The sequence below is a fragment of the Brachyhypopomus gauderio genome, unplaced genomic scaffold, assembly GCF_052324685.1.
Source record: "Brachyhypopomus gauderio isolate BG-103 unplaced genomic scaffold, BGAUD_0.2 sc86, whole genome shotgun sequence".
Lineage (NCBI taxonomy): Eukaryota > Metazoa > Chordata > Actinopteri > Gymnotiformes > Hypopomidae > Brachyhypopomus > Brachyhypopomus gauderio.
Window position 1 is genome coordinate 704,489 of NW_027506907.1, and position 70,605 is coordinate 775,093.

Consider the following 70,605-nt stretch of genomic DNA (forward strand, 5'->3'; position numbering starts at 1 on the left):
AGTGCAGGTAGACTGGCTTGGCCCAGACCAACAGCCAGGGCAAGGACATGATGTCCTGCCCAATGATGACAACACATATCAGACCAGAAGGACTCTGAGGGTTGCGAAGGATAATGTAGGCAAACACAACTACAGCTGTGTAGTGCTTCATAGCAGCATACCAGGAAATATCACCATGGTCTGGGGTAGGTTGACATCAGACTAATCTGTTATTTCGAATAGAATCAATAATGCTTCATTTTACTTTAGCTCAGGAGAATGACTAGGCACATGTGTTTTGCCTAGTTTTAAAATGATATATCTTAGTGATCATCCATTTTATGTATGTTTCATTAACTTTGTGCAGTTTGGAAGGATGATTCAGATGTGTTTTATTGTGTGGTTGGGCCCACACGCAGCAGATTTGCTCTTTGGGCTGCTCTTGCCTTAGTTGTATTGATGACTTGTGGGATTGCACTGGTGGCACGGATACAGAGGTAGGTAAACCAACTGGATTATGAATTTGCATGTAGCTTTTGCAGTTTTAGGTTGTAATTATCACTTATATTTCTTTGGTTAATACAAGGGATCATCCATAGGTTTGACATTTGGTTATTGGTGATTTTAGCATTTTACTGCATATCAACATGCTGTCAATTTTCTTTGTCTATTTTTTCACTGTTCCTTATAGATGCTGGAAGATGAACTGAATATCTTCTGGGAATTCAGCTGGAGACATTATTACTTTGTCAGCACTATTATCCTCAGGGCTTTTCTATTCTTTAGTTCAATTCAACTTTGTCATCATACACACAGGTGTACAGTACGGTGTGGTGGAGGAAAGGGTCAGCCCTCCTCCTTCCATTTACTCGGCCCCTACCGAGTATTACGGTGAGGAGAAGGAAGACGTCAGTCCCCCTCTGTCCGTTTGCACACCGCCCTCTGAGCACAACAGCGAGAGCGAGGAAGAGGACAGCACCTCTGGGTACTCGGAGTGGACGTTCCTCGTGCCCCCTCGGAGGGGAGCAGTATGGACTGTTCACGCTGCCCGACCACCGAGGAACCGATGTTTCCTGAATGGTGACCGAAGCGCGCCGAAGGAAGCAACGGGGTGCACGTTCTTCGGGGGCATCGAACAGCGCAGTGTGCTGGGAGATCAGTGCTGAAGACCGGAGGGACTCCGCTGCCTGTCTCGCCAGCAACCCCAGGAGGGGTCGCGCCACTGCTAGCGCTCTGGCAGGCAGCCAGAACGATTTCTCCTAGAACCCCCATACTCAAATAGCGGCCCGCGGGCTATCTATTTCTGGCCCGCGAGCTGTTTTGAAAAGTGTTTTTTTTTAGGAATCTTTTTTTTCAATCGCGCTATCCGCTCTTATTATGAAATCGTGCACCGCGATCTCAAGACGATGCCGGGGATTGACTTTATGGCAACAACAAACAGGTAGCAGACGCTCAAATGCATTCTGAAGATCTGATGTGTCATTTCAAAATAAAGGTCCCTCAAATTACTAAAATATGGAGTATTAATTAAAAAAAATTAGTTCACTACAGACCTTTCGATATGTCTGTGAAGTTGCTGCACATAAAACACTTCGATTCCTGTTTTCAGAAGCTAGACAGAAATTATGGTCAGCTTTATCTAATCCACTTGCATTCAATGTCCAAAATGTCAAACTGCTTAGTTCTTCCATCAAAGTATCGCTAGAATTGTTCAAGAATGTCCTGTAGATTTTCTGGAACTTGTCATCAAATTGCGATTATCTTGTTGCAATACTTTTTTCATCTGTTCACTTAGAGAGCTGTCCTATACACCTGCAGCTAGTCAAGAAATCTGCTGCCAGGGTTGTGACTACAAATATTTATAAGAACTATACATAAATTTTCAAAACTATATTTGGGACAAGGTTGACTGTCTATGCGCAACACAAACAGCAATTCCATATTCCTGTCCTGGCATTTCTCAGCTCTTCATTGTTCATTCACTGGTATTGTTCATGGAACTTGACAAATGTTAAAGATTATTTTCGGGAGGACATTAACTAAATCGCTTATCTTAGTATTTTTAAACTTTGTTATAATCAGACCCTCCAGAAATTCGCGACGTTGCGATTTGCAACTTCAACGCAAATTCAAGCAAACCCCGCGAATTCAGGGCGGTGTTGCAATTTCAGCCAATCACCGCAACTTTCCCACAAATTTGACCAATCACTGATGTTGTCTTGACGTGACGTCGACAAACTCCCGCCTTACTTTCGTATATATACGTTCAAGAGGAGCAGAATGAAAGCAGCATGAGCGACGAAAATAACGGCAAAAAGATCGGGAAAAGCAGTATCCTGGTACACTACATGAAAGCGGGGATAAACTTTTTTTTGTTTGTTTTCAGTGTTTTATTGTTTCACAACGATGGGTTCATACATGTATTTCCAACAGTTTAATATTTCTAGCACCAGCCTATCCACTCCAAGTGATTTTTCATAGTCTTAAGAGACGGAAAGTCCATTTCTGCCACCAAGCTGTTGCACTTCGAGGGATCATTTCAAGAAAGTGAGAGGGATCATTGTGCATTCTCTGTCCCAAGACCTGTGTTTCAGGGGACGGGGCATACAAAATCTTGAGAGGGATTATTCCTGCCCAAACTATTTTATACCACACAGAGTAAGAAAAATAAAATCAGAAGTGTTAAAACCAGGGGTTTTATAAGAAGCATAATACCCATAAATAAATAAATCAGGGTTGCCAACTCTCACGCATTGAGCATGAGACACACGCATTTGACAGTCTTCACATGCTCACACGCCACACATCCGATTTCTCATGCCGAGAAAAATTTATTTATTTATCTCTGATCCATATCTATGAGTTACTAGTTCGCTCTGGCGCCAACCACTGGTTATCGATCTCGATAATAATACTTAATTTGTGTCCATTTTACAGGCCTCCCGGTAACAACTTACGTTCGCTAAAATAGTGCAAACAGCGCCCATTGAACACAAACATTAAGTGAGGCGAGACTCAAACAAAGACAAGCACGGGACACTGCGCGAACGCACATTAAATAGACAAACCACGTAAGCCCCGAGTGATGACGAGACGAGCCACAGGTGAGACTGATGAACACGCTCAGACACAACCACACCCACGACATAAACGCACGCCCGAAGGGGAGGGGTCAGGGGCTGTACCGTGACAGCACAGTTATTGTCTAAGTCAAAGACTAAACAAAAAAAAAAAAACTTTTACAACAGCATGTATTAATTATAATATACAACGTTGGGCAAAACTACTAGAGTGTACATTAGCTGAACATCATGTTAAATTAGCATTGAACTGAAACTTTTAGTGTAAGAGTTTTAAGAGTTTAGTTAAAATTAGTTAACAACCAGTCCATTAAGCAGTGTATTTTGTGATGTGACAATAACATTATGGGTGAGTTGTGTTAAATGTTGTGCTGGTATTATTTAAACGCCCTGCAGATTACATGCATGTAACGACGGTGGGTAGGAACAAACACACCGCGTTAGAGAGAGCAAGGTAGAGGTGGAACCAAGTGCCACTAAAAACCAACAGAACTAAAAGGAGCGCCTATATAAACGCGGACTGCTCAACGCGTAAAAAGAAATAAAGCAAACAAAGGACGCCAGGGGAAGTAGCTGGCTACTAGCAATAAAAGCTGCTAAAACAAAAACCCTTCCCACACAAACAGCAATGGGATAGGAAGGTAAACAGGTTGAGGAAAACTTGAGGGAGGTCAGTAAGCGACGCAGGAGAGAACTCGAAAAAAGACAGGAGAGGTAGGTGACGGGACACCTACAGAGGCAAACGTAGCAACAGAGAAAGCAGTGAGAGGCTGAGAACATAACAGCATAACCACAACGAATCAGCAATGATCCGTCTCCACTGGCTTCCTTAAGAAGCCATGGCAACAGGTGAGACAGATCATTGCTGATTGCATTGCTGAAGTCTAGGACTGGTTCGGGTGCCCCTTGTGGATGTAGATGGCACGGCATCCGAGCCAGCCCTGACAGAGCCCCCCCCTCTAGGCCCGAGACCCCGCGGGCCCAGAGCGACAGCCCTGTCTCGACGGAAGTTGCGAATAAGAGAGCGGTCAACAACCCGAGAGGCGGGGACACAGGACCATTCCTCGGGCCCATAACCTGCCCAGTCAACGAGGTACTGGTCCCGACCACGAACACGGCGGTGATCCAACAACCGAGAAACGGTGTACACCGGACCGCCGTCAACCATGCGGGGAGGCGGCGGGGCCGGAGCACGGGGCATGTGACACAAAACCGGGCGGAGACGCGAGACATGGAACACCGGATGGACTCTCATGGAAGGAGGGAGCAGCAGCCAGTAAGAGACGGGATTGATCCGCCTGTCCACCATGAAGGGACCCAAGAACCGAGGGGCCAGCTTCTTGGTTCCACCACGGACCGGCAGATCCTTGGCGGAAAGCCAGACCCGCTGCCCGGGGCGGAAAGACAAAGCCGGAAGACGGTGCTTGTCAGCGTTGCGACAGTAACCGGCTGAGGCAGACAGAAGGGCCCTACGGGCCTTACTCCACGCCAACTGGCACCGCCGCACCAAGGCACGAGCACCCGGAACCGCCACCTCGTCCTCCTGGTCAGCAAACATAGGAGGGGCATAGCCATAGAGACACTCAAAAAGTGACATCCCGAGGGCAGAGTGCCATAGGGTGTTGTGGGCGTATTCAGCCCAGAGAAGCTGGTCAGACCAGGAGGAGGGGTTGGAGGACGCCAGGCACCTGAGAGTCTGCTCCAGGTCCTGATTGGTCCTCTCGGTCTGACCGTTGGTTTGAGGATGGAAACCAGAGGACAGACTGGCCTTGGCGTTAAGCAGAGCCAGAAAAGCCCCCCAAAACCGGCTGGTGAATTGCGGCCCTCGATCGGAAACCACGTCGACGGGGAACCCAAAATGCCTGACAATGTGGTGCAGGAAGAGCGAGGCGGTCTCTTTGGCTGACGGGAGCTTGGGGAGGGCTATGAACCTAGCTACCTTGGAAAACCTGTCCACGATAACTAATATGGTTGTGTTGCCACTTGAGGGTGGTAACCCCGTAACGAAGTCCAAAGAGGCGTGAGTCCAGGGCCTGGATGGAATAGGCAGGGGGCGAAGAAGACCCGAGGGCTTAGAGTGGGGCGTTTTGTTTTGAACGCACGTGACACAGGTCAAAACGAATTTGCTAACGTCCTTATCAATCCCCGGCCACCAAAACCGTCTACGGATAAGTTCCGCCGTACGACGGGACCCTGGATGCGCAGCAAAGGGTGAGTTGTGACCCCATTCCATGACCTTCTTTCGCAGGGTAGGGTGGACAAAGAGACCACCCAGGGTCGGCCGCTAACGCCCGTTTAACGGTGGTCTCGACCTCCCATTGAATGGGCGCAACAATTTTGGAGACGGGAATGACCGTACCGGGCTCGGTGGAGTCGGGGGGTGTCTCCCATTGACGAGAGAGGGCATTGGGCTTAACGTTTTTAGTCCCTGGGCGATAGGAGAGGGTGAACTCGAAGCGCCCAAAGAAAAGAGACCACCTGGCCTGACGGGGATTGAGCCTCTTGGCTTGCTGGAGCTAGGCCAAGTTCTTGTGGTCGGTCCATACAAGAAACGGGTGTTTGGCCCCCTCCAGCCGATGCCGCCATTCTTCCAGGGCTAGCTTTACGGCCAAGAGTTCCTTGTCACCCACATTGTAATTACGCTCGGCAGGAGACATACAATGTGAGTAGTAAGCACAAGGGTGGAGCTTAAGCGGCGTACCTGTTCTCTGGGACAGGACGGCCCCAACCCCGTAGTCAGACGCATCGACTTCCACCCCAAACGGTAGGTCAGGGTTTGGCATGCACAGAACAGGCGCTGAGGTAAACCGCTCCTTGAGCTTATCAAAAGACTCCTGGGCCGCAGGAGACCAAAGGGACCCGGGGTTTTCTTGGTAAGCGTAATGAGAGGACCAGCCAGCGTGCTGTAGTTCTTTATGAAGCGACGATAGAAATTAGCGAACCCCAAGAACCGTTGGACCAAGTGAAGCGATGTGGGAGTGGGCCATTCGGCGACTGCTCGGATCTTAGCAGGGTCCATGGCAAGAGCGTTTTGGGCTATTCTGTAGCCCAAAAAGGCTACTTCCTGGACGTGGAAAAGGGATTTTTCTAATTTAACGAACAGGTGATTCTCCAACAGAAGTTGGAGAACCCTCCTGACGTGTTTGACGTGCTCAGCCCGAGAACTGCTATAAATGAGGATGTCGTCAAGATATACGAAGGCGTACCGGTCGAGAGCCTCACGCAACACCTCGTTAATAAGCCTCTGGAAGACAGCCGGAGCGTTCATCAAACCAAACGGCATCACAAGGTACTCGTAGTGACCCGATGGTGTGATGAAGGCTGTCTTCCACTCATCCCACTATCTGACCCTCACTAGGTTGTAGGCACTCCAAAGGTCTAGTTTAGTGAAGATGGTGGCTTGTTGGAGTGCCTCAAAGGCCGTTGACATAAGCAGCAGGGGGTGACGCTCCTTGACCGTGATCTTATTGAGACTCCTGTAATCGATGCACGGTCTCAACCCACCATCTTTCTTACCGACAGGGCCGGCCCTTCCATTAGGCGATATAGGCAAATGCTAGGGGCGCCGGCTGTCCAGGGGGGCGCTCGCGTGCATGCGGTTTTTTTTTTTTTTTTTTTTTTTAAACAAATGAAAACAAGCAAAGTCCACATAATCATAATTTCATTGTTTAATAATATTAGTCAAATTAATAATTCTTATAATAACAACACACGACACCTCTCACCCGCGCGCCAACCCGCCCTCCCCCGCGCGCTCTGCTCACCTCGTTACTGTTTCTCTGTACACCACAGAGTGAGTGACATCTCCCTGTAAAGACGTCAAAAACGCAGAAGTCCTCTGGTGCCCAGGGTAGTAAAATGAGAAACGTGGAGGAGGAAAGGCAGCAAAAAACAGGTAATATAATGGTAATATGTGGTAAATTAACACTATACCATTGGCGAACCGTCTGGGACTTCAACGCCTTCTCTGAAGGTTAATTGATCTTAAAAAGGATGCTTTATCTATTATATGTAATATATGTTAATAACGCTTCACCAATAATTTGTATTTTTCCTATAAATCAGCTTTCAAATCCACTTTTCGTACTTGTGCTTAAAAAAAACCTCAGCGGTGAAATAAAAAATCAACCAATCAGAATATTTCACACCGTTCTTTCTAGGTAAAATAGAGAAAGGCCCTTTTACTTGGAGAGCTTTTATTATAGATTGGCAGTTTTATCAACCAATCATATTATTGAATTAGAATTGTGGGGGCGTGCTCCAATGGTCTCTCATTTTTATTTGAAACAAATCCAAAATGTTGCCAATCTGTAGCTGTTGTGTTTTTCTTTGAAACCAGCTCGCTTGACTCACAACTAACACTCAATCGTTATTGTGGCTTTTTCCCCTCTGTATGATCTTAGTGAAAATCGCCACTGTCATCATACTGCCCAATCCTAGTAGGTGCTATGATTAGCTTAGCTTAAAATAAATATATACTACTCCTCTGTTCATTGCAGATGCACTTTTGAAATAATAATGTTGCAGTAGGCCCTGATTTGCACTGGTGGTAGTTGTTGTTTTTAATTAATTTTTAAAATTTATTATTAATGTTCTCTGCACTACGTTATGTAAAATAGTTTTAAAATATTTTTTGTGCAACACCTTTATATTTATTGCTAGTTATATGGTAATATTTAAGTCATTTGCTTTTTATTTGTTTCTTTAATAGTGACACAATGTTACGGAACAGCTCCGGACCCTTCCCTGTGGGCGTGCCGCTATGTTGTCTGCGTGTCGTTATGTCCATGTTTGTACTTCCGTGGGTGTGGGTTGTTTGTGAGCGTGTTCGTGGTTACACCTGTGCCTTGTCTCGAGGTCACGTGGGTCTGTGTAATTCACCTATTTAATGTGCGTTAACGCGGTGTCTTGTGCTCGTCTTTGTCTAAAGTTTCGTGTCTGCGTGAGTGTGTCTGTCGTGCTGCTCGCGCTCCGCCCGGAGCTTCACATTGTGCCAATAAACGTTGTGTGTTCACCGTCAACGGCGTCGTGCCTGCCTCCTTCACCTCGCCGTCACAGAAAGACGAGCCAAAGAAATGCCGGATTACACATCTACGCGTAAGAAGGGGAAGAAGAATGTGAAACACCACCACTCTTCTTCCCCCGCACGCCACCGCGACACCCCCGTCCCAGTAGGGGTGGAGTTGCAGGAGCCTGTCAGCAAGTACATGCTGCATCAGGCTCTGACAGCCGGAGACGAGGAAGGGGCGGAAGTTTTCCGGCTGGCCGCAAGACGGGTGTGGATGGAGAGGCACCGCTCTTCACCCCCGGCGTACCCTGAGGAGGACTTGAGAGAGGACCCCTTCTTTGAAGCTGCGTGGCGAGAGGGACTCCGCACATTGAGAAGGGAGTCCTCCCCTCCGGCAAGCGGTGAAGAGGGCGAAGAGGGCCCTCTGGTGGTGTACGCGGGTATGGTAGCGGCGACCCCTCCTGAGCACGACGCAGAGAGTGAGGAATCGGGAGAGGAGGGGTCAGGCAACGAAGCCCGCTACACACCATCCGTGTGCTACGCCCCCACCGTCTGCTACGACGGGAGAGAGGAGGAAGTTAGCCCTCCGCCGTCTGAGTTCTCCGCTCCCACTGTCTGTTACGAGGGGAGAGAGAGAGACGGCAGCCCCCCGTCATCTGAGTACTCCATTCCCACCGTCTGCTATGACGAGAGAGAGAAAGACGACAGCCCCCCGTCATCTGAGTACTCCGTTCCCACCATCTGCTATGGTGGGAAAGAAGACGTCAGCCCTCCGTCGTCCGAGTGGTCGGTGCCCACCGCTCCCCACGGTGAGAAGGAAGACAGCCTCTCGGTCAGCTCCGAGGAGACCGTTAGGTCGGAGAAGGGGTGCCCAGACGGAGAGAAGGTCCCGTGTGCTCCCTCAGGTGTGAGCAAGATGAGCTGGTCGCGCTACCCCGACTCCGAGGAGCCAATGGCGGTGGACCAGGAGCTCTCCGAGGAGGAGGAAATGGAGACATCAGGGGAGGTGGAGCCGCCACCCCGAGAGGCACGAGGGGAGACTGGCTTTGCCAGCGGTCAGGAGGAGAGAGTGAGGTCGCCGACTGGGGCTCCTCGAATCGCCACCGGATCGCGGCAGAGGACAGGAGCTCCAGTGGTGCCCAGAGGAGCGGCCAAAACGCCGCCTCGTGCAGCAGCCAGCACAAGGCGACGGGGAGGACCTCCGGTGGTGCCCAGACCAGCTGCAAGACCGCCGCCTCGTAGAGCCGTCAGCGTGCGGCGACAGAGGGTTCCTCCGGTGGCGCCTGGAGGCAGGGCAAAAACGTCGCGACCACCGCAGGAGGGCGCGAGCGCGCCCGGAGCAACACCCAGCGCTGCGTGCGCTGGAGGGACTGTTCCGACCGGAGGGATCACGCCTCCCGTCTATCCCGTTGCCCCTGGGGGATATGCGCCGCTAGCTGCGAGCCTGCTAGCGGTCCCATGGCTGCCTGTACCCGTCTGTTTGTCTGTCCCGTTGTTGTTCCCTAATTTCCTTTTCCCTTTTGTGCCTTTCGTGTTCCATGTACCTGTGTGTGTGTTTGTCAGCGTGCCATTGTTTAACGTATTTTCCCCTGTCTTCCCAGGGAGGGTGTGCTAGAGCTGTCGGGGGTGACTGCTCTCGGAGGCTTGTGATCCCGGGGGCTCCGGACCTGCCCGTCGGTGTTTGTTTGGGGCACTCCCTCTACGCGGGACGCTCCGGGAGTAGCGAGCCCCTGGCGGGGGGTTCTGTTACGGAACAGCTCCGGACCCTTACCTGTGGGCGTGCCGCTATGTTGTCTGCGTGTCGTTATGTCCATGTTTGTACTTCCGTGGGTGTGGGTTCTTTGTGAGCGTGTTCGTGGTTACACCTGTGCCTTGTCTCGAGGTCACGTGGGTCTGTGTAATTCACCTATTTAATGTGCGTTAACGCGGTGTCTTGTGCTCGTCTTTGTCTAAAGTTTCGTGTCTGCGTGAGTGTGTCTGTCGTGCTGCTCGCGCTCCGCCCGGAGCTTCACATTGTGCCAATAAACGTTGTGTGTTCACCGTCAACGGCGTCGTGCCTGCCTCCTTCACCTCACCGTCACACACAATCAACCCGATGATTGATGATACAGGGGGCACCAACCAAAATCTCGCCTAGGGCACCACATTGGTCAGGGCCGGCTCTGATCACGGGCCTCCGAGAGCCGTCACCCCCGACGGCGGGAACCGACGCGACCAGCTCTAGCACACCTTCCCTGGGAAGACATTAAACACGGGCACGAGTACAAACACGCACACCGGCACAGTAAACACAAAGGGCACAAACGGGAACAGTGGGTTCGGGAGACACATTGGGACAGACAAAAACACAGGAACACAGACATTCATCCCCGGAGCCAGGCCTCCTGCCTTGGGCGAAGCCTGTAGCGGCGAGAAAGCCCCGGGGGCTGGAGACGCTGCAGACGGCGGTACTCCTCCCGCCTGTTCCGCCCTCTCACCGCTAGGTGCCGCCCCACCGGCGGACGCGCGAGGTGCAGCGCGACTTGTCGACCGCTTGGGGGCAGCACCACCGGCGGACGCGTGAGGTGCAGCGCGACTTGTCGACCGCTTGGGGGCAGCACCACCGGCAGACGCGCGAGGTGCAGCGCGACTTATGTCCCGCTTGAAGGACTGTCCGATCCGCTACCACCCCCTTTATACACGGTCGGGACCGAACATACTGATGGAGGGCTTTCCCCCTCACTCTCCTCGCCCTGCTCGTTGTCTCCCGACGGGGCTGAGCATACCGACGGAGCGGGGCTGACGTCTCCCTCGTCTTCTCCATAACATTCAGAGGGGGCTGAGTATAACGACGGAGGGGGGCTGACTACCTCCTTCTCCTCTTCATCGGGGTGCTCGGTAGTCTCCGACCACTCCGACGGCGGGGGGCTGATGTCTTCCCTCTCCTCTCCGTAATACACCGTCGGCGCTGTGTATATGGAAGGTGAGTAGCCAGCTCCATCCTCCTTCTCCTCCGAGTCCTCACTCCCGAACTCGTCTTCTGGAGGGCGGGCACTCACCATCCCCGCGTAAACAATCAGCGGGTCCTCTGCGGTATCAGCCAGGGGGGTGGTCTCGCGCATTGTCGCGCGGAGTCCCTCTCTCCACGCCGCCTGGAAAAACACCTCGTCTCTCCTCTCCTCTGCGCTCTCCGGCACACGCACGGGAGAAGCCGCGCGCTGGGGCTTGATTTCCCCCTCCCTCCACACACAGCTGCCCACCGCAGTAGGTGGCGGCTCTAGGGACGCAGGGGGGTGTTTCTCCTCCCATATGCGCACCGCGGATTGGCGGAAGTGTTCAGGGGCATAGGAAAGCCATTTGCCCCAAATTCCACACACATGCCTAACATCGTATTGCATCTTCCAGAAGGTCAGGCAGTCAAGGTGTCATATTCTGCCCTGCTTCATTCTTGTCTTTCTGTCTGTTTTCATTGTCCTGTCAGTGCCATGTCCTCCCTGCCATTTCCACTTACACTTCCCCTGTACATTCTTACTTTCACCCAAATTTGCACTCCATCAATCCCTCAACCCTTGCTGCCACTATTGTGTCCTCCCTTGCTCATCAGAATTGTCTGTCAGTATATGGTGTTTATGGTCAAAAGCCGATCCGTACAGTGAACACTTAGAACCTCAAGCTTGGCTCGACTAGAAACGCCATGTTTAAAGTCTCATGAAAGACAAAGTTCCAGACTATTCTTCGTCCTGGCTCCATGATAGTGGAACGAACTTCCATTAGCTGCTAGGACTGCAGAGTCTATTGCTATCTTCAAACATAGACTGAAGACCCACCTGTTTGTTGAGTTCTTACCAGAGCACTAACTCGGCTGATGCCACTTGCCGTTGTTCCTAAATTGTATGTCTGTCTATGGTTATTTGTGCTTCTTGGCAAACATCTAACTTGCAAAACACTAGGTATTGACATTGACTCCTGTAGTTTAGTAGTAGTCTGACTCAATGGTATCTTGAATTCTGGCCTATCTGTACTATTACCTAGGATGAATTCTGTGATCAGATGCAAAGCACTTTTGTAAGTCCCTCTGGATAAGAGCGTCTGCTAAATGCCGTAATTGTAAATTGAATGTAAATGTGTTTACATTTCTGCCATGTGTTCCTAGTATCACCACTCCTCACATGCTCATGGATGTCTCCCTCTTGTTAGCCCCAGCTGTTTGTCATTTGTGCTTGTATATATCCCTGGTTGTCTGCCTTATCTTTGCTTGGTTTTGTTTTTTTTTTTATTATTATTTTATTGTTTTGCCAATAAGTAATTTTGTCTTTGTTCTCTTGGTTTGTTTGTTTCTTGCAATTGCATCCTGCCTCCTCAGATCACCTGATGTGATAGAAGGTAACTCAGGATAACATATTTTCTGAACAGGTAGGCAATGTTGTCATTAAATGAGATACATTTATTGTGATAATTATAGACAGGCTACTTAGGTACACAGACGAGTACTGAATGTTTAACCGTGAATATAAAAGGAAGAGTAATTATAGTGTAACCCCACCCTTGCGTCTGTCACTATAAGACAGTGTTGAGTATCACCTAAGAACCAAGGGTTGGCTTCACATGTAGGTTCAATGAGGAGACTGCTGTGAGTTACCTGCCTAATTACTGAATTAGGCCTGTAAGGTCCACCACAAATACCATACATACGCAATAGACTGATAACCTGAGAGAAATGTATTGACTTAATAAAGGCATTCGCAACACAATGAAAATTAAAAAAATCAAATTAAGAATGAGTACTGGACAAAAAAGTAAATAAATAAACAAAACTGAATTACCACATCACTTGTATTATCTACCCAATGTTAAATTTGCAATACACAGATATTTGTATAATGACAATGTTTGAATCCTATTTGGCCAATTAAATGTATTTTTTCTTGAAACAAATAAAATGTCTGAGATCTCAGGTATATAAAAAATGAAATAAAATTGTCCCTTTAGTTCAAAAATCAACTGGGGTACCCAAATTCCTACCGCCCTTTTCCACTGTGAATGTCCGAGATGGGTATTGCAATGGAGAAGAATATGAAGATGTGGATTGACTCTTCCCTCCCAAAGGCGAGTGGCAACGGCGAAGATGCAGATTGAAGGAAGCAGAAAATGGCGGAAGAACCGGGAACCCAATCAAAGGACTCTAAAAAAAAACCAGCCGAGAAATCTGTAGCTCAAAAAAAATATCCAAAATCCTATGCTGTCCTATTTGGTCACAGATCGATCACCTTCTCTGGGTCAGCGTCTGATAAATCGCCGAATTGCTAGGTGTGACGAATTCTCAGAACTATTATAAAATTATATTGAACTTTTCTTGCGTTCAGCAACTGCATCCACAATGCGCTGACAGAAGGAAAAGAAAGAAAAAACTCACAGACGTCTATCATCCCTATCAATTCGCGCGCTGAATGCCCACGTGACAACCTACAAATCTAAATTAAAGTAGACATTAATATGTACTGCTGGCATCTCTACTCAAATGATTCCCTTTTTTTCTAAAAATAATGAATTTATATTTAAAGGGCCATGGTCTTTTAAACTACGTAAAGCAATAAAAAAAATAAAGCAGAAATAACCTGGGGCTCAGAAAATCCAGGTTACACCCTCCCCCTCTTACTGCATGAGGCCCTGCATGCACACTAAACCCTACAAGAGACTTCATGGGGGGTACTAGACACTGGACCAATGAGATCTTGCAGACTCTCAAAAAATGAACTAAGGGCAAGGATCAAGGGTTTCCCCAGTTCATCATAGGTGAACTTATGTGGAACACGTCTTTCTCTGCTAGAACGCCTGGGCTCGGGCATGTGCTGTTCTTGAATGACACTCGTGTCCTCTTCAGGCCCTCGAGGGACAAGGTCATGGTCATGCTGCTGATCAGAGGGGACTGCCTCACTTCCCTTATGACCCGGTGTACTGCTTCCACTCCTGTCCCCTTCTGGTGTGTCACACTCGGGAATGTCTACAATGACATACTCCCTGGATTGGGCAAAAGGTGACTCAATCAGTTCGGTGGATTGTTCAGGACTTAACTGTTCAGATGTAAACGAGTGTGGGGCGTTAATGTTAGGGACATTTGGTTTCAATGGGGTTGGAAATTGTTTCTTGGGTACATATGTTATTTCCTGAATAAAAGGGTCATGAAAAGTAATTTGCGTGGGTGCCTCGAAAATACAATCAACCTCCTCTTCATCTGTAAAATCCCCTTCTGAAACATCACATTCTGCCAAGTGTTTTTTTAGCTTATTCCTTCTCGAACCTACCCTCTTTGCTTTATTTGGCCCTGGCCCCTGCTCTGGAGTTTCCTCAACAGGCAGAAATCCACAGGGCAAAAGCAGGTCTCTGTGGAGAGTTCGATGCGGCCCACTGCCCTTCTCGGGCTTGACAACATACACAGGGCCACCATCGATTTGTTTCAGAACAACGTGAACTGATCGCTCCCACCTGTCGGCCAACTTATGTTTCCCGCGCACACTAACATTCCTCACCAGGACCCGGTCACCTTCGACTAACTCAGCAGCTCTGACTTTGACATCAAACCGCAGTTTATTCCTTTCCCCTGCTTTCTTTGAGTTTTCAGCCGCCAGAGAGTAGCTCTCATGGAGGTTTTGACGCATATTCTGCACATATTCTGAATGTGTCTTATGGGTCTCGGTAGGAGGGCCAATGCCCAAGATGAGATCAACTGGAAGGGTCGGCTGCCTGCCGAACATCAACTCGTAAGGGGAGTACCCAGTTGTGTCATTCCTTGTGCCATTGTACGCATGCACAAGGGGTTTGACAAAATCCCTCCAATGTTGTTTGTTCTTTTCCTCCAAGGTTCCGAGCATGCTTAACAGGGTCCTATTAAAGCGCTCCACAGGGTTTCCTTGGGGATGATAGGGTGTAGTACGCACCTTCTCTGCCCCAATCAGCAAACACAGCTCTTTGATTGTGTGGCATTCAAAATCCCTTCCCTGGTCACTGTGAAGGCGACTAGGAAACCCATAGTGGACAAGGAAGTTTTCCCACAGGGCCTTAGCAACCGTCCTGGCCTTCTGGTCCTTAGTTGGCACTGCCACAGCAAACTTTGTGAAATGGTCAGTTATGACCAGAATGTTCCTCATATCATGGCTGTCAGGCTCAAGGGACAGGTAGTCCATGCAAACCAACTGTAATGGGTAAGTTGTTTTAATGTTGACCATCGGTGCTGCTCTCTGCGGTTGAGCTTTCCTCCTGAAACATCTTTCACAGGTTTGGCACTTCTTGTCAATGGATTCCTTCATCCTTGGCCAATAAAATCTGGCTCTAGCCAGACTTAGCACACGCTCAGGTCCTAGATGACCAACTTCATCGTGTAGCCCATGAAGAGCTCTGTCTCTATATTGCGCCAGCAACACGAGCTGATAGACCACGTCTCCTCGATCAAGACACTTCCTATGGAGGATGCCATCCCTAAGTTCAAGCCTTTTCCACTCTCTAAGGAGCAACTTGACCTCTTGCGGCTCGGCGCTTACAGCTTTGAAGCTGGGCTTTTGTGCACCGCCCATTAAGGTGATGACCTTCTGAATTGATGGGTCCTCCCTCTGTGCCTTATACCAGCATTCCTTTGTCATGCCAGGCAGGGTTGTTTAGCCTTGGCCAGTAAACATTTCAGGCACAGACGAAGCATCTGTGGCAAGCGACTCTGCAAGAACAGAGAGCTGCAGTGAGATGACTATATGACGTTGACAGAGGGCAGGAATTACATCTGTGGGGATCTCCCTTTTCTCCCCCTCTAAAATGCGCTTCGCCATTGCCTCAATCCTCTCCTTCTCCTGTAGGAAGTCCTCGTCATCTTGAGGTGGGGCCTGTGGACGTCGAGACAGACCATCTGCATCACTGTTACTATGTCCTGCTCGATACTTGATATTGAACCTGTATGTCGACAGGGCAGCCAACCAACGGTGTCCTGCCGCATCGAGCTTAGCAGAGGTAAGGACATAAGTGAGCGGATTATTATCTGTCAGGACAGTGAAATCAGTACCGTAGAGGTAATCATTAAACTTTTCACAGATTGCCCACTTTAGAGCCAGGTACTCTAGCTTGTGAGCTGGATAATTTCGCTCACTCTTTGACAAGCCTCTACTGGCATAGGCTATCACGCGGAGCTTTCCACCTTGCTCTTGATAAAGAGCAGCTCCCAGACCCTCATGGCAAGCATCCGTGTGCAGCACGTATGGAAGCTTGGGGTTGGCAAAGGCTAGGACCGGAGCAGATGTTAACTTGTCAATAAGTGTTCTGAAAGCAGACTCACACTCAGGTGTCCACTCTGCACTGAAGGGAGAGCGAGGATGGACACAGCTCTTTGGCCGGTCCCTCTTGTAGACTTTACCTCTCTTCTTGGCTGGATAATATCCAACAGTGAGAGAGTTGAGGGGCTTGGCGATTTTAGAATAGCCCTCCACAAAACGCCTATAATAACCTGCAAAGCCCAAAAAACGCTTTAGTTCTTCTCTATTCACAGGACGAGGCCAGTCCTTGAGAGCAGAAATTTTTCCTGGATCAGTGTGGACCCCTTGGGCATCCACCACGTGACCAAGGTACTTTACTGATGACTTAAAGAACTGGCACTTCTCAGGTGACAATCTTAGGCCATAGTCCTTGAGGCGGTGTAGTATCTTCATGAGTCTCTCCTCATGCTCCTCAAGGGTTTCTGAAAAGACTATAAGGTCATCTAAGAACACAACAACCTCACTCAGATGCAAGTCTCCAACGCACTTTTCCATGAGGCGTTGGAAGGTGCTCGGAGCATTGGTCACACCCTGCGGCATGCGGTTGAATTCATAGAAGCCCAAAGGACATGTAAATGCTGTTTTTGGTTTGTCCTCCTCTGCCATCTCCACCTGATAATACCCTGACCTGAGATCCATCACTGAGAACCACTTTGCCCCACTCAATGCCGAGAACGTCTCCTCAATATTGGGGAGGGCATATGCATCTTTTATAGTGCGGGTATTCAGCTTCCTATAATCGATACACAGCCTAATCTTCCAATTTCTCTTCCTTACTAACACCACTGGTGAGGCGAAGGGACTCTCTGACTCACGTATGATTCCAGCATCAAGGAGCTCTCTGAGGTGCTGTTTCACAGCCTCCCTATCACTGGGATGTATGGGCCTCGGGCGCTCCTTAAAAGGCGTTGGGTCCTGCAAGCGTATACGGTGTTTCACAGCAGTTGTATGACCCAAGGAGAGCTCATCAGCAGCAAAGACCTCTGGGATTGAATTTAGCAGGTCTGAAATTCGTCGTTTCCATTCCTCAGGCATAGGGGAGTCATCAAGATTGAACGCAAACTGCTCACCTGGAGTCTGAGAATTAGTGGCAACACACTTCATGGAGTTTAGGGGCATTGCACTCTGAGCAGCAGATATCTCACCAATGACACACCTCGGAGGCAGAGTGACATTGTGGTCTGTTATGTTTCTAAAAGTAATAGGAATCTTGCTGGAGGCCTTACAGGTGATGTTTATAAGTGCACACTCAAGGAATAGCCCACCTGGTAGGGAAAAAGATCCAGGGGGTTCAAGGACAAAACACGTGCTTGGATGCTCGTTCCCAACCCTGACATCCCCAACCACACATAGCTTATGCCCTGCTGGGATGGTGACGGGATTTCTCCCATGCAACTTCACAGGATGAGGTTGATTTAGACTTTTGCACATTTTGGCAACATAATGAAGGAGCAAAGCGAACTGGTCTGACCTCCTCTGGAGGCTCGGCCTGTCATGATTCATCCCACGCTGATAAAGTTGCAGCAGAACATTTGTGCCAACCAGCATTGGGACTTGGCTGTTAAACTGGCACTCGGGGACAACAAGCGCTAGGGTAGTTAGCCGCTCCTCCGTACCAGTAACACCATGTGGGAAAGTTAGTGGGATCTCAATATAGCCCAAATACGGTACAGACTGACCCCCAGCCCCCTCAATCTCGAGCAGATGACAGATGGGCTGGATAGGAAAGGACAACAGATATCTGGAACAGAAAGTCTCTGAGACGGTTGTGACCTGGGACCCGGTATCAAGAATGGCTCGGCACTCTATGTCCCCTATGGAGACTGTAGAGACACAGCGAGGGCCGATCAATCCGGAAGGTAAGGCATTGGGAGATTCATTACTGCTCCCAGAGGCTTCAGTTTCAATTTCCACACTGTGGATCATCGCTGCGGGACTTGTCTGATTGACGTCCTCAGCTCCCGCTCGTCCCACTGCAGGAGCCTCTACAAGTTTAAAGATGATCCGGCGCCTCGTTGTCGTGCCCAAAACCTGTTACGTTTATCTTGGAGCTCTGCATTCTTTTTACGAACAAGGCCAGGGTTAGGTTCATTGGTGCATTTTACGGCAATGTGGCCATCTTCTCCGCACTTAAAGCAGAACCATGGTTTTGGCTGAGTGGGAGTTTGGGGTGTCGAAGGACTTGTGACATGGCCAGCTAAACTTTCACCTCGTAAGGGTGCTTCCTTCTTTGGTGAATCACTCAGGGGCTCTTCACGCTTAAAATCTTTAGTCTCCTTGTGTATTAGCTGTGCAACTTGTTTCCGAAGTTCTGCAACTTCCCTTTCAATCTTGGAACTTACATCAGGCTTTGTGGGAATTATGGCAATAGGTTCCTCATCAAACACTGGTAGACTCAAGACTGAGTGAACATGTGCTGCAGCCTTTGTACTTCCCAGATGCTTTTTCATTCGGTCCATCTTGGCAGCCCGCCGATCCTCCTCTGTTCTCAATAGCAACAGTAATTCTGGAAAAGACGGGGGACTAGTTTTCCTGTGCTCTAGTTGGAGGCCAATGATCAAACTCTGGTCCCAACATCCTCTGCAAAACTGCCTGAGTAAATACTTGTCTGATTCACCAGGTGAAACCCCCCCTCTAGAGATGGCTTTGGTAAGAAGCGTTTGGAGACGGTTCAGGTAGATAGAGGGCTTCTCCCCGGAATTCTGGTTTGAACCCAAAAATGTTGCAAAGAGCTCTTCACCATCCTCTACCACCCCAAAAGCAGATTCAAGCTGAACGAGGTAAGCTTCAGGTGGTGCATTTGTTCCAAGTGGCTTGACCACATCAGCTGCAGGGCTGAGCAGACTCTCCAAAATCCTTCTCACCTTTTGGGAATCCGATAGTGAAACATCCTTGAGGAGAAGGTCTACCTGGGTGCGCCAGGCATCATAGTCAACCTCGCCATTTGGCTTGGGAAACCGCCCAGAAAAGGTTCTGACTCTGCTCTGACTAAAGTTAGATGGTGAAGCTTAATTACGAATGAAATGCTCAACAATAACTTTCTGGACTTGAGGTGGGTTGATGGCACTTGCATTCAGAAATGGAGAGCTTGTAGGGGAGCTGAGACAGGGAGCATTAGGAGCTGGATCAGAACGGCTTGGCTCAGCATTGTCAGGGTGATCCCCATCAGTTGTTCTATTGTCGCTACTGGGTGTAGGAGTATCTGACAACTGGAGGTGAGTGTCAGGGCTCGGGAGGGGGGCAGCGTCAGGTTGGACTGGTCCTAACTCCCGCTGAAGCATATGCCAAAAACCAGCTTTACTTCTCCCAGCGAGAGTGCTCAGTTCGGCTAAACATCTCTGGGCTAACTCTCTACCAAGCTCCTCTTGACACATCTCGCGAATGGTTTTAACATGCCAGGTAATGTTGGGATCACCAGGGCTAGGTACCTGGCCAAGGTTTGCAGGATCGAGCCTCAAAATTGACCGTTCTGATGAATACTCTAGAAGGGCTCTGGCCCTCGGCTGATCTGGCACGTCAGGAACCCTGACTATTTTTTTTTACATCTCCATTAACCTTAAAGAAGTCGATTATCTCACCATCGGTGTACTGTTCATCTATGCCTGTAATGTAAAGGCTACTAGGTCCATGTACATCAAACTGGTTGCACGGATCCATTTTATCAGGTGTTAAGGTTTAACAATGGTTTGGGTCTATCTCAATAATATTTTGACAATGGGTTGAGTCTAAGCTCCTGCTGTGTTCCTGCACATCAATTTTTTTTATTATTATTAATTAATTAATTATTATTATTATTTATTTTTTTATTTTTTTGAAAAAATCTATTTGGGGTGGGACCTAGCTTAACTGCAGCAGTCTCCTGGCTGGCTCGCCACTTTGTAACCCCACCCTTGCGTCTGTCACTATAAGACAGTGTTGAGTATCACCTAAGAACCAAGGGTTGGCTTCACATGTAGGTTCAATGAGGAGACTGCTGTGAGTTACCTGCCTAATTACTGAATTAGGCCTGTAAGGTCCACCACAAATACCATACATACGCAATAGACTGATAACCTGAGAGAAATGTATTGACTTAATAAAGGCATTCGCAACACAATGAAAATTAAAAAAATCAAATTAAGAATGAGTACTGGACAAAAAAGTAAATAAATAAACAAAACAGAATTACCACATCACTTGTATTATCTACCCAATGTTAAATTTGCAATACACAGATATTTGTATAATGACAATGTGTCACGTTGAGGACCCCGGCCCCTCCCTTTTGGGCGTGTGTCAACGTTGTCTACGTGCTTTGTCTGCGTCAGTGGATATTCGTGGTTCGGGTTAAGTCGTGTGATTAATAAGTCTCACCTGTGAATCGTCTCGTGATCACGTGGGGCTAATGTGGTTTGTCTATTTAATGTGCGCTCGCGCAGTGTCCTGTGCTCGTCGTTGTCTAAGTCTGCACGTGGCTGTGTATGCTTGATGTTTAATGTGCGCTAATGCGCAACAGTCCACAATAAATTGTGACGTTGAAGAAGAAAAGAACGGATTCTGTGTCTCGTCCGTCTGTCGTCGCCCAGCGTCACACAATGTTTGAATCCTATTTGGCCAATTAAATGTATTTTTTCTTGAAACAAATAAAATGTCTGAGATCTCAGGTATATAAAAAATGAAATAAAATAGTCCCTTTAGTTCAAAAATCACCTGGGGTACCCAAATTCCTACCGCCCTTTTCCACTGTGAATGTCCGAGATGGGTATTGCAATGGAGAAGAATATGAAGATGTGGATTGACTCTTCCCTCCCAAAGGCGAGTGGCAACGGCGAAGATGCAGATTGAAGGAAGCAGAAAATGGCGGAAGAACCGGGAACCCAATCAAAGGACTCTAAAAAAAAAACCAGCCGAGAAATCTGTAGCTCAAAAAAAATATCCAAAATCCTACGCTGTCCTATTTGGTCACAGATCGATCACCTTCTCTGGGTCAGCGTCTGATAAATCGCCGAATTCCTAGGTGTGACGAATTCTCAGAACTATTATAAAATTATATTGAACTTTTCTTGCGTTCAGCAACTGCATCCACAATGCGCTGACAGAAGGAAAAGAAAGAAAAAACTCACAGACGTCTATCATCCCTATCAATTCGCGCGCTGAATGCCCACGTGACAACCTACAAATCTAAATTAAAGTAGACATTAATATGTACTGCTGGCATCTCTACTCAAATGATTCCCTTTTTTTTCTAAAAATAATGAATTTATATTTAAAGGGCCATGGTCTTTTAAACTACGTAAAGCAATAAAAAAAATAAAGCAGAAATAACCTGGGGCTCAGAAAATCCAGGTTACAATAGTAAGAACATTACATAACAGTACAGAAAATAAACCCCAAACCAAATAATAATAATAATAATAATAATAATAATAATAATAATAATAATAATTAGGTAGACAAATAAAGAGTCCATATGAAGGAAAGTCTGGAATACACTAAGGGATGTTATTGGTTCAGTAAATTGTTTAAAACATGTTTAAATATTAAAAATATTTCACATAATTTTACCTATGAATTGTATTGCATAATTATTTCTTTTAGATATCATAAATAATTCACATTCGTGAACTCTTCAAGAGCAGCAAACAGAACACATGGAGAATATAAAATTGGAGGATCTATAGGGGGAGATAAATGTGGTGTAGAACAGATTCTTGTGGTGTACAATTATTCAGTGTAAATCTACAGTAAATGTAATCAAAATATGATAAAGAACTTTTATTTTGAAATGACACATCAGATCTTTTTGATCTTACCTGAGTGACACTTTTAGGTGGTAAATTGTCATTCTGAAGTGAAATGATTCTGTGCAATCAGAAGGATTCCTTTTAATGACACTGTAAATGCAGAGTAAAATTGATCAAAATGATAATTTGGAGGGCCTTTATTTTGAAATGGCACATCAGATCTTCTTGAGCTTGACTGAGTGACACCTTTAGGTGGTATTCTACCATTTTGTAGTGAAATTATTCTGTGCAATCAGAAGGATTCCTTTTAATGACACTGTAACTATAGAGTAAAATTGATAAAAATCTGGTCATTTGAGGGACCTTTATTTTGAAATGACACATCAGATCTTCTTGATCTTGACTGAGTGACACCTTTAGGTGGTATTCCACCATTCTGAAGTGAAATTATTCTGTGCAGTCAGGGGGATTCATTTTAATAACACTGTAAATATAGAGTAAAAGTAACATAAATGTAATAGTTTAAATTTACTTTCAAGGTTTTTATTTTCAAAGCCATATTTGTCATCATAAATGAAATACAGTTTTATTCATGATTTATTAATTAACTGATTCACTTGTTTATTTATTGGGTTTCTTTTACTCATTCTGTACATCATTTACATTTAAATAAATAAATTTCATAAATGTAAAATCACAGGCCGCATCACCCATTACCGTAATCTACAACTTCGCAAATATTCCGGGGGCTGGCTTGACCAAGATTTTTTAAGTGTAGGCTGGCTTGACCGCAATCCGATTTCAATTAACAGCTGTTCTGTCGAATTTTCCTACTCGTCGAGCGCTCCTACCTAGGCTTACTGTGCATGCGCAAGTCACTATTTCGTCATGATTTTGGTGGCTGGTTACTCCACCCATCGATTTTTCCTGCCTCATCATTCTCACACAGGCTAAAAACATGTTCATAAAAAGATGGAAACAATCCAATTTGCTTGTATTAATATTAATAATACACGAATACACAAAATAAAACTTTTAATTTATTTTTTAAAATTTAGATTATCCTACATTTTAAATGCTGATTCGCACTACATTATGACGTAAACAAACTCTACAGAGATACATCTACAAATATGCAATGCCCTTGGACACGTTAGGAAATATTCGACAGACACCTCTATCAATATGCGCTACGGTAGGACATTTCGACAAGGTAGGACAAATCGACTGAAAACTGCCACTGCTATAAAGTAACGTTTATGGTCACTCATTGGTATTTAGCTGCTCAGCTCTTAGTTTATGTTCAATGATATGTGTATTTGTTTGCTCTTTGTGCTACACACAGTTTGACAGTATGTAAATGTGAATGTGTATCTATACTACTGGGAATATATCTTAACTCCAGTTGGGCTGAGTATCATGGGAATCAATCAGTACAGGAAAAAACTGAATGATCTAGCGATCCTCATGCACTGTGGCAGGGTTGCCAACTCTCATGTATTGAGCGTGAGACACACGCATTTGACTGTCTTCACATGCTCTCACGCCATACAAAAAAAATCTAGTTTATTTACCTCTGATCCATATCTATGATTCAATGAGTTACTAGTTTGCTCTGGCGCCAACCACCGGCGATCGATAGATCGCGATATAATACTTGAAAACTATTGCTCACATGAAATACCACACAAACACACACAAAGCTGATCTCAGCATGTGCTTTAGCTTTTTGATCTGACTCAATTTCCCAATACACATTATTTTGATCCTTTTGGGCCTTTAGTGCCTCAGTTGAATTTAATGTTTTTTGACATTGATTTATTTATGCATTTTTTCCACTCAAACAGCTTCTATTCACTTTTGGGTCTAAAGGACCTATTGGGCTTCTTTTTGCCTATTGAGGCCTATTCATGTGTGAACCCGCCAATTGCCGCCAATTTGTGTCCATTTAACGCTCGCCACCCCACCCCCCCCCAAATTTAGAGAAGCCTCTCGCTGCAGGAAGGCGGAGTTGGACATCCAATCCCGTCCACATCCAACTCGACCCTCTTCTCAAGTCTGAAGCCACGCCCATGTTACGTTCGAAACTCGGACTGTTTTTGCTCCCAGTAAACAGAACTTCCAGATTTTAATTAGTTTAACAGATGCCAAGAAAAACACTCACATGTTATTGACCAAAATGTATGTTTTTCTTTATTATCCCACATGAATAATTTAAGTCTTAGTACAATCTTTTTAGATTTTTCTTGAATAGTTTAATTGTCAGTTCTGAATATGTAGCTACAAGACATACAAATGATTTAAATTACATTACTCTCTTACCCAAAGGTACAGCAATAAAATAAATATTAATGCAGCAGCAGTGGTTGTAAAGTTCCTTTACAACTTTACTAAAACAAGGCACAGGGAAAGGCACATGATAAGACAGTGAGCCGTCGTCAGTGTCCCTGGGGTGCGTGGTGGCAACATCATAATGTGCTTAGCCATTAGTCAGAATAGTGTTCATCGTGCCACTCTTGGTCTCTACAACACTGCCATATCACTAGAGTTGCTCAGGTGTGTCGCCATTTGCAAAAGTGGGCTGGGCTGCTTGAGTACACTAAACACCAACATTACTATTACACCCAGTGCTTAATTTGTAAATCAAACGATGCCGGTATAACTAGCTTTATATATATAACTAGCTTTATAGGGGAGACACGGAAAGGCATCGCTAAAAAGGAGAGCTCTTATGTGATTTAGGAATGTGAATCTTGTGTTTAAAATGTCTTTTATAGAATTATTTGTTCAATTAATTGGTTCAACGCAAACAGATTTCTTCATAACTTATAATTAGTAGGCTTGAAAGTTACCGGATCGAGGCAGACAGTTCCCGGAACGCACCCTTCAAAATGAAAGAGTTCCCGGATCCTGTTCCTGCAGGATCCGGCTCAAATTAAGCCCTCATTACACCCCTTCTCCATTACCAAAATTACCAACATACCCCTTCTCTATCACCAACATTATCAGTAAACAGTAAACATTACCATTTTAATTGTGTACTTATAGTAGCGGAGTTGCCAACTCTCACGCATTGAGTGTGAGACACACGCTTTTGACAGTCTTCACACGCTCTCACGCCACATATCCGATTTCTCACGCCGAAAAAAATCTAGTTTATTTACCTCAGATCCACATATATGATTCAATGAGTTACTAGTTTGCTCTGACGCCAACCACCGGCGATCGATCGATCGCGATATAATACTTAATTTGTGTCCATTTTACATCCCCCCGTCAACATTTTACGTTCGCCACCCAATAAAAAAAAATAATGAATAACATACGTGGAACGAAACACAAAGTAAACGAGGTATGTGTAAATTAAGCGCAACGAACACTCTCTTGAACACTTGTGAGTTATTATGCATATTTTCAAGTGCCACAGTTCTTCTCGAATGGAGAAGTAGTGGGTTGGCGCACGACAGCGCATTAGAGGGTGGAGTTGGATGTGGGCGGGGTTGGATGTCCAACTCCGCCTTCCTGCAGGCTGCAGCGAGACATACTTGCAAATTTACGTACGCCACCCCCCACCCCCCACCCCCCACCCCTACCCAAACCACCCCCCCCCCACACCCAATGCAAACTTCTGGATGTTATGTCGTGATTTTTATAATACATTTTGGAAACGACCACATCGCAGTTGTTTGCATCGAAAGACAAAGTTTCTCTTTAGTGTCTCTTTATGTGCGCGTGCATCGTTTTCGTGCCCTTGTACGTGGCAAATACGCAAAGCAAATTCATCAGTTCATCAAAGGCATGACACAGGGCCACCGTACTTGCGCCTTCTTTTTCACTTTCATTTTTATGCAATGGCGTCTTGTAATAATTTCCGGGCAGGTTTTATTATTCTTATCCTTCTTAGGAGAGTCCTCGGGGGTAAGTAATCTGCATGTTAACTCAAGTAAAGTTAAAGACGTATTGCGGTTTCGTTATGCTCTCAAAGGGCAAACAGTTTTAACGGTGTATATTTGCATAACTGTATGATGTGAGATTTAAGCAAAATAGTTTGTTGTTTTTTGTTTGTTTTGTGGTTAGAAAGGGGGCAACAAATAATAAAGTTTTTCATTTGTATTTATGTACTAGAATATGCATAGATTTATGGTTATTTTAGGCTTTTTAGCATTTTAGGAGACAACTCTAGCGTTGGGAGGCGCAGACAGAATGCCAATACGAGAGCGTTATAAACTAATATAATTTAGACATTATTTTTATTTAGACAATAGCGAAAAACGCCATGACGCTCAAAACGACGAAGTGCAACACAGACGCACGCTTACATACACAGACGATAACAAGACACAAGAGCAACACATAACGCAACAAGACAAGTGAAACACGGACTAGCACACAGGCCAACAAACACACAGAGACTAGCGTACACGCTTACTCACTCACGTGACACGACAAACTGACATACTATGACTAGATTAGCTTGTCCAAGTCAGTAGTACATGGAGTCCTTGGATCAGTTATAATTCCACTGTCATTTTCAGTGTTAATGCTATGCACAACATGAATACTGGGCTTTGCAAATAAACAGGCTATGATTCATTACAACCTGTCATTTTTCAGATCTTGAGGATGGGGAACAACAATACTGTGCCATTTGGATGGGATCTGAAGGCTACGGCCTGCCGAAATTCACTGAGATGATTGTGCAGAACGATGTCACCATCTATTACCATGACAGCAGCTTGCCGACCAAAATGCCCAAACCTGACTGGCTTAACAGCAGTGAAGGTGAAGAACTATGGAGCTTCATCCAGCTGAGGTCAGACCACAACAGACACATGCTCACCTCAGCTTTAGAGTCAGCTGTTCAGCAGTTTAACCACACAGGTACAGAACAGTTTTGGTGTCTAAACAACATGTATTACTTGATATGAACTTAGATACACATACTGTATTTGTATATATTGTAGCCTACACTCACCTGCCACTTTATTAGGTACATCTTGCTAGTACCGGGTTGGACCCCCTTTTGTCTTCAGAACTGCCTTAATCCTTTGTGGTAGATTCAACAAGGTACTGGAAACATTACTCAGAGAGTCTGGTCCATATTGACATGATAGCATCACACAGTTGCTGCAGATTTGTCCGCTGCACATCCATGATGTGAATCTCCCGTTCCACCACATCCCAAAGGTGCTCTATTGGATTGAGATCTGATGACTGTGGAGGCCATTTGAGTACAGTGAACTCATTGTCGTGTTCAAGAAACCAGTCTGAGATGATTCACGCTTTATGACATGACGCGTTATGCTGCTGGAAGTAGCCATCAGAGGATGAGTACACTGTAGTCATAAAGGGATGGACATGGTCAGCAACAATACTCTGGTAGGCTGTGGCATTGACACAATGCTTAATTGGTACTAATGGGCCCAAAGTGTGCCAGGAATATATCGCCCACACCATTACACCACCACCACCAGCCTGATCTGTTGATACAAAGCAAGATGGATCCATGCTTTCATGTTGTTGATGCCAAATTCTGAATCTACCATCCGAATGTCACAGCAGAAATCGATATTCCAATCTTCTATTGTCCAATTTTGATGAGCCTGTGTAATTTGTAGACTCCGTTTCCTGTTCTTAGCTGACAGTCATGGCACCCGGTGTGGTTTTCTGCTGCTGTAGCCCATCTGCATCAAGGTTCGACATGTGCATTCAGAGATGTTTTTCTGCATGTCTCGGTTGTAACGACTTGAGTTACTGTTGCCGTTCTATCAGCCCGAACCAGTTTGGCCATTCTCCTCTGACCACTGGATCAACAAGGTATTTGTGCCCACAGAACTGCCGCTCACTGGATATTTTCTCTTTTTCGGACCATTCTCTGCAAACCCTGGAGATGGTTGTGTGTGAAAATCCCAGTAGATCAGCAGTTTCTGAAATACTCAAATCACCTTTCTTCCCCATTCTGATGCTCAGTTTGAACTGCAGCAGATGGTCTTAGCCATGTCTACATGTCTATATGCATTGAGTTGCTGCCATGTGATTGGCTGATTCGACATTTGCATTAATGAGCAGTTGGACAGGTGTACCTAATAAAGTTGCCAGAGAGTGTATATTGGAATGTTGGATAGCTTAATATGAAAAAATAGTCTATAATGTTTATATACTCTGGCATCAACAAATTTTGCATCAACAAATCCTTAGCTGCATTAATGTCATTAGACTGTTCATAACATTTTAAATAAGGATTAGAAATTATGTATTTTAATTATTTAATATGGTTTGTAAACTTCATTCCAGGTTCTTCATCAAATATGAATGTATACCAGAGCTACGGCTGCTGCTGGCTTTATCCAGATGGGACTTACAAGGCATCGTTGACACATGCTTTTAATGGGATGGATTTTCTAAGTTTTGACCTCGACCGTAAGGCGTTCACAGCCACTGTTAGTCAAGCACTTGTCTTTGTGAATATGAGGAACAAAGATACCACCAACCTAGATGTCGTAACAACTTACTACAAGAAGACATGTTTAAAGCGCATCAAAATGTTCAAGCATTCCCCGCAAGTCATGCTCAAAAAAGGTCAGATATATGTCAACTAAGATGCTTTTTGGCCCTCTGAGCAATCATCTTGGTTAAATATCATTTGTGATGCATTAAATCCAGTGTTACTTGTTCATACATGTACCGTGTTACTCCACATGGTTCCATTTGAGCACTAAAGAGCCTTATTGTTGTGGGAGGAAGGAAGTAGCAGGAGGTGTTGGAGGTAGCAGCACATCTTTAACATCCATGACCCAGAAACAAACGAGAAAACAAAAGTAAAGAGATACTATATCACTCTCACAGCACAAAGAGCATAATAGTCCAACAAACTCAAAGCGAGCATTAGTCGGTACAAACAGGGAGTTTCTGGTGGCACAGTGATGATCTTCAAGGCTTCGAGGTAGACACAGCACTGGATCTCTGGACCTGTGGGTCTATGTAGTGAGTGAAAGAGGGCATGGAATAGAGAATAGGTGAATGTGCAGATGAGAGGGTGTGATAGGAGGCAGGGAACTGGGAACGAGAGAGTGCCCTGGTGTGGGTGGGCAGCCTGTGAACTGATTTATATGTCAATAATCTGTAATGAAAGTTGAGCTGAAGCAGAACACATGCACTGAGATGAACGACATTATAAGCAGATCCAAGCAGTCAAAACAACAATCCAGGGGCTTAATACCAGGAAGATCTGAAAAAGGCAAGTAACCAGAATACATAATTGACAAAGACAGGGCTTAAGTAGGAAGACTAAACAAGAATTTACAAAGAACAGGAGAAAAAATAACAGGGCCGAGAACAGAAACAGGAACCTATCCCAAAACAAAATGAAAACAAAGGAACACATGACAGGTAGCCAAGGGAAACACGACGCTAATGGAGGAGAATTGTGACATAACAAACCCAGATCAATAGATGCCAACAATGAAATGAAAACAAAAATTCTCATATGGAATCAATTATCCGGCAGGTTTGCTAAGAATGCATCGCTGGTATCCATGGAGGCAGATCTCAAATTCTATTGTTCTGTTTCCAGTTCCAGCAGTCAGGATCATTGAGAAGCAGAGAGGTGACTTCACTGTAGTCACATGCCATGTGACGGGATTCTACCCCCGAGCAGTGCAGGTAGACTGGCATGGCCCAGACCTACAGCCAGGGCATGGACAGCTCATTGACGTCCTGCCCAATGATGACAACACATATCAGACCAGAAGGACTCTGGTGGTTGCGCAGGATAATGTAGGCAAACACAACTACAGCTGTGTAGTGCTTCATAGCAGCATACAAGGAAATATCACCATGGTCTGGGGTAGGTTGACATCAGACTAATCTGTTATTTCGAATAGAATCAATAATGCTTAATGACTAGGCACATATGTTTTAGCCTTTAAAATTATATATCTTAGTGATCATCCATTTTATGTATGTTTCATTAATGTTGTGCAGTTTGGAAGGATGATTCAGATGTGTTTTATTGTGTAGTTGGGCCCACACACAGCAGAATTGCTCTTTGGACTGCCTTAGGTTTTTTACTGATGGCCTGTGGAATTGTGTTTGCTCTGGTGGCATGTATATATAGGTAGGTAACCCGACTAGATTGTGAAGTGACTTATATGTGTGTTAAAATGTCTTAGAGGATGATACTGCTAAATATAATGATAATAATAATAATAATCACAGAATGAATGCAATCTTTCAAAGAAGTCTCTTTGGTTAATAGAAGAGATCATCCATAGATTTTGCATTTTGTTATTTGTGCTTTTAGCATCTTACTGCATTTCAGTGTGCTGTCAATTAATTTCATTCAATTTTATTTGTCTATTTTTTCACTGTTCCTTATAGATGCTGGAAGATGAACTGAATATCTTCTGGGAATTCAGCTGGAGACATTATTACTTTGTCAGCACTATTATCCTCAGGGCTTTTCTGTTCTGCAATTCAATTCCGTTTAATTTTATTGTCATCATACACACAGGTGTACAGTATAATGAAATGTACTTGATCTAGTCTCAGGTGTAAACCTGTAGTGAAGTGCACAAAAAAAATCTTGATCTGGTTATATAAACGATCAGTTGTCAGGAAAGGCGAGCCACTGTTTTTTGTACCTTCTTTTACTTTCAATTATGAAATTGATGGTCTGTGTGTTCACTTTGGTGTAAATACATAAAACATGTTTAGGCAAACTTAGTAATGGAACATAATTTCAGACAAGTATGTAAATATTTACAGATATGTACCAGCTTGTAGCTAGCTAACAATGTAAATTATGTATGTGTTTGTATGCATGAATGTAACACTATGTATGTATGTTTGTATATATGTACATACATGTATCTATCTATCTATAGGCCTACATATACAGTATTTATGTAACATAAACTGTTATGCCTTGTATTATTATTATTTAAAATAAAAAGGCCATTGTGTGCTTTTTTCCATGTTCCTGGTATGAGGTGAGTTGGTTGAACCTTATGTAATTACAATTAAATTAACATATTTTTACAGTGAGTGTACAATATTTATCATTTGCATTATGTGTTAATGCAAAAATGACTTCAGGGACTCTTACTGTGTCTAATTCATCTACACGTCACCTAAATGTAGGCTATACTGTAATACAATGTAGTGACAAGATTGTACACCTAGCCTTGTACACCGGATTTAAATAGCAAATTAGGACGGGTAATACAAACATAACTTGTAAGAGATTTGCTGATACACAAAGGATCAATTTTGGGTTTCAAGAGTAGGCTTAATCTGATCAGTGTGTATACTGTTCAGGGGAGAAATCTTGATGTATAGCTATTTGTAAAAAAAATTAATTTTGAATTGATTCGACTGTGAATGAGATTCTTAAAGTTAAATGTATGTGGTCGTAATCTGATCGCATATCGCCCCGCCGTCGTTTTTGAGCGTGTCGGTGAACGGCTTGTGCGCACGTCACGGCATCTTCACCCGTCGCTTCCCGGGACCGTTCACCGTCCCTTTAATCGCTGGAACACAACGACAGAAGCAGAGCGCCGTTATTTATTTATTTTTTTTATCATGGCCGACGTTCCGCCCTTAATTAACATCTCTGTGTCTTTAAAGATGCAACCGAACGATGGTCCGGTGTTTTATAAAGCCGATGGAACAAGGTTTGGACAGACAAGGACAATAAAATTGCTTACGGGATCGAAATACAAAATAGAGGTGATCATGAAACCGGGGAGCGCGGAGGCCACGTATGTATGCTAAACTCAGCGGTTCTTTCTTAGGTGAATAGCCTGTTCGTATTTAGATGCTGCAGAAATTTTAGCCTAATTTGCCTAATCAAATAATTCCTGCACCGAATGAAGACGAAAAAGACCATTAGAGGCGCACCTGACGCGTGGGCCTCCCCAGAAGATATGCGACAGCACGGTAGCCTGCTAGCCCATGTCCACGGTGGCCAGTGGAACAGCCTACATTTAAACGTGGATGCGTTAAGGACGTTCCCTTTCATGCAGCTCGTTTACGTGCAGTTATATCTCCGTTTCAGCATTTATGTTAAAAACGTAAACAGAGAAATGGCGATATACAGTATGCCTTATTAATCTGTTTGGTATGTTTCTGTACCGACTGCTGTAATGCGATTTTCAGTTCTATGGGAATCGGCGGAACCAGCTTTCCTATGGAGCAACAGTCCAAAGACGACGAAAGTATTGTATACCACGGCTTTTACGACACCGAGGGAGTCCCACACACCAAAAGCGGGGACAGGCAACCCGTGCAAGTCTCTATACAGGTGAGCAACCAGTTACCGAACAGAACGCGATATCTAGGGTTATAAAATGCACCCCAAGGCGTTGACAGTCGTTCATGCTTGAGAGAAGTTGTAGAAAAACAGGTTTTGTTGTTTTTTTTATTCCAAATACACTTTAAGGGATATAAAGTGAGAAGCGATACATGTCATCAAAGGTCCCAATGCAAACTATGTGAAGTCAGGAATGATTTCTCAATTTATTAACATAAAATTACTAAAAGGGGCAATGTCATATATTTTTATGTTTTCAAGCTTGACAAAATGTAGTATATACCAGAAATAAAAGAAAAACAGTTAAAGTATTGAGTTGTGCTTGGCTCCCAAATGTAACCAACATTAATAAGTTGATATGCTGTCTCCTCCTCAGTTCAAGGACGCCGGCGTGTTTGAGACGGTGTGGCAGGTGAAGTACTATAACTACTACAAGCGCGAGCATTGTCAGTTTGGCAACAAATTCAACTGCATTGAGTATGAGGTGAAGCCCAACGAAACACGCAGCCTGATGTGGATCAACAAGGAGCTCTTCCAGTAGAAGACTGCCGCCATAGCAACAGCTGCCTTGACTACAGCACAGCAGTACAACAGCCTTGTGGGCTGTAACCATCACGGGGCAGTTTACGTTCCAGACTGAGGTTTAAGTGTGTGAAGGAATATATTAGCCATAAATGCTAAAATAACTGAATAAAAGGTACTGGGGGCCTATGTTACCTGTTTTGTGTATATAATTCTGACCTGGTCCTGCTAACGTCTATTAGCAAGTTACATTCTGATAGCACTGTTAGCATTTCTGGATGACATATTCCTTTTTGAGAAAGAGGAGAAGACCTCCAACCAATGGGATCAGTACTACAGAGTTTCAGAACAATTACTGAAATTAAGTGCTCAGCATTCATGTTATCTGTTTGTATCATTGATTAAGCATGTCTTAATTGTTTTGATGATCCAGGCTTTGTTTCGTATGAGTTCCTTGTGTAGCGATTGTTTGGACACACTCCCTAATGTTGATTTTTTAATTATTTTTTTGCACCCCAACTCTTTTGTGACCTAAGGCTAAGATTATGCATAATCTTATTTTCCCCTGGTTCTCCATATCAGATACCAAACAAATGCATCAAAATAGATCTCAGTCATGGTGTATGGTGAGATAGGAGAGAGAAACCCCAACTACCACCTAATATTGATTTATGACTTGGCAAAGGTCACAGCACATCCATCCATCCATCCATCCATCCATCCATCCATCCATCTATCTATCTATCTATCTATCTATCTATCTATCTATCTATCTATCTATCTATCTATCTATCTATCTATCTATCTATCTACAAAACCTATTTTTGAAACTGTGCCTATTAGCTGATCGTGCATGGGCATACAGTTACTCAAGGGTTTCAGCTGTAGTCATTGGGCAGTGCTCAGTAACGCTTGCGGTGCTCTCTCACTATACTGATATATGTATATTTGAACCTATTTATTAATGTAATGTGAAAAACAATAGACCAATCAATTGATATTGTGATCTCCCACTGGGTCTGATTTACTTGTGAGTGGTATGTGTATTTATATATTGTGTGAAAGAATATTGTAACTGCTTCTCATTTATGTTGGTTTTGGGTTGTTGTTGTTTTGTTTTTTAAGTTGACTGTCTCTCCATGCACAAACAATGATGATGTACTGAAGGAGCCACTCCAGCACCTGCTTGTGTTTACCACTGATTACGGACGAATGCTGATGAATACAAGGATCCGCAATGACTGCAGCTGTCAGAGTCTGTAGTTAATGTTTGAGTTTGGGTACTAGGTGCTAGCAGAGTGCTGCTGTGTGCTTGTGTTTTCTTTCAAACTAGCTTCTTATCAAATACATGGCAAATGCACTCACTAACCTCCCTTGAGTGACGCCATGGGAAAGTGTTGTGGGTACTGCAAATTTGATGCATCACTTATAAAGTTCCTTGAAAATTCAAGATGGTTGGAGTGGACCTTTATTTTAGACTCATTAAAAGCTATTTGTAATTTACTGATTGATTTCATGCTGATGTTACATTGGAGTGTGTGGTGTGTATATTGTACAATAAGCATATTATTGTTTCTTTAAAAAAGAATTACTGTATAAGTCTGAACCAGAATGTTGACTTCTTTTGTAAGATAAAAGGTCATAGTGCTTAAGAAAGTTTCAGTTTGCTTTAGTTTTTGCATATGCATCATTTACGACACAAAAATGTGCCGTAAATAACCCATAAACAATACAGAAACACAGACATGAAATAAACCCAGTAATACAAACGTTTGTTTGCTGCTGTCTGGATATTTCAGTCTGAGCCCTGAGATTGTGGACATGACACTATTTTTTGCTAACATGCCAAGAGATTGTTAAAGAACGAAAGAACCAATCAGGAGACACAAAAGTGTTGAGACTGACGATCCAAAGCACGTCAAGCTAAAGAATTTTTGCATGGTCGTTTTAAGCGCATGAAAACGCTTGATTAATAATTACACAATTCAGCCATCACCTTCCATTTTACTGTGTGTCTGCACATCAACGTCGATGCTACTGAACATTTCAGCGATAAAAGACTAGCGGGCACGTATTCAGTGTGAGAGAGACACATAGAGGCAGAGAGAGAGAGAGAGATACCCGGATGTACTGTACTAATGCCCCTCCCCCTACTCGGGTTTCAGCCTCTCCGTACCGACTCAACCCACTCTGCCCGTTTCCCCCCCTCGCTGCGGATCTACCGAAGCTACCGCAGTGAATCCGTCATCCGTCGATAGAGATACCGAGCGTAGACCTGGTGAGACGGTGTTGGCATCGGCGATATCCGTCCGAAAAATACACCTCATCCTCAGCACTGCGCCGCCGGTCAAATTCACAAAAGATTTTGCGCAGAGCGACGACAGCGCGGCCGACAGAATGGTAAGGGTTTGGCGAGGAGCTGCCGTCAGATCTTACAGTCTAGCTAGCTAATTGTATTAAAGCCCAACGTTAACCCGGGCTACACACAGCCGCAGGTTTAACACAAGCATCGAAACGACCCAAAATGTGTTTTTAAAATCCTTCGCGTCCAATATAAGCTGCATTTCGATGCAGAACAGAGTTGCTCCCGTGTCGTGATCGGAGCGTACGGAGATAAAATAGCAGCTTCGCGTAGCGCTGTGGCCCGCGTTACGACGGCCAGCCCGTGTGTGCTCTGCGCCAACTGTTGGGTTCGGGTTCTGTGTACGCGGCTCTTCCGAAACGTGAACGTCTTTATTTTAACGTTACACCACTCGGTGTATCCGGTGAGCGTGTTGAAGGGCGTCGTGAAAAGGGAAGAGACGGCGAAAAACGTTGGTGTTGTCGGGTCGGAAGCTAGTAGGCTGCGCTCCACGGCGGCGGCGGGTGGACTTGGCCGTGTCGACGGACTGTCAAGTTAGCAGGGAACCAGTCCGGGTAGAAAACGGACCGGAAAGGTCGACGGGTTGTGAGACGAGTTATATATATCTATAGCTTTTCCAACAGGAACCAGACCTGTTTTCTCTTCAAGGAAAAATGGGCGATTTCAGACCATGTTTACATCTGCTGAAAAGTGTGTGTGTGTGTGTGTGTGTGTGTGTGTGTGTGTGTGTGTGTGTGTGTGTGTGTGTGTGTGTGAGACGGGTTGGATAAAAATCACATTTTGGTTTGTAAACTTAAGTCGGTTTAAACCGTGTTTGGATCTCAGATGTCATACACATCGCGTATTATGGCATTCATTTACACATAATAGCCTACTAACAAGTGCATTCGACTATTATCAGTAGTACTATTAGTATTATTATGGGATATCAAGACAGTTGCAGTGAATTGATTGCTCATTCTTAAAACAAATCCAAGGCAGCTTCCAACGTAAACACCGTACTTCAGTAAGTCCATATCGGATGGGGGGTTGGGGTGGTGGCCATGGACATGATGGAAGTTCTGTAGTGTGGCGTTTCTCACAAATGCTGAACCTCAATTCGTGGTGGGTTCCATGCTGGAATTCCAGAGGTCTTGAAAAGTTACATGTAACAGTATCTGCTTTCTCTGTGTGGCCCACTATTTGAACTTTCTGGATCAGAATGTACTAGAAGAGTCTGATCCATATCTGACCATGTGCAGTACACGTTGAAATAGGCCATGCGGGATTTTTCCGAACCCTCAGGCTTCATAGCCCATTTAAACCAAGATGCTCACTTATTCTCTGGTACTAAGAATAGTCTCCATGGAGACCACAGATACAGGTTGAGCTAACCACCCCTTGCTCTGGGGAGTAAAGCCAGGAGAGCCTTCCACATGCATGCAGACCCCTTCAATGGGTTTTTGATCAGGGATACCTGTCGAGGACCATGGCTGCCTCTGGTGTACTGACAGATATAGCATAAACCCACCCACCCCCCGATATGTGGTATTGCTAGAGTTGGCCTATACACGGGAAAGGCCGTGTCACACTGCCATATCAGCACGTTCTAACTTGCACATCATTGATCTCGCAAGCGAGGACATGTTGTCACTTCCTGTGCTCGGATGCAAGCTTGCGTTCTCGCGTGGTCCATGCATACCATACCTGCTATGTCAGGAATGTGTTTCCCAGCCCCCGCTGCCACTGTACTGGGGAGATACCTCAAGACTTCATCAGGCCCGAGAAGTTCCACACGGCGCCTAGCTGGAGGTACCTCAATAGTGCACGAGTGTATATATGAGTGTTTCACCCAATATACAAACAACGCTGACGACGAATGAGAAACAATGGGGGATCGGCTAGAATGATCTTGTTTGCATAATCCTTGCAAGCTCCTGTCAGATTCCATTCATTATTAGCATTTTTTGATGGACACTGTCAGAGCTCAGTAAGAGTTTACTAGGTCTACAGCATCTTGCACTAAAAAAAACATTGCGGTGAAACTTTCTCTTGAATTTTCCCCCCTTGGTAGCCGTTTCATCGTATTTATTGCCTTTGCTTTAAAAAAAAAATATTCCTTTGAGCCTAATCAAGACGTCAACACACTTTCCTATTTTCTTTGGAAAAAGACGTACAGTGTCTGCACTCTTGTCGGTCTGGTTGTTGTGTGTCTGTCTCCTTATTGGGCAAATGGAATAGAATCCAGAGAGCCCAGTGATGTCACAAAGGCAGCTCGGAGTTCTGGCTGAATAGGACGTTCCCTTTGGCAGACGCTTCAGGTCTTTGTCTTGTCCATCTTGAATGTTATGTCCACCTTCTTTTAGGGAGTCTGCTAACCGGACCATTCCTATCATCACCTCTCGGGAACCTCATGCACAGACGAGCAATCCAGTTTTATTCAGTTTTAATGTGCTGTCGCGTGGGTCCTCCAAGTCAAAATAGCACAAAGCATGCAGACGGTGCTAATGTTAGCAAGGCTGTAGTGGTTGCTGTCTTTGTATCTTTGTACTGCGCGCAGATGTAGGAAATAAAGGGAAAGAGGCCGTGAGACACGGTTCACAGTCCTGCACAGGTGACCCAGAATGCAATTATAGCAACAAAGAGGTTTGTTGACAGTGTTGTAAGCCACACGTCCCCCACTCCTAAGCTCCACCTACACCACAGATACTTTCTGGAAAAACTACCCAAAATGCACCTGTGAATCTGCACCTTCTGTTGTTGCACTTGTGCCTTTCTCATGACTAAATGGGTGCTTGAAATTGTCGGGACTCCTGTTAGCGTCGGGACTCATGTTAGTTCTCTGTATTTCTCTCTCTTTTATCATATGTGTTCTTGATCTTTTGTAAACAAGGTGAGGGTATGCATGACCGCGTCCTGTTCAGGGGGGAAAAACTGGACATGCGGGATCGCTTTGCATGACGCTGTCCTGGTTAAATCCCGCCAATTCATAAGACCCTATGGTCACAGTAAGACCCTATGGTCACAGTAATATGGTCGGTACATTATGCACATGGAGTCCAGCTAAGAAAAGCTTCCTCAGCCCTGAGTGACTGATTGGATGCCTTTCCTGATGGACATCTGTCTTGTTTAGTTTTTTCTCTGGTAACTGATATCCATATAGGGCAACATACTGACTTCACGTGGTTTTGCTAAATGGCTCCCCAGCGCACCGCTAATTTCTTGTAACAAAACCTGGGATGGCCCCGCCCCTCTCCGCCCTCGTGTGGCCGATCTAACCCTTAAACAAAGGTGCTTACATGCACTTAATGAATAGAACGAAGACGGCTGAAACCGACGTTACCCCCGGATCCACATACACACACACACACACACACAGTCATCCTTTAATAACCCGCATCACTGAGTAATGCTTTGGAATAGACATTATAATGGACTGGCAAACATTCATGCAGCTCGCTCGCTATGGTTTTGTTTGAGGTCATGTGATGTCTGTACGTGCTATATCGAGTTCCGAGATTAACATTTGAATTTCTCATGGAAGCCACGCCTTCCTGTGCAACGCAAGGTGGTTGGTATGGAGACGGATCAAAAGCTAAGCTTGCGTTCGCGCTTTTAAGCGAGCCTTCATGTAGTGCACAGACAGAGGCACGATGGTGCAGGCAGGCTAAGATAAGACCCTTCTCTGATGTATGGAGACGCTGGTCTGTCCGCGGTACCCAGCAGGATTGACGTACGGTTCAGCTCCAGTAGGTATCCGGGGGTGGAGAGGTGGGTTTGGAATGAGTGCTGGTGTGAGAGCTTGTCTCCTAGATTACATGTTTTTTAATCAGGGATATTATTGATGTCCTCAATTATTCATTATGTCATAGCTGTTTGGTTTGATGTTTCTTCTGTTTAACCCCAGAAAGTGCAAAAACCAAATGAATAAGTAAACTGAATTTAAAGTGAATTTAAAAGATGTAAGCTTTAATGAGAAATGCTAAATAGTGCTGTGAAGAAAGGTTAAAGACAAAAAGAGGTTGTGTACTTGATGGAGACTGTTGTGTCTGTAATGAAGTGTAGCAGGAAAAGTTCCTCAGGCGTCCCAAAACCAGACGCACGTCTCCTTCTTTGCTCCGTCTCCCCGCATGCCTGTCTTCTGTCCCCTCTCTTCCCTCCCCTCTCCTCTCTCTCACATCTTCTTTCTCTCCCCTTTCCCCTCCTCTCTGCCCCCTCTCACTTCTTCTCTCTCTCTTTTCCCTCTCCCTCTGTTTCCCATTTGTACATGCTCCACAGCGATGCAGCAGATTGGTGGTGGGTTGTCTGGCTTTGCCTCATATTTGTGTCTCTCTCTCTCTCTCTTTGTGTGTCTGTATTTTTGTGCAGTGTGTTGTGCTTTTTCCCCCCCCTTGCATAATGACATGCGCTCATCTGTGGATACGCCCAGGCAGCAGGCTCTCAGGGTGTAGCCCACACAGCCTCTCAGGGTGTAGCCCACACAGTAGGCTACAGCCTCTCAGGGTGTAGCTCACACAGTAGGCTACAGCCTCTCAGGGTGTAGCTCACACAGTAGGCTACAGCCTCTCGGGGTGTAGCTCACACAGTAGACTACAGCCTCTCGGGGTGTAGCTCACGCACAGCCTCTCAGGGTGTAGCTCTCACAGTAGGCTACAGCCTCTCAGGGTGTAGCTCTCACAGTAGGCTACAGCCTCTCAGGGTGTAGCTCACACAGTAGGCTACAGCCTCTCAGGGTGTAGCTCACGCACAGCCTACAGCCTCTCAGGGTGTAGCTCACACACAGGCTACATCCTCTTCAGGGTGTAGCTCACACACAGGCTACAGCCTCTCAGTGTGTAGCTCTCGCACAGACTACAGCCTCTCGTGGTGTGGCGATATGCTTACAGTCCATCCTCTTCATCATAACCCTAGCCAAACCGTAACAGTTTGTGTCGTAAAATTGTGCTTAATTTCTAGTTTATTGTTAGTAAATAACTGGAACACTTGTCATTTTCACGTTGATTTTAATTTTTAAAAAATTGAATGCATATATATATATAAAATCTTCATAGAAACGAATAACATAAGACGGTGCAAAGGTTGTGATGGTGCGGTCGTACTGGTTCCCTCCCGTGCTGGTCCAGCGAGACCCGCTGGGGGGCGGCCCAGTCCGGGCGGCCCCCACTTGGGCCTTCGTCGTTTGCCGCACTCTGCATCCTTAAAGAAACCTCGTTCCTTCTGGCCACCGTGCTGGTAGAATGGCGCGACGTCACATCGCTTCTAACGGGTGGCTTGGTCTCGCCACGGAGACGCGGCGGCAACGTTTACGCCGGCCGCGTCTCATTTAATAGCTAGTGCCCTTTAACAAGTGCACTTCCCCCTGAAGCCACTCCACACAGAAGGTACCCGGACACAGAGAACGTAATCCCACGGTTACATTTTGGCTCGGTGAATACATTTAAGATTATTAATCCCTCCTGTCGCTATCGTGATTATTGACCTTTTCATATAATTAATGATGTTCTGTGTTTTGTTGTGCTTGATTTGTTTGAGTAATACTGTCGGTTTTTTTTGTTTTTTTTTTTAGGGAAATGAAGCAAGTTATCCTCTGGAGATGTGTTCTCACTGTGAGTATCCGCCCGCTGGCCTCTTGCACTTCTCTGTGGGAAATCACACGGACTCTTCAGTGTTCTTCACGTTGGGCGGGTTGACTGTGGGTAGACGTTGCCTAATGTGCCCATAATGCACTGCTCCCTTTTATGGGTGAGGGTAAACTGTGAGGAAGGGTTATTGGCAAAGTTATGGCTCGCTCCGCTGGACCGCTCACCCATGTTTTTAATGGTGGGTTTTTATATGCAGGTCCCAGATCAGTTATATGACCCTTAAATGATGCTTCCAGTAGTTGAAGATGGGTAATTAGAGCGCAGGAGCTGATCCACAGTCAGATTGTCCCCACACTAACTGTATACAGCGATAACTTAAGAGTGTATGCAGAAGTGCAACTGAGATCAGTTGCAGCAGTTAACTTGAGGGCTTTTTGAATGTAGATAATATTAGGAGGACTGATCCTAGGTCAGTTGGGTAATGCAGGCAGGGAGGGTAACCAGAGCCCACAATGTGGCCTGGACGAGTGACTGATGGATGTTGGCGTGGCGACGGAGGCTATAAATGCCTCCTGTCTGGTAAAGGTCACACACGAGGGAGAGCCTCACTTATTTTTAGAGTGTGCGTGTGTGTGCCTGTACGTTCATGTGTGTGTGTGCGCGCATGTACATGCATGCATGCACATAGACACGTGTGTAAGGTGCACGCGCACACACACACACACACATGCATGCTTGTCTGAGTGTGTGTGTGCGTGCGCATGTACCTGCGTGTGCATGTATGCATGTCTGAGTGAGCGTGTGGTCATGGGGTTAATGGGGTTAAAGACTGTGTGTGTGTTGGGGGGGGGAGTGGCACTTCAGGACAGGTGATCTTACACCAGTAGTCATCAGAGCGGAGACTTAATGGAAGGTGTGTGCGTGTGTCTGGCGTGCTTGCAGGAAACGTCATAGGTTAGACGGGGGTCAGGTTGGCTATGTTTGGCCTTATGAGAGTGTCTGTCTGTCTGTGTGTGTGTGTGTGTGTGTGTGTGTGTGTGTGTGTGTGTGTGTGTGTGTGTGTGTGTGTAGCAGAAGGAAGCTTCTTAACTCGCCATGAATTTTGAAGTACTGTCCTTTTGACTTCAGACATCAGAAACATCAGACCACATGCACACAAGCACGCACTCATACAGCACGCACTCATACAGCACGCACTCATACAGCACGCACTCATACAGCACGCACTCATACAGCACGCACTCATACAGCACGCACTCATACAGCACGCACTCATACAGCACACACTCGTACTCACACACAAGCACACACTCATACAGCACACACAATAAGTGTAAAAGGAGTGAGAAGTCTGTAAGGGTGTGAGTGAACTGTCCACATTAATGTATTTCACTGTCTATCATCAGGAACTACACTACCCACAGCTCTCTGCTCTGTTCTAGTAAAGTCTCCATGGCAACTTCAACATCGGTCTCAAGCTTCTGAAATGACATTCATAAGGCTTAGATATATCTGTTAGTCTCTCTCTGTCTCTCTCTGTCTCTGTCTGTCTGCCTCTCTTGTCTCTCTCTGTGGGTGTGGGTGTGTGTGTGGGTGTGTGAGCGAGCAGTGGTGGCTTGCAGGGCACTTGAACAGCAGAAGTAGAATCAAAGTGTCCAGAGTCTTTTAGGTGTTTCTCATGCATCTCCGTGGTGATGGTCGTTAGCTAGCCACCGCTAACACTCCTGCTCCACTGATGCACTCTTCCCTCGGCAGGCCACACTAATCGTCTGCAGATTCGCTTTAACAGAGTGATCACAGGCCAGCTGGTGTGAAACTAAGCCACCTGTTGGTGAGCTGGGTGCTTAGCAACCATAACAACATCCCATGATCTTCCTGTAATTAGCACTTGTGGCCACAGAACTATCCGACGACATGGCTGACCCTCCTGTGAGGGGCCGTGGTCTGGCTCTGAGTTTGTCCGCTCCCTAAAGGCCGTTGGCTGACCGTGGACTCAGTGCTCGACCACGCCACTGTGAGCAGCAGAGCGGCCCTGGAGGGCAAGTCTGTCTGGACTGGTCTGTGTGTCGGGCAGTTGTGTAGACGTACCTCCAGGTCTGCCGCTGTTAGGAGGAGAGGGGGATGGGAGAGGAGCAGAGAGTGGAGAGAGCACTCATCACAGACAAGTGAAGAAAATCTCAGCTCTGTCAGAAATGTAGGGCTCTCCACACACCCCCACACACACCCCCACACACACACAGAGAAACATACACACACACACACTGCCTGGCCTTTTAAAAAATGGAAAGACGTCCCGTTGCCTTGGAAAATGTGTCAGTCTGTTTTGGGTCAAATCACTGCATCAAGCAGAGAAAACATCTAAAGAGATTACAGAAGCTGCTAAAATTGGGTTAAGAACTCATTATTGAACATTGGAAGGATAGTGGGGACCCATCGTCTTCGAGGAAGAACACGCAATGTGAAGGAACTTGTGGGACTGAGCAGCGGTGTGGCCTTCAGAAACCCACTAGTCAGTGAGGCGTACTGGGGGAGAGGCTTGAATTTGCTAGGGAGCGTAAAGATTGGACTCTGGAGCAGTGGAAGAAGGTCACGTGGTCCGAGTCCAGACCGACCCTGTTCCAGAGTGATGGTCATCAGGGTAAGACGAGAGGCAGGTGAAGTGATGCCTAGTGCCCACTGTACAAGCCCGTGGGGGCGGGGCTATGATCTGGGGGCGCTGCAGTTGGTCAGATCTGGTTCAGCAGTATGTGCTGAAAGAACATGAATATACTGAATGACCAGGTTATTCCAGTAGTGGATCCTCTCTTCCCTGACGGCACGGCCATATTCCAAGATGACAATGCCAGGATTCATTGGGCTTGAATTGTGAATCAGTGGTTCAGGGATCACGAGGCATCATTTTCACACATGGATTGGCCCCCACAGAGTCCAGGCCTGAACCCCTTTGAGAATCTTGATGTGCTTTGTACAGCGGTCAGATTCTACCATCACTGCAGAAGCCCGTTGAAACAACGCCAGAGTGAATGTGTGCCATAATTAAAGCTAAAGGCAGTTCAACTAAATATTACAGTGTGACCTTTTTATTGGTTGCGACTTTTTTTTTTTTTTTAGGCCAGGCAGTGTATGAGGGGGTGGGGCTAATGGGGGAGAGGGTAGGGTGTGTGTGTGTGTGTGTGTGTGTGTGTGTGTGTGTGTGTGTGTGTGTGCGCGCGCGCGCGCGCGCGGTTTGCCAGTAGTGACCTAGTTCAGTGTGCTGTTGCCACCACTTACCTGTTTTTCTCATCCTCTGGTTTGTGGCCTATGTCAGCATCCCTCTGACCCCACGTGCTCTTAGCTTCCTGGTGTCTAGATTCACAGAAGTGATGTTTTACCCCAGTAAGTAAATTCCCCAGGAAGAGACAGCCTTCTTGGGGTCATTGATGAAGTTAGCTGCATTAGCTGGAGCATATAACACAATGGTGTGCAGGGCTTGATGCATACTGGATATTTTCATGGTATTTTTGTGGTATTTTCATGGTATTTTTGTGGTATTTTCATGGTATTTTTGTGGTATTATCATGGTATTTTTGTGGTATTTTCATGGTATTTTCATGGTATTTTTGTGGTATTTTCATGGTATTTTTGTGGTATTTTCATGGTATTTTTGTGGTATTTTCATGGTATTTTTGTGGTATTTTCATGGTATTTTTGTGGTATTTTCATGGTATTTTTGTGGTATTTTCATGGTATTTTTGTGGTATTTTCATGGTATTTTTGTGGTATTTTCATGGTATTAAGTCTTTAGTGTTTTATTAGATGAGCAGAATTCCAGCAGGTAACTCGTGTGCTCTTAGCTGCTCTGGGCACTGAACAGTTCGGCCATGCAGCACGATGTACACGATACACAGACGTGTTTGTGCTGCTGTGCCTCTATGGGCAGGAGTCAGAGCGACAGGTCACACGAGGACAGCTGAGACGAGGAGGAGTGATGCAGAGGGAGTGTGTGAGCGGAGGAGTGGTGTGTGTGAGCGGAGGAGTGGTGTGTGTGAGCGGAGGAGTGGTGTGTGTGAGCGGAGGAGTGGTGTGTGTGAGCGGAGGAGTGTGCACTCCAGACCTGGGAGAGATGGTCAGGAGGCCCCAGAAGGTGGAGGAGCCTTCAGAGTGGTTCAGTAGTTCTGTACAGACTTAAGGCCTGAAACACACACTTCTACTACATATTAATATTAATGCATTACATAGCATAATATTAATGCATTACCCTTGCTATGCACATCTAGTGTAATCTGCATAAACGTGCAAATAGGACCTTATAGTGTCCATGGTTTCATACATGCTTACATGTGTAGATATGACTGGTGAAAGTGAGGATGTGTATGTACACATGCACACACACACACACACACTGTTATGATAAGTGTGCCTGGGTGTTCATGTAGTACAAACAGATAGAACTCTGTTTTGTATGCACACACACACACAAGCACATACACCAAGAAGCTGCCTTAATATTCACTCATGCAGACCTGTATTTTGTATTGTGTTAGTATAAACACAGACACACGCACACCGAGGGTACAGGTTGACTGCCTGAATATCCAGGTTACATCCAAACAGATGGCTATTTTGTGCATTTAGTTTTGCTCATTAGAGCAAACCCCTGCACTTGCACGCACCCACACATCATTGAGTTACTTGTGTACAGGGTGACATCTAGTGGCCGCTCCCTGTCATGACCTATTCAATTACAGACGCAGCTCCTTCCTTGTTAGCCCAGTAATGCGATAAAGACTGTGTGAGTGGTTGGGTCTCTCTCTCAATCACATACAATCTCCTTCTATCCCCTCACAAATATCAATAATTTATCAAATTTATCTATTTGAGAATTTGTTAAGCTAGAGATATTTGATGTATCTCTCTGTGACACGCTGTTCCATCACGAGATGCTACTCACCGTGTTTGATTTCCTCTGCTTGGGCGGCCTGACCTTTGCTCTCGGGGCATTGAGGGTGTCTCTGGTCTCTAGTGCGGTGCTGTTCTCACTGACGCCGTCCTCCCGCTCTGTCTTTCAGTTGATGCAGATGAGATTAAGAGACTAGGGAAGAGGTTTAAGAAACTGGACCTGGATAACTCGGGTTCACTCAGCGTGGAGGAGTTCATGTCCCTACCGGAGCTCCAGCAGAACCCGCTGGTCCAGCGGGTCATCGACATCTTCGACACGGATGGCAACGGAGAGGTGGATTTCAAAGGTGTGTTCATTCGTCCGTTTGGTGTGTCAAAGTGACAGTAAAGTTACAGCTAAAGTGTTAAAATTGATTTGCTAAATTTCCTTCGGGATTTCATTCTCTGAGAATGTCTTAGCTCCTCCCTTTCTAAAGGCCAGAGTGATGCTAGCCAATCACAGATGTCTGTGCCGTGCAGTGCTGGCCAGCAAGCGCCAATCTGCTGATCACATGCAGCTGTTCTGTCAGACTTATGATCATGGATCTGTACTTAGTTCGTCTTAATTCTGTCTTGTTCCCCCTCTTTATCACGCCCAACCCTCCCTGGATCCGCAGAGTTCATTGAGGGTGTTTCTCAGTTCAGCGTCAAAGGGGATAAGGAGCAGAAACTCCGCTGTGAGTAAAGCAACGTCACGCCATTCCACGACCCAATCACATCCACGCACGCCATTCCACGACCCAATCACATCCACGCACGCCATTCCACGACCCAATCACATCCACGCACGCCATTCCACGGCCCAATCACATCCACGCACGCCATTCCACGACCCAATCACATCCACGCACGCCATTCCACGACCCAATCACATCCACGCACGCCATTCCACGACCCAATCGCATCCACGCACACCATTCCACGACCCAATCGCATCCACGCACACCATTCCACGACCCAATCACATCAGTACATCCCATTCCACAGCCCAATCACATCACAGAACCCCAAAAAGCTCTCAACACAACCGTTTTCTTGCCCTGTGACTTAAATGGCATTTTAGGAAGCAGCGTTGCTTTTTTTCTAAGCTCTGCAGTGAACAGACCACTTTGCTATGACACCAACCTATTCAAGACACTGTTTAGTTACCATAATATTAGAAGGTGTTATCACACACATTCTGTTTATTCTGTTTGCACAATTCTATGAAACACTTCACAAAAGATTTGAAGTTTTGAATTTGTGTATAATGGCACTTGTGGACTCTCTTCTCTGGACCGGTATTACTGGCATCCTCTACAGCCACTGACAACACAGTGATTGCTCTGCTGTTGCTAATAATTCCCTGCACAATTCTGCTTACCTAGCCATCTACCAACCTCCTCCAAGGTTGCATCAGCAGGGTTAAGCACTGAAGTCAAGATTAGGGTGGAGGGCCTTAAAGGGCCTGTATTGTGGAATTGCTGAATTGTGAAATATGCATATTCTGCATATTCAGCTGTTTAGCCCTGCCCACTTGTATTGCAGTCCTCAGGTGTTTTTCAGCTCCAAGTGCTTTTTGAATGAGGCACAATACAGAGCAGCCAATCAGAACAGAGCTGATTTAATCATTTTGCAGTGATGTGCTGCAGAATATACACTCAGTGGACAAATGTATTGGGACACTCCTCTTGATCACTGAATTCAGGTGTTTCATTCTGTCAACTTCGCCAGAGGTGTATACAGTGAAGTGAAATACCACAACTACACTTTATACACCATATAAAGTGTAGACAAACATGTAATGCAGGACCAATGAGAAGATGTAGAGCAGCACCACCCAGTGCGGAACACAGTAAAGTGGGTGGATGTGCAAAAGGATGTAGCGCACAGAGATTTTACCAGATACAGCATGCAGCAGTCACTGAGTATACCAGTTTTAAAATGAATAATTGTTTAATGTAATATCTGGTTGGTTGTAAGGGCCTGAACGCTCCGGGCCCGCTCACAGACAGTAGGAGTCATCTTCTAGGAAACCTTACTGTGAGCAGATCTGAGGGCAGCATTGTGTATATCCTCAGTGAACACCGTGCTGCTCAAAGATCTGCTGCTCCATGCGGTTAGACTGAGCGACACGCACCAGAAACAACCCTCCTCTTTCCTTGTTGCATCATTCATTCTTTGTGACATCATTCATTGTGACATCATTCTTTGTGACATCATTCTTTGTCCTTGTTCCGTGCTCACAGTCGCGTTCCGGATCTACGACATGGACAAAGATGGCTACATCTCAAACGGCGAGCTCTTCCAGGTCCTGAAGATGATGGTGGGTAATAATCTGAAGGACACGCAGCTGCAGCAGATCGTTGACAAGACCATCATCAACGCCGACAAGGATGGAGACGGCAGGATATCATTCGAAGAGTTCTGTGCGGTGAGGAGGGGAGGGAACTCCTGTTAGAAGGGTGTTTTGTTTCAAATTCATTTGAACCCCCCCCCATTTGAACCCCCCCCCCCCCATTCACTTCTAATGTTATTCTCCTTTGTCTTCCAGGTGGTTGGCGGTTTAGACATTCACAAAAAGATGGTGGTGGATGTGTGAATGGACAGGTGGCGTTTCTCATCCTCTTTTCTTCTTGTTTACCCTCCTTCTCCCTTTCTCTCATTGCATCCAACTATCCGATTCCCCTCTTTTGTTTTCCCTCTTTCTCCTTTTTTTCCCAGTAGAAGTGTTTTGTTTTGTGTGACCACACCTCACCCATCTGCAAAAAAGCAAAACAAAAAGAAAACACAGAAACTCGGAAGACACCAACAGTCTGAAGTGTTATTGAGCATTATGGTCTTTCCCCTCCTGCTGGTGAGAAATGAGGTTCCGCAACACTGAGCAAGCGTTTCAGTTTAGTTCAGTTTGGAAAGGAGGGGAAATGGGAGTGTGGGTGCGCGTGTGTGTGTATGCGTGTGTGTGGCTGGGTGTGCAAAGTGCACGCATGTGCAAGTGTGCATACTACATGTTCCAGTTTGTTCCTTTTTTTCTTTCATGTTTTTTGAATGGGGGACTTTGTATATTTATTTTGCTCTTGTTTTTAAGTTTGAGAGTGTGCAGGGCAGTGAGGCTGTAGACATGGAACGTGACTTACTTGATTATAACGTTCCACAGTAAACGCACGTGTGATTGATCAGAATACTTAAACGCATACAAATCACCGCCGCACACTGTTTAGTATTGCTGGGAGATCGGCTCCGTCGTGAGGCACTTCACGGAGTCCACCGCCGTGAACGTGCCACCACTCATCCTTGTTTTGACCTGTTTCCAGTGCAGGCAAAATAGTTGAGTTTTGCTTCAGATGTCACGATGGGGAAAGGTGATTGGTGTTTCGTGACACGGGAAGTATTTGTGTGTGTGTGCACACACGTGTTTGTGTGCACGCTGCCCTGTTTATACTGTCAGAATGTAAAAATACAGCCCGCCCTTTGTGATATCCACCGGAGCAGGATCAATGCAAAAACATTTCAAGTTGTGCACATACACAATTATGGTTTACCACATATATATATATATATATATAAAGGATTAGGGTTTCCAACAGTCAGATAGTGACACCGCTACAGGATAGAATCGTGCCATCTGCGTCCATATAATCAATACTGTACATTTTTGCGTTTATCAAGTTTTGCAATATTATTATAAGAGAATATGCTCGTTCAAAATTATGAATGGAGGTTCAACACATTCTGTTGCATAAAAACACAACATTGTTTAGATGTTTTTTTATCTGCTTGACGTTCCATTTGACTGCAGGCAGTGATTAATTCATGTTTGTATATCAGAAACTTAGAGAACTAGGATAAATTGGTTACTCTGAGGATAAGCGGTTAGCGTTCATTAAACATAGCTGGAGACATCACGGCAGGCTAGCAGAGTGTTCATTTGTGCGGTATTTAAATTCGATGTACGAACGTTCTTGGGAGTGACTTTAAACTGTAGAACCTGACTGGATTTTTTTCCTTTGATCCTACAATGTAACGGTTTTTCTCTAGCTTTGTATTTTAATGCCGCCAGTGCGTTTTGGTAGATTTAGTTGCGAAAAAGACCGTGAACGAGAGTTAAAAAAAAAAAAAACATTACCTGCTCTACCTTTTTTGCTTTAAAAACGGATGCCCCCACGCCCTGAGTTCGGCATTCCGCTGCGAGACTCTGTGGATATTTCCTAGTCTACGTCTTTTAATACTCCGAGCGCGCCTCGTGCATTCGCTGGCAGCTGGTCACGTGCACCCAGCGCGAGTACGGGCGTTAAAACGGCCCCTTCTGTGGCGCGTGAGCTCGCGCGTCAGCTGTCTCTCCTTACCCGCGTGCTGCACGACGATGGCTCTTACTATGTCCTTCCGAAAGACCATTAAGGTCTTGTGATGTGCTTGCATGATACGGGAGGGTGTCTTTTCTTTTCTTTTTTTCCTAATATTTTTTCCTTGTGCATGTAGGTCTGACTTTTGGAGAACGATCCTCCTGTTTACATATGAATCGTAAAATTAATAGTATATGAATGACAGTTACATATAAATATATGGATGTTGCCAAACTTTTGGTTAATGTTTTAAATATGGAAATGATTAAAAGATTCTCCACTACATGTATCCATGATTCTTATGATAATTAAATGAATATAATAATCTGAATCATTGTGACGTTATTCAACAGAGCTTTACCATAGCGCCTCTTGAAGCCGCGTGCTGTTAAAAGGGGTCCACGTTTTGTTTTGGGTTTTTTTCTCATCCGTTTCATTCATGATTTGGTTGGGTTGTTTTGTACAGACTTTGTTATTAACACGTAGTTTGATTAGCGCTTTTTTTTGCTTTTTGGTTCAGTGCTTTGTATAACTTAAGTTGGGGGTATCTCGTATACTGTAGGTGAGACGATGGTGGGTGTTGGGCGGGGGTTGAAAAGCTGGGGGGGTTTGAAAACAATGAAACAACTTTTCAGTCTTAGCGTTTGTTTTTAGACCTGCTCTTCATCTCTGCATGCTGCGTCATATGTCGTGGGATCCATTGAAATGTCACTCATGACTATGAGAAATAAAACATTGGAAACTTGTAAGATACGTTTGTTCTTTTTTGTAACACCCCCCCCCCTCCTCAAACACGCACACTAATACTAATTCATTATTGTGTTGGGCAGTACTGTGACGGTAGCGGTTGACATGCCTTCATGAGGGGCGTAAGCACAGTTATCTGTTAGGGACTTGTTAGGCTTTCAAAATCCGAGAAAACTAGAAACTGGAATATCACGGCCAAGTTACACTTACGCGTACACGATACGGTTGTGACGTTGGCAATATTTTTATTTAGATTTATGAAAGTTAATATTTAATATCTGTATTTATATCGAGCCTTTGTTGTACACAAGATCGCTTTATAGGCCTACATCAGAATTCACGAAGGGGAAAAATATATCGTCATTAAGATCAACTTGAAGCTTGCGCATCATTTATGGGAACGTAGCAGTGGTAGAGCTATATCATCCGGGCCTATGACACTTATTCTCGTCCCGGAAAACAACTTCTGTAAGACCTGCTGTTCTAAAATCGTTCACTAAAAATAACGGCCGATCATAGTGTGTGAACTTTTCGTTTCTCGAGGTGGAGAAGTTTCGTAGTTTTTGAAAGCTTAATCGGTCGGCCCCGTTGAAGTGAGCTCATGCACTTTGAGAGGCTACGGAGGAGCGGTTTGTCAACCAAAAGGCAGTTGGCCAGGTGGCGAATTCACTGCACGCGAAGCAGTACAGCAGAGCCACCACTTGGTGGCAGCAAAATACAACTGACTGGTTTGCATCTTCGAGTTTTAAAGACTCTAGGATAGTCCGTTTTGTATCAAAGATCCTGAAGACCTTACGTTTCAGTGTGAAAATCCTCATACTTTAATGTACAGTCATGCAATGAAATATAGACCCCAAAAATGCTTTCATGTGAGTACAGAGACGTTTACACCCGCTGTACAAGCTCTCTTTTATTAGCCACGTCATTAGTCAGTGTTTCCGGGGTTTTCTTAATTGTAGTCGTGTCGACGGAGGTCTTTTTGAGCAGTCACTACGGATTAAACAACGCATTCGTTTTCCTGCACCAGGAGGTTGAGCCTCTCTCTCACCCTTCTCCCTACTGAAGGTTTATGACCTATAAGTTCTTATGTTTTCTCAACTGCTGCTTTCCAGAAGCAATACATTCAGAATTTTCCCGAACAGTGAGAGAAACATAGTAAGTAGCTTATAAAATGTACTTTTTCATTTGCACATGACTTCAAACAAGATATACCCACCATCAACCCATTAATTCCGTTTCCTGTGTTTTGACTCAGAAGAACGACATCACAGGTTGACAAACATTTTCAAACGCAGTCTTATGTTTTCCTCCCCGTGTTGGACCGTGCTCGGAAGAAAACAAAGAGCACGGAGAGACCGACACGGAGACGCAATACCCACCTTATCAGTCATCATCAGGTTAGGCCTAGCAGACAAGTTAGAACCTCTATCAATTACAGCTATCCTGCATACACAAACAAACGCGCGCGCGCGCAGCTCGCGCTCTCCCCAACTTTCAGCCCCTTGCCCTCACACACACACACACACGGATTCCTTTTCTAACCTGCGCAGGAGAACCGCTTCTCTGTCTCGGTGTCGGCGACGGCGGCCGATATTCCGTATCATTATCTGCAACGATCGGGAAAGAGAATAGTTGATGAAAGTGAGAAGATCGGAGTAAAGCGGATAGGGTTCAAGTGGAGTTCACGCGCACTCCTAGGTGACTTTATTTCGGCGCGCGAGACGCTGATAAGCGCGTTTATCAACAGGGGAAAAGGACACTGACGACACAGGAATGCTATTTTAAGCCCGTTTCAGATTTTCTTTCGGTCCCTTTTAAGGCGAAACGTCAGACCAGGCCTTACTGTAGTGGTACAGTGTGTTAATCGAAGCCGTTGTGTACTTGAAAACGTCAGGCTCGACTGGTCTTGTGTTGTCAGGCTCAACAATAGTTAGAATGCTAAAGTAAACTTTCACGTCAAAGGGCACACAAGACTTGATTTGCTTCATATTTAATAAATTCCGTTACACGTTTTTTTTAGTATTTTGTGTACGAGTGAATATAGACCGTGCAAAGTCAAATGCCACATAAGATCTTTAAACCCAACGCATCCTGTTTTTTTTTGCATCCGGCTGTTCATTTATTTATAAGACCCTAATATGGAGTGATCAAACATCACTGTAGAAGTGCTAAACCGAGCCTTGTGAGCTTGGACTCGGCTACTTCTATTGTGCGGTATTAGTATGTGACTTCAGTCCCTAAACCCCAGTGAGACTACCCTTCCCCTCAGCCCAGACGAGCGTCACTTTGTTTCCTTGTCGCTCGCCACAACACAAGCACCTGAAAAGCCCCGGTCGCTTTTCTTATGTAGATTAGATTAGTATATTAAAAATTCATAGACCTAAAACCTACGATCATACACTACAACCTTCACCAGTGCAAACATACACGCGGACAGGATGCACGTTGAGAGGTGACTACCGAGCTCGTCAGTTAAACGACGCCTGCGTTATGGCCGCAGGGCCTCTTTATTTATTGATTTTTTTTTACTGCGCACTACCGTTGGATATGATTACACGTCCGCGGACTGATAACGAGAGTCGCCTTTCAGGTGCGCTCAGGTGTGCCGCTGTCGGCCGGGGGACAGCGGCGTCACGCAGGTGTCAGTGAGTTAATAAGAGAAGCGTTGGTGTGCCCCCGATTGAGGGGGTGACTGCGCACGAGCCGCGCCCTCGCCAAGGTCCACCTCAGTCTAGACTCGCTGGCTAATGGTTGAGGACGCGGTGACTGTCTGAAACCAATTGAATCTCAATATTCTAAAGCCTAATCGATCTACAAAACATCAGTCCATGCATCTTAAATTTCGTTGCATTTACACGGATCCATGGTGGGGGATCAAATTCTATGCAACACATGTGCAGGCAAATCAAAGAAACTCTGAATTTACCTGTGTTGCAAATTCCATTAAAATATACACTATATTTCCAAAAGTATTTGCTCACCTTCCTTGACTCACATATGAGCTTCACTGACATCCCATTTCTAATCCATAGGGTTCAATATAACGTTGGTCCACCCTTTGCAGCTAAAACAGCTTCAACTCTACTAGGAAGGCTGTCCACAAAGTTTAGGAGGTTATTTATTGGGATTTTTGACCATTCTTCCAGAAGTGCATTTGTTAAGGTCACATACTGTTGTTGGACCGAGAAGACCTGGCTCTCAGTCTCCGCTCTAATTCATCCCAAAGGTGTTATATCGGGTTGAGGTCAGAACTCTGTGCAGATCGGTCAAGTTCATCCACAACAGACTCTGCCATCTATGTCTTTATGGACCTTGTTTTGTGCACTGGTGCACACTCATGTTGGAAGAGAAAGGGGCCAGCTTCAATCTGTTGGGAGCATGGAATTGTCCAGAATGTCTTGGTATGCTGAAGCATTCAGAGTTCCTTTCACGGGAACTAAGAGGCCGAGCTCCTGAAAAACAACCCCACACCATAATACCCCTCCACCAAACTTTACACTTGGCACAATGCAGTCAGACAAGTACCGTTCTCCTGGCAACCACCAAACCCAGACTCGTCCATCAGATTGCCAGATTGAGAAGTGCAATTCATCACTCCAGAGAACACACCTCCACTAGTCTAGAGTCCAGTGACGTTGTGCTTTACACCACTGCATCCGACGCTTTGCATCGCACTTGGTGATGTATGGCTTGGATGCAGCTGCTCGACCATAGAAACCCATTCCATGAAGCTGTCTGTGCACTGTTCTTGAGTTAATCTGAAGGCCACATGAAGTTTGGATATCTGTAGTGATTGACTCTACAGAAAGTTAGCAACCTCTTCACACTATGCACTTCAGCGTCCGCTGACCCCCCTCCGTCAGTTTACGTGGCCTACCACTTTGTGACCGAGTTGCTTTAGTTCCCACAAAATTCCATTTTCTTATAAAATGCTGACAGTTGAGTGTGGAATATTTAAGGAAATTTCACGACTGGATTTGTTGCACAGGTGACATCTTATCACAGTTCCACGCTAGAATTCACTAAGCTCCTGAGACCTTTTCTTTCACAAATGTTTGTAAAAAAGTCTGCATGCCTAGGTGCTTAATTTTATACACCTGTGGCCATGGAAGTGATTGGAACACCTGATTCCGATAATTTGGATGGGTGAGCGAATACTTTTGGCAATATAGTGTATTTCTAAAAGTACTTCTTCATAGAGACAAACACTGTTTTTTTTCTTTTAAAAATAATTATATGGTTATTTTAAAAGGGTTGAAGGTAACAAATGTATTGCCAGGATTAAGGATTGGAGCTCTTATTTATTTTTGCATGTGTACAGGAAATAAACATTGCTCGAAGACACTGAAACAAATTAAAATAATCTAGAACTTCCATCATTTATATTTGAAGACTGGAAACATTCTTGCGAACAGCAAAGCCAACTAAAAAGGTGGTAAGCTATGTTGCAAAACAGAAAAAATATTGATTATATGTTCAAATAATCCCAGGTTTCTATAGCTAGTGCGTGATGTCCTTAACAGAATGTGTTTCGTTAACAAGCACATGTTGAGATTCACCTCTAAACTTCAACTTCTCCAAAAAAAACTACCAATCTCTTTCCATGCTGCTACATTGCAGTGTTGACGCACACCACAAAAGGCCATGGTGCTGTGACATCATATTGGAGTTCAGATGTTCTGATTGGCTAACATCCGGAGTCTCCGCCTTTCCATGGCTTGCCGCTTCTTCTGTTCAATCTCTGCATCGCTACACCTTCCCATTGTTGCTACCGTCATCTGAGTGATGTCTGGGCCAACAGAGAAAACCAATCACTCACACCTTCACACACTGATCCAATAAATGTTCATGAAATCATTCTGTTTACACAAGTATTCATTCATTCATCTAGTAATTCCATGACTCTACAACATGTTACTTCAGTCACTGTTTCTTTTCTTTTATTTGCGATTGTAAACTATCCCCTGATTATCAAAGTAACTTTTATAGCTTCAGTCCCTTGTGTAATTGTGCTTTTGTAAAAATAAATAAATAAAAAATCCAAAACTCAGAATGTGCCAAGCTACTCATTCACTCATGTTAAAGGACTTACCTTTGGACATAGGTGCATTATTAAAGGTGCTATAAGGCTTTTTGAAGTGATGGTCTTCTGGAACCCTTCGACATGATTGGTGGGAGGTGGCCACACCCCTCTCGCAATCCTGCGGCTGTACCGCAGTACCTCCGGCTGTGCTAGTCACTCCCAGTGGTCTCTTAACATGGGTGAACCTGTAAGGCCCTTTAGTTGAGCCACTGGATTTTGCCACCATGCTGCTGACCTCCATATTCCCTAGTGAGGTGCTCCCGTAGGTAAGTGCAGTGCCCCCTGCTGGAGAGGCAGGTTCCAGCGTAGATACTGGGATATGTGTATTTAAAGCATCATGGGTCTTGGTAGGATTCCCATTCTTAGTTGAAACATTAGGTGTATGTCTCTGCCATTCACGTACTCTCACACTGGCGATGACGTTCTGAGCAGTAACCGTGGCGTAGGGGAATGCCCCGCCCTGCACACAGCCGTTTTTCATTTTGGACATCCCGCCGTGAGCCTCCAGAGCGTGGTCTGGTTTAGACGTGGACTCTTCCACTATTTCGCACGCCTCACAAAGCAGACTGTCATCATCTGCCCCATCGTCCCAGATGTCATCAGATGCAAAGATGGAGTCCAGGTCATCATCCGGGATGTCGTCGAGGCCGACGCCTTCGGTGACCAGGCGGTTCTTCTCCTCACAGACTGTGGCGTCCTTATGCCAGAACCCAGAAAGAGCAGGTGCAGCAGATGATGATGAACCAAAGTGATTATAATCCAACAAGGTTTTATTTACAGATTCAGCTCTCCGTGTAGAGGAAACGTTGGTCGTTCCGGATGGCCGCTGCATCTGGGTTGATGTATTCCGCTTCTGCTGATTGGCCTCCGCCGGCATTTGTCTTCCTAAAACATCCTCGTTGGTAGGTAACACATTCCACTGTTGGTCAGGATGACCCCAGGATGAACCAGGGTCCATCTGAAAGGTGTGTCTGCTTTTGAGCCTCTGGTTTGGTCCTTGTGAACTGCCGTACTTCACGGTGTTGCCAGGTTGCTGGCGGCGAGTGGCATTTGTCGTGCTGCTGTTTGCGTTCTTGGAGAAAGCGCTACCTCCGTTTCTGTTTGTCTGTTTCTGCGTGGAGCTGCATTGCGGTGTGGAGAAGAGCTCGGGGTTTTGTGTCATCTCAAACGCCAGCGAGTCCTCCAACAAGTCATTGCTCCAGTCGTCCTCGAAATCGTCAGCTGTGCTTACACCTGGCTTGCTGTTGCCGAGCGGCAACGCATCGGCAAGCGCCTTAGCGACGTCTGCATCCGAGTCGTCGCCACACAGCGCCACCATGGAAACAGACACGTGAGCTGAACTTTTATCGTTGCTTTGTGCACAGGTGAGATCTGTGTCCATGGCTGCTTCAGGTCTGCTATCGGCTACGTGCTGAAAGTGTCCACTTAAACCCTGGCTGAGGAAACCATTGCTACTGGCCTGTAGAGTTGAGCAATCAAAGAGCAAGTCCAGTTCATCCTCATCCTCATGGAAGAAGGCCACGTCATCCGATGGATCGACATCCTTCATTCCACCCTCCTCTGAAAGCTCCGTCTCCCTCTCGGCTTTGGGGTCTCTGGCCTGTAGCGGTGCTGGTCGGTCATTCTCCTGGTCCTGGTCCATAACGTCCACAGATGCCTCCGAGGTCTGACGTCTGGGAGGAGCTTTCTCAGCTTGGATCATGTTGAAATCAAACTGCTTTGCTAACTTCACCAAGTCGTCCACGACACTTTGCCTGTGGAACCGTACAAATATGTGGAGTGAGATCATTTTTGAGTGTTATTGATAGAATAGCAAAAAACATTAATATATATATAGACTCCCTTTTATATCTCCATGTTAGTTTCATACTTTTATATTAGTTTCCATATAGATCACAATAAATACAGAACATGTTCACAGCAAACAAAGAACATGTTAATAACTAAATAATAAGCCTGAGGTTTAAGAGAGTAACGGGCAATTGTATACAACATGCTGCAATAATAACAGTAAGTGGACCTTGTTGATTTGGGCCTGGTCGTGGGCTCTCGAACCTCTGGAGTACACGGTACAGCACTGTCCCCAATCCACTGTAGCAAAGACAGCTCTGCTTCCCCAGGTCTCCTGCTCTAGAAATACATAACCACACCGCTGTGATAAAAAGGTGGCCATTTAAAATAGGGATAACAGCATACAAAATTGTTGTGCATTTCTGAAAACCTTTGGCGCTATCCGACTGACGATGTCAAATATATCCACCGATTTTATATTAGTAGTTCTCCTTCGGCTGCGTCCTGGGAAATAGGAAAGACAGGATACGCAAAAATGTGTTAAATACAAAAAATGTCAAATAACAGCTAGCCTGAGATAACTAAACTAAGAGAACTAAGCCTATGACTATATCTCACTACTTAGTGTAGTTACCCAACTACACTTCCTAAGTACCAATAATGTTACATAACCCGTTGCTGGTTAAACTTGCCATTCCTAAAAGGGGCCGCTGGAGACGTTGGGTCCCAGATGATGTCCTGTTGACACTCGAGATCATTGTTAGGAGACTCGATAGTGGTCCAGCTTCGGAATCTGCTCGTTGGCAGACGTGTCGGTGTTTTCCAATCTGACCAGAAACGCAAAGCCAAACCATGAGACCAAACGACAAACTAGCCAGAAACACAGCCGTACCTCCAGTTTAGCAACGCATCGCTAAGAATCTTTTATTTTTGGTGGAGTTGGTTCAACACTGCTAGTTAGCGTTAGTATTAGTTTGACAGTGAAACAGCCGAACCTAGCCGAACCGGTACCTGTTTTCTCTGCGCTGCTCGACGGGCCCTGATTTACAGGTTGTTGCTGGCTCGCCCTCGGACTTCTCTTGAGTCGGTTTATTTTTGCTTTGCTTTGGACAATTCTTGAAAGTTCAGATTGATCACATTCTTCCGGATAGTTCTTCTTTCTGTCATTCATACTTTGCTTATTGTTAAAGGAATCTACATCGCAACTGACCATATACCGAGGAGGTTACGACTACTCGCTAGCTAGCTTGGCTAATTCCGCTATGACGCGTTTAGATGTTTTGCCGCTTCAAGCGAACCGCCATAACTGCCCCTTTCCCATGAGTCAGTGCGCGCGTATGTTCAAGGACACGCAGTGTGACCAGCAGTGCAGCTGGGAGGACAAATCTGAGTGTTACTTTAATACGGCTCCTGTCTTTTTACAGTACAAGGACAAATATTTCTTGTTTCTTGTACACGTTGTTAAATATTAATGTGTTCATAATAACAATATTATTGTTGTTGTTGTTCTTCTTCTTCTTGTTATGCAGCCTGTAAATAATCTGATTTATAAAGGATAGCACATATAAAGTCATGGTCATGTCTGATTTTTACAGATTAATATTATATTATTATATATGCGATGAATGATAAGATAGCTAAGAGAGACTGTTTTGCTTGAGGATATTTTAAAAATTATAAGTGTTTTATTACTAAGACTAAAATAATCACCTTACTATATTAAATACTTATATTAAATACCTCCACAAAAGACAGGGTGGGGATTAAAACCCTGACTGTAGGCTTATTGGTCTGTGAGTGTTCTGTCCGCTCTCACACATTCACTTTTATGTGCTCACAAATAACCCCAGTGTCCCCTGCCAATGCCCGGTCATACATCATAAGATAAGTGGGCTCTGTCATGTATGTAAGCTAACCCGACTATGAGCTTCTGTATGCGTTTGTGTGTGTGTGTGTGTGTGTGTGTGTGTGTGTGTGTGTGTGTGTGTGTGTGTGTGTGTGTGTGAGTATGAGTGTGTGTAAAATCTATGCTTACTTTATAGCATGGTAAAATCAGCACTGTTTAATTAAGTGTTCACTTGAGTCCAGTTGTACTTGTATGGGGTAAATGTAAATTCAAATAAACATGTTAAGGGTTTCTTTAAGACTTAAGTAGTATTAAACAGTCTTAAGTAGTGTTAAAGATGACAATAATCACAAATATTTTGTGAGATTTTCTTACTACCAGTTACTGCTGTGTCCCAGAGTTATTGGTGTTGTCTGCCACTGACACTGCAATGATAGTTGGCCGTTTCATTAACAGATGGCCTAACTTAACCCCCGTCTCAGTTGTAACGGGCAGCTGCAGAGTAGGCAACTCACACCTATAGTATCACAGTGTTCACAGGAAAGACTAGAGCAGTCCCAGTTCAGCTCTGCACTGTATATCATGCTCAGCCCTGCTGGTCGAACCCGTGGTGCCGGATCATTGGCAACAAGGCTGAATTCACGGGTTGGTCTGTGCATTGATCCACAGTCACTAAATCTCTTGAACAGTTTGACTGCCTCACGGATACGATGACAGTTGAACAGAATCACTCCGCCTCTGCTGCTATGGCTACTGCTGTGTTTAACTGTTCTTTATGGCTCTGACCGCACAGAGTGTAACTCTCTCCCTCTCACGCGCACAGACACACACACACACACACACACACACACACACACACACACACACACACACACACACACACACACACACAGCTCCGTGAAGTGTTTTTCTTGATGGATGATCTTTCTCTGGACTAGTGTGTTATTGAGCTCGGTGATTTACTGATTAGCCCCAGTTCACATTGCCTTCTCCCTCTGTTGATGTCACCAGAAAAGGTGGCTAACAATCTCTGTCACTCCCTGATTAAAGAAGTCTTTAGTCTGAGAGTGTGTTTGTCCATGTCTATGTGTCTGTGTGTGAGTGAGTGAGAGAGAGAGAGAGAGAGAGAGAGAGAGGAAGAGGCAGAGAGAAAGAGATAAAGGATGCAGTCAATAATGAAATAAAGATAATTTGTTAGCCCTTAATGTTAGTCCAGCTCATATTAGTAGTCTAATCAGCTTGCACCTTCAATATAATTCAGATAATATACTGTTCAGTATAGCCAGATTACTGTGTCCAGAATATCCAGACTGCTGTGCTCAGTACAGACAGTTTTCTGTGTTCAGAATCACATTTCTAGTCAGCCATGTTCAGCCCTCAAACTTAAAGATACCAGGCAGATGACCAGTCCATGATAAATACTCCAGGTATACTCTGCTCTCCTATGAGGCCATATGTCTCATGATAAGCATCAGACATATATAACTGAACACCGATGACAAGGTCTCGCATCCAGTCAACAGCAGTGAGGTCATTTGGTCAGCAGAATTAGGCGCATGTTTGACATCGGTTGAGACGTTTTATGCACATTTGCTTTCTTTTTTTTTTTCAAATGACAAAGTAAGAAATTTCATGAGATGGGTCCAAAGAACAAAAAATGAAGCTGATTAAAATGACCACATGCAAAAACAAAATAGCCTTTTGTTAATCTTTCCTAAACCTGTGATTGAATGTAAACACATTTCCCACATGGAGCCCTGTCTCTCCTGGTGTCTTAAACAAATGTGTTGTTTTTTTACACGTTTTTTTTTCGTTGATGAAATGATGTTAATGAGTTAAATGAGCGCTACTTCCTGCTCTGCTCCTGTATCATGTCATGGGTCATCCTACAAACACGCTATATACACGGTACATACACACTACATATACGATACATACACACTATAAAAACACTACATACATACTACATATACGGAACATACACACTACAAAAACACTACATACATACTACATATACGATACATATACACATGCGCCGTAACCGATCCAGTATAACGGACTCTTCCGCTTCTTAAACGCTAGACTGCCCTCGCATTATACATCGTTTACATGTTAAACACATGGCCCGCCGTACCTTTCTTAATTGCATAAAGATTTGGTGGCTGACTGAAAATGATAGGACTTATTATGGTGATGACCATGGTGTGTGCTCTGAAGTCTGTCTAAACAATACTCCTTCTAAATATTTTAACAGCGCAATGCAGATGTCACTTACAACCACAACTTTAGTTCATGTTACTGTAAGTATTGTTCAGTAGACAGAGCTGTGTTCACAATATTATGGCTTTCGTTTTACCAAAAAAAGAATCCTGAAAAATGTTTGGGATAAATTACTAAAATGACATGTAGGCCTAACTCCACGGATGACAAAGACGTGTGGTGTTGATCGGTGTTAACACATGTTTGGAACATTTTTGGATACCACCCCCCCCCCCCCCCCCCCCCCCGAGAGAGTACAGAATTATGCTTATGGCAGCCGTGTTTGAGAGAGAGAGAGAGAGAGAGAGAGAGAGAGAGAGAGAGAGAGAGAGAGAGAGAGAGAGAGAGAGAGATAGAGCGCTTGTTAGTGTCTTTGTGGGAGTCGCTGTAGTGTAAAATGAGAAGAATGCAACAGGAAAGACAATCGTCAGTCATTTCAGTACACATGCGTGTGATGCTGAACTACCTCGTTTCAGACTCTTTCTGTCTGGTCTAGCTATACGCTCACTAGATGTAGTGATGAAATGAACAACAATAGTTTATTGAACACTGAAACAATTAAATCAGTTAAGGTTGTTTCTTTATTTGATTCCTTGCTATGAATTTGTCATTTTAAATGCTTTTCCCTTATCCATTTTGACAAACTGCATAGAACATTTTACATCAGTTCTTTGGTAAGTGCGCTCACGTCGTAAACTACCATAGGCTTCTATACTGGCTACGAAACTGCGGTAAGTCACTCCAACAGTCAAATGATGTAGTACTCTAAATGACCTACAGGTGTCAGACTAATTCAATGTGGAATTGCCTTTTACCAAAACATGTATATGAACTCCGTCAGCAGTGCCCGGTGTGGAAAAACACGGATGCTTTTGCTTTGAGGTAAAAAGTTTTATGAAAACGACACGCGCACCCTCACGCTCAAACATACATTAGTGCGAAAGTACAGAACAAAGCCAGAACATGTACAATCATTAATTGTCTTTTTGAATTGTTTAAGCACCATAACTGTCCGAGATAAACAACGCGGCAGGACGCGTAAGAAACGCGCACACATTCAATTTAAAGTGTAGTTAGGCGTATGTCAGTAACTACTGGTTAATTAGGTAAACAGTTTTGTTCTTGGTGTTTTGTAGCACTAGAAATAAAAACACAACTGTTTTGTATTAATTGCAGGTTTGTTGCCAGTGCCTATGTCGTCTTAATCAAACTGTACACCGCTGTAACTCCCATTAGCTGCGCCTTCGCATACTTGTGTCTACACTGCGATCTTCCCTGCCGTGGGAAGAGAAGCGACATACTCCTTTAGTTCAGAACCGAACGGACCGAGTAGGCCTATAAATCCTCCGTCCCTACATGTATGTGTCCGTATTGCAGGAATCCCGTCAGTTGCTGGTGAGAACACAGGTTTTAGCTTCTTAAGGCAATTAAATGAAGGGGAAGGGTTGTCTTATTGTCTTCAGGGCGACTAAAAGTTTGGCCAGGCGCTCTTTTTCCGGACTGATCTAGTGGATCGTCTTATCCACACTCCGCTCCAGTCCGGCTGGGATGGGCCCTCTGAATGAGAGGCGCTTATGGCCTGCTGAAGCAGTCTCCGGGCTGCCATGGCAGCAAAACACTAGCATTCCGTAAGCCGTAGAGGTAATTCGCAGGGATTTGGAGATTTTGTATTGCTGACGATATGCCATCCGTGGTACGGCGAGAAAAAGCCCCAATCCACGAGGAACCTAATATACATAAAAAAGGAAGTAAACAGTTCATTTGATCATGTGAACACTCCCTTAGCAAACATAACAACATACAGACTTGTGTTTACAGTAAAGTGTGCACTAGGTTTTGTCATTTGTTTTGAGGCAAAATCTCAATCAACCCAGTATTCTTCAGTTCGTGAAAAATATTCAGTACATTGACTCCAGATAGGAACTGTTTGTGTATACTGATTTACATGTGTGTGTGTATACTGAATTACAAATTTGTGTGTACAGAATTACATGCACGTGTGTGTATACTGAATTACATGTCTGTCTGTCTCTCTCTCTCTCTCTGTGTGTGTGTGTGTGTGTGTGTGTGTGTGTACTGAATAACATGTGTTTATGTGTGCGTATACTGAAATACATGTTCACTGAACAATGACCAATTATGCTAAACAATGTATAAAGTAATCTAAGCCCAAAGCTTCAGTCAGTAGGGGTGAGTTTACTGTTCATGGTAGTTATTTTTGTCCCTTAACTAGTTAGGGGAGTTACGACAAAAAAAAAGATAACTGAAAACTAGCTAACGTCAAAGAGTGAGATAAAAAGAGGTGAAGAGGAACAACAAGGAGAGGTTAGCAAAGTCAGAGGGCATCAACTCAGTGGTCTGAGTGTGCTGGGGGGGGTTATCTGTACAGGCAGCACAGCATTATGGGGTATGACAGATGTATTGTTTGAATAGACGCCTGTGTCCACCCAATCACAGATAGATAGAAGAGCAGGACTCCCACAGAGACACTAACAAGCTCTCCCTTTCTCTCTCTCTCCCTTTCTCTCTCTCTCCCTCCCTCCCTCTCTATTTCCCCTTCTCTTTCTCTCTCTCTTTTATTTTTTCCTTGTAATGTTTTTTAGACTTTTGGTATACCAGAACATTTCCATTAAACACCCCCCCCCCCCCCCCCCCACAGCCCCATAACGCCTTCTCTACATAACGCCCTCTCTACAAAACGCTTGTACGCACTGTCCTATGGTGTAAGGTTGAACAAGTCGCTTACATGTAGTTACATGTAGTGCCACTGACTGTCCATCCCCATTCCAGCCAGTGAACCTGAGAAAGAGCATGAGAGAGAGAGAGAGAGGAGAGAGAGAGAGAGAGAGAGAGAGAGGGAGAGAGAGAGGGAGAGAGGGAGAGAAAAAAGACAAAGAAGCCTTTAAATATTGTCTCTTTCATATTGGTACATTTCGGATCTTAAGTCTGAAGCATTAAATCTGCGTGTGATGTGCTGTGACGTGTGGTACCTGGATGTCTGGAGCCCACGTGAGCCTGGCCGTCCAGCATGAAGCCTGCCACTGGCTGCCCGTCAGGGGCGTATGGGCCGCCGTGAGCTACTGCACACAAAACATCAAAGCACTCATCAGACAGAGCTCTTCTAAAACGCAGCGCATGCAAAAATATACAAACACTACACTGTTCCAGTTTCTGTCTCTCGCCCGCCACACACACACACACACACACACACACACACACACACACACACACACACACACACACACACACACACACACACACACACACACACACACACACACACACACACACACACACACACACACACACACACTGTGTCTGGTTAGCTGGTGCAAGGGCAGCAGTTCAGATCTGTAGAAATGTCTTTGAACTCCACCCCCACCCCCCCCCCCAACCCTCAAGCTCGCTGCGACCCCAGCACCCCAGTAACCCCCCCCCCCTCCCCCCAGCTCATAAAGTTTACTACAGCTGAGCAGAAACAAGAGCAGCTCCCTCACACTGTTTAGAGAGAGAGACGTGCAGAGGAAACGTAGTGGGAGATGCGGAGGCTAAGAGGACATGATCGATTCGGGGCAGGAAATGACGGGAGGGTGACATTCACCATCTGGCTCTGTTGTTCATTTTCCATCACTTAAAAAAAAAAAGAGGCCCTCAGAACGATTCCGTCACTTTTTTTTGTTTGTATTTCACCCACTTAGTGGAAGTGCCCGAGAGTGCTGGGGAGGGAAGTGCGAATCGTCTGCGTAGGGAACCGTAGAGGCAGAGAGAACACCTACCCGTCCGATTGGACTGATCGATCATCGGCTGCACTATCCTCCTCCTGGCGTTGATGAACCTACAGAGAGAGCCGAAGAGAAACGCGCCCTTAAAACACATCGGGAACACATCACCTAGATATGCACTGATTTAACAAGAGCCAATTATTTAAATGTATGACCATGCCCCAGAATGCTTTTAGTATCTGTGCTCCTGCAATGCTTGGCCTTTCACCTTTTGACTCCATGACCACATGACCTCACATGCTGAGCAGAGGTACAGCTCTGGCCTTTCTCAGCCTAAAAATCCCCTTGTGACCTCTGACCCCAAGGTGCCAGCGCCCTGGTCTGTGCATGATTTATGTCCTCCCTGCTCCACTCGGGGCACACTGGTTCCATTTCATGTTCCCTTAAAAGGTGGGGGGGGGGGGGGGGGGTTAATTCCCTACAGGGTCATTCTACAGCAGCACAGCTGACTCCTTCAGGAACACTGAGACCCAAACGTTCACCCGCTTGGTTCTACATAGCACACGACAAAACTGACTCAGGGCTCAGACTAGGACGTTTAAATGCAGAGAATGCGTCCAGGGCTCTGAACAAAACTCAGGATGTCCGAGAGAGACTGTTAGAAGCTTGTCCCACCTCGGCTGCATCGTATGAAAGAAGGTTCGAGAACACCTTGTGTGTTTACACCTTGTGTGTGAGCTGGAAGGCTGAAACCCCGCCTCCTGCCCCGCCCATCACACTGTATTTACACGGACGTGAGCGGGAGAAATGGACCCTGCCTACACATGCTTCATAATGACTGACCCCAGCTGCTGAGCTTTCCTCTGTCCAGTGACCAATCACAGGCAGAGCCACATGGTGAAAAACATCCCACCTCCTCTTTTAGGGAAGTAAAGATTGACCCCTGACTAACCCCTCACTTCACACCATGGGGGTGACTTTAGGAGTGCTAGAATCTGCCTTCCTGCCCCCGAAGACACACACACACACACACGAAGGCAAACACACCTACCCAACCACCCATATATATATATATATATATATATATATATATATATATATATATATATATATATATATATATATATATATATATATATACACACACACACACACACAGTCAATAAGTACTTTGATCATGAATGCAATGTCCTGAATTTTCCATCCACCTCCTCAACTGAATGCTGTATAATTACATCCACGTTCACATCTTTTCTTAAGTAGGCTTGACCTCATATGCATTGTTAGATACACTTGGTATGGTCGAATCCAAACCCAGCAACACATGCGAACCAGACCACAGGATCATAAAATGTCCCCCTGGCCCCCAACATAACGTGGGGTTATGCGGCGGTCAGTGATCATCTGTGTGTGTGTGTTTAAATAAACCAGTCCAGCTGTTCACTGTGAAAATTCTGTTTAATTTGACAAGTGCTCGTTTGCCCTCCTGTTCCCGCCCCCTCACCTGTTTTAAGAGCAGACCACAGTGTCGCTATGCAACAGCGTATGCTACACTCTAAATTCTAGACTGCCACTGTATTCCTCCAGCGGTTGGATGGTTCACGGTGGTGGTGGCTTTTGACTGTAATACACTTGTCTGGCTTTACCTACAAACATGACATTCTCAAACAGAATGGAACATCAAAGGTACGGTACGCAAACGTTTGAGGACTTCAGGAAGTCGACTTGGGTCAGACTTTAAGGCAATCCAGGGCATGTCTCATCTACAGTGAAGAACTGTCAAAACTTTCAATATTAACCCTAGGTGCAAACCAGGGTCGCCCAGCTCTAGACTTTTGTGGACTTTTTGAGGAGGGTCCCTCCATTGATAGTGATAGTGTACTTTATTGCAAAACTTTTTTTTTCTGTGCAAAAAAAAAAAATGTTTTCAGAAATAATCCCAATCTGAAGTAATCCCATTCACAGCTTGATTTGAGGTAGTTTAAGAAGAACCCTTTGGCACGGTATAGCTCAAACGAGTTATTTACTCACTGGACATGTTTTTGTGAGCAAAAAACATCTAGTAAACCTCAGGCTTGGGGAGAGAATTTTACAGAGGATATGGGATTTTCATTGGCACTTTTAGCAACAAATAAACAACTAGCATCTAATCATTTAGCATACTAGCAGGCAGCACAGTTGCATTTAGAAAAGAGAATGTTTCATAACCAGTAAAAATAAACCACACACTTAGTGAAAACAGAAATGACTTTACAAGCTCCTGTCTGTAGCTTTTGAGAGCTGACCACTGACAGCAGGACAGGAGACTGCAGTATGTCTGCAGTCTTGAGACAGCAGGACAGAACTGTCTTGAAACTGCACGACAGCAGAGACATGAGGCCACTCACCAGTTGTTGACCTGCAGGATGGTGAGTCCTGTGTCCTGAGCTAGCTGCTTCTTCTGTTCCTCAGACGGGTAGGGGTGCTGTAGTGAAGAAGAGACAAAGTCCGGTTTATACACGGCCACATCAAAGGGCACCTTATGTATCAGGACATATGATGGCAGAGAGTCATCGTATAGGGTTTTCTGTGAGAGATTTCTCACACTTCCACCTAAATAAATGACAAGCAGATATTGAGCTCCTGAAAATCTCTCCTCCTGAGAAATATGTTGTTGCCGTTTTTCCCATTACATACACGCAAGAATTTAAGATTCATCTGAGGTCTCAGAATAGTGCTTCATACTGTAGTGTGTGTGTGTGTGTGTGTGTGTGTGTGTGTGTGTGTGAGTGTCTGTCTAGTGTCAGAAGCGTTAAATGGCAGTCCACTGTTTGGCTATCTGTCATATAATCAGTGTGCTAAGAAAAGGTTTTACAGGGAAACAATAACAGGACAACAGGAAACCACGATGCTAATTTGTCTATCTTTACACTCTGGTTCCTGGCCAAGCCGCAAACTCATTACAAATTACAATCCCGTATCCAAGGGCAACGCCTCTAGTAAATCACTGAAGGCCTAGAGACAACGTAGGAAATCCAAGCCTGTAACTGTAACTGACCCTGGATCAGCATCTAGATCTCAGCCAGACCTGAAAATACAGTGGCCCTTGCTAAAGCTGGCTCCAGGTCAGTTTTGTTCACCCAGCCGCATTCATTCATTCTGTGCATGTGGAACACCAGTTGCTATTGCACTGGTAGCAAATGGTGGGTGAGGTTCTTTGGCTGTTGATCAGATGTGTGTGTGTGTGTGTGTGTGTGTGTGTGTGTGTGTGTGTGTGTGTGTGTGCATACAATTATCCAATTTCTTTGGAGTAGTAAAACTGTTAGCACCCCAATTATTGGTAATTCTGAGGGAATGGACCTCAAACAGCCCCACCACCACCTCCACCACCACCACCTAATCCTCCTCCACCACCACCACCTCCACCTCCACCTAATCCTCCTCCTCCACCACCACCTCCACCTAATCCTCCTCCACCACCTCCACCATCACCACCACCTCCACCTAATCCTCCTCCACCACCACCTCCACCTAATCCTCCTCCACCACCACCTAATCCTCCTCCACCACCTCCACCTAATCCTCCTCCACCACCACCACCTCCACCACCACCTAATCCTCCTCCACCACCTCCACCATCACCTCCACCACCACCTCCACCTAATCCTCCTCCACCACCACCACCTAATCCTCCTCCACCACCTCCACCTAATCCTCCTCCACCACCACCACCTAATCCTCCTCCACCACCTCCACCTAATCCTCCTCCACCACCACCACCTCCACCACCACCTAATCCTCCTCCACCACCTCCACCTAATCCTCCTCCACCACCACCACCTCCACCTAATCCTCCTCCACCACCACCACCTCCACCACCACCACCTAATCCTCCTCCACCACCACCACCTCCACCTCCACCTAATCCTCCTCCACCACCTCCACCATCACCACCACCTCCACCTAATCCTCCTCCACCACCACCTCCACCTAATCCTCCTCCACCACCTCCACCACCACCTAATCCTCCTCCACCACCTCCACCTAATCCTCCTCCACCACCACCACCTCCACCACCACCTAATCCTCCTCCACCACCTCCACCTAATCCTCCTCCACCACCACCACCTCCACCTAATCCTCCTCCACCACCTCCACCACCACCTAATCCTCCTCCACCACCTCCACCTCCACCACCTAATCCTCCTCCACCACCACCACCTCCACCTAATCCTCCTCCACCACCACCACCTAATCCTCCTCCACCACCACCACCTCCACCTCCACCTAATCCTCCTCCACCATCACCACCACCTCCACCTAATCCTCCTCCACCACCACCTCCACCTAATCCTCCTCCACCACCTCCACCACCACCTAATCCTCCTCCACCACCTCCACCTAATCCTCCTCCACCACCACCACCTCCACCACCACCTAATCCTCCTCCACCACCACCACCTCCACCATCACCTCCACCACCACCTCCACCTAATCCTCCTCCACCACCTCCACCACCACCACCTAATCCTCCTCCACCACCACCACCTAATCCTCCTCCACCACCTCCACCTAATCCTCCTCCACCACCACCACCTAATCCTCCTCCACCACCTCCACCTAATCCTCCTCCACCACCACCACCTCCACCTAATCCTCCTCCACCACCTCCACCACCACCTAATCCTCCTCCACCACCACCACCTCCACCTAATCCTCCACCACCACCTCCACCATCACCACCACCACCTCCACCTAATCCTCCTCCACCACCACCACCTCCACCTCCACCTAATCCTCCTCCACCACCACCACCTCCACCACCACCTAATCCTCCTCCACCACCTCCACCATCACCACCACCACCTCCACCTAATCCTCCACCATCACCTCCACCACCACCTCCACCTAATCCTCCTCCACCACCACCACCTCCACCATCACCTCCACCTTCACCACCACCACCTCCACCTAATCCTCCTCCACTACCTCCACCTCCACCACCACCTCCACCATTACCACCACCTAATCCTCCTCCACCACCACCACCTCCACCTAATCCACCTCCACCATCACCTCCACCTCCACCATCACCACCACCACCTCCACCTAATCCTCCTCC

The 70,605-nt window shown here is 45.5% G+C and overlaps 6 protein-coding genes across 8 annotated transcripts in view; 4 read left to right on the forward strand and 2 right to left on the reverse strand.

Moving 5' to 3' along the window:
- The window catches only part of LOC143493398 (major histocompatibility complex class I-related protein 1-like), a 5,664-nt gene extending 4,140 nt beyond the window's left edge, over window positions 1-1,524 (forward strand). The window contains exons 4-6 of the mRNA XM_076991806.1: window positions 1-185; window positions 347-476; window positions 671-1,524. The exon at window positions 1-185 is cut by the window's left edge and continues 82 nt beyond it. Coding sequence (XP_076847921.1) covers window positions 1-185; window positions 347-476; window positions 671-689 — 334 coding nt within the window. The 3' untranslated portion in view covers window positions 690-1,524. The remainder of the gene's footprint in view (window positions 186-346; window positions 477-670) is intronic.
- A 24,307-nt stretch (window positions 1,525-25,831) lies between these two features.
- LOC143493399 (major histocompatibility complex class I-related protein 1-like) lies at window positions 25,832-30,914 on the forward strand. 2 transcript variants are annotated; one of them, XM_076991807.1, is made up of 6 exons: window positions 25,832-25,978; window positions 26,675-26,941; window positions 28,355-28,639; window positions 29,634-29,906; window positions 30,080-30,176; window positions 30,440-30,914. In XM_076991807.1, the coding sequence occupies exons 1-6, from the start codon at window positions 25,912-25,914 to the stop codon at window positions 30,456-30,458; spliced, it is 1,008 nt and encodes a 335-aa protein (XP_076847922.1). In that variant the 5' UTR covers window positions 25,832-25,911; the 3' UTR covers window positions 30,459-30,914. The 2 variants fall into 2 exon arrangements, with proteins under 2 accessions (XP_076847922.1, XP_076847923.1); XM_076991808.1 differs by lacking the exons at window positions 29,634-29,906; window positions 30,080-30,176.
- Window positions 30,915-31,241: 327 nt separating this feature from the next.
- On the forward strand, window positions 31,242-34,667 carry cnrip1a (cannabinoid receptor interacting protein 1a). The gene is made up of 3 exons (XM_076991810.1): window positions 31,242-31,821; window positions 32,219-32,363; window positions 32,749-34,667. Exons 1-3 carry the CDS (start codon window positions 31,442-31,444, stop codon window positions 32,911-32,913), a joined length of 690 nt encoding a protein of 229 aa, XP_076847925.1. The 5' UTR covers window positions 31,242-31,441; the 3' UTR covers window positions 32,914-34,667.
- A 373-nt stretch (window positions 34,668-35,040) lies between these two features.
- On the forward strand, window positions 35,041-49,883 carry ppp3r1b (protein phosphatase 3 (formerly 2B), regulatory s1ubunit B, alpha isoform, b). 2 transcript variants are annotated; one of them, XM_076991768.1, is made up of 6 exons: window positions 35,041-35,294; window positions 40,802-40,841; window positions 45,866-46,042; window positions 46,352-46,411; window positions 47,963-48,147; window positions 48,268-49,883. In XM_076991768.1, exons 1-6 carry the CDS (start codon window positions 35,292-35,294, stop codon window positions 48,313-48,315), a joined length of 513 nt encoding a protein of 170 aa, XP_076847883.1. In that variant the 5' UTR covers window positions 35,041-35,291; the 3' UTR covers window positions 48,316-49,883. The 2 variants fall into 2 exon arrangements, with proteins under 2 accessions (XP_076847883.1, XP_076847882.1); XM_076991767.1 differs by lacking the exon at window positions 35,041-35,294 and adding an exon at window positions 40,501-40,662.
- Window positions 49,884-55,084: 5,201 nt separating this feature from the next.
- Window positions 55,085-59,206, reverse strand: etaa1a (ETAA1 activator of ATR kinase a). The gene is made up of 6 exons (XM_076991834.1): window positions 58,689-59,206; window positions 58,370-58,504; window positions 58,108-58,181; window positions 57,907-58,016; window positions 55,896-57,640; window positions 55,085-55,592 (listed from the first exon to the last, which is right to left on the reverse strand). Exons 1-6 carry the CDS (start codon window positions 58,888-58,890, stop codon window positions 55,474-55,476), a joined length of 2,385 nt encoding a protein of 794 aa, XP_076847949.1. The 5' UTR covers window positions 58,891-59,206; the 3' UTR covers window positions 55,085-55,473.
- Window positions 59,207-62,345: 3,139 nt separating this feature from the next.
- Window positions 62,346-70,605, reverse strand: part of meis1a (Meis homeobox 1 a) — a 19,300-nt gene continuing 11,040 nt past the window's right edge. Inside the window, exons 9-13 of the mRNA XM_076991805.1 lie at window positions 67,892-67,968; window positions 65,559-65,617; window positions 64,773-64,862; window positions 64,529-64,581; window positions 62,346-63,509 (exon numbers count right to left, since the gene is read on the reverse strand). Of these exons, the coding sequence (XP_076847920.1) occupies window positions 64,535-64,581; window positions 64,773-64,862; window positions 65,559-65,617; window positions 67,892-67,968 (273 nt within the window). The 3' untranslated portion in view covers window positions 62,346-63,509; window positions 64,529-64,534. The remainder of the gene's footprint in view (window positions 63,510-64,528; window positions 64,582-64,772; window positions 64,863-65,558; window positions 65,618-67,891; window positions 67,969-70,605) is intronic.

Coding starts and splice junctions, on each gene's coding strand:
- LOC143493399 (XM_076991807.1), top strand. CDS start 25,912: ATGGCGTCTTGTAATAATTTCCGGGCAGGTTTTATTATTCTTATCCTT. Junction 26,942..28,354: donor TCAGCAGTTTAACCACACAG/GTACAGAACAGT, acceptor ACTTCATTCCAG/GTTCTTCATCAAATATGAAT. Junction 29,907..30,079: donor AAATATCACCATGGTCTGGG/GTAGGTTGACAT, acceptor TTTATTGTGTAG/TTGGGCCCACACACAGCAGA.
- cnrip1a (XM_076991810.1), top strand. CDS start 31,442: ATGAGATTCTTAAAGTTAAATGTATGTGGTCGTAATCTGATCGCATAT. Junction 31,822..32,218: donor CCGGGGAGCGCGGAGGCCAC/GTATGTATGCTA, acceptor TGCGATTTTCAG/TTCTATGGGAATCGGCGGAA. Junction 32,364..32,748: donor CCGTGCAAGTCTCTATACAG/GTGAGCAACCAG, acceptor TCTCCTCCTCAG/TTCAAGGACGCCGGCGTGTT.
- ppp3r1b (XM_076991768.1), top strand. Junction 46,043..46,351: donor CGGAGAGGTGGATTTCAAAG/GTGTGTTCATTC, acceptor CTGGATCCGCAG/AGTTCATTGAGGGTGTTTCT. Junction 48,148..48,267: donor CATTCGAAGAGTTCTGTGCG/GTGAGGAGGGGA, acceptor TTTGTCTTCCAG/GTGGTTGGCGGTTTAGACAT.
- etaa1a (XM_076991834.1), bottom strand. CDS start 58,890: ATGGTCAGTTGCGATGTAGATTCCTTTAACAATAAGCAAAGTATGAAT. Junction 58,017..58,107: donor TCAGTCGGATAGCGCCAAAG/GTTTTCAGAAAT, acceptor ATGTATTTCTAG/AGCAGGAGACCTGGGGAAGC. Junction 57,641..57,906: donor ACCAGGCCCAAATCAACAAG/GTCCACTTACTG, acceptor ACGGTTCCACAG/GCAAAGTGTCGTGGACGACT.